The sequence below is a fragment of the Pseudophryne corroboree genome, chromosome 2, assembly GCF_028390025.1.
Source record: "Pseudophryne corroboree isolate aPseCor3 chromosome 2, aPseCor3.hap2, whole genome shotgun sequence".
Classification (NCBI taxonomy): Eukaryota; Metazoa; Chordata; class Amphibia; order Anura; family Myobatrachidae; genus Pseudophryne; species Pseudophryne corroboree.
Genome location: NC_086445.1, coordinates 610,370,932 through 610,443,020, shown reverse-complemented (window position 1 = coordinate 610,443,020; position 72,089 = coordinate 610,370,932). Strand labels below are relative to the sequence as shown.

Sequence of the window (72,089 nt, the reverse complement as noted above, 5' to 3'; positions counted from 1 at the left end):
CATCCTAGATCTGAATGAATGAAATATTCTTATTAAATACTTTGTTCTTTACATAGTTGAATGTGCTGACAACAAAATCACACAAAAATCATCAATGGAAATCAAATTTATTAACCCATGGAGGTCTGGATTTGGAGTCACACTCAAAATTAAAGTGGAAAAACACTACAGGCTGATCCAACTTTGATGTAATGTCCTTAAAACAAGTCAAAATGAGGCTCAGTAGTGAGTGTGGCCTCCACGTGCCTGTATGACCTCCCTACAACGCCTGGGCATGCTCCTGATGAGGTGGCGGATGGTCTCCTGAGGGATATCCTCCCAGATCTGGACTAAACCATCCGCCAACTCCTGGACAGTCTGTGGTGCAACGTGGCGTTGGTGGATGGAGCGAGACATGATGTCCCAGATGTGCTCAATTGGATTCAGGTCTGGGGAACGGGCGGGCCAGTCCATAGCATCAATGCCTTCGTCATTCAGGAACTGCTGACACTCTCCAGCCACATGAGGTCTAGCATTGTCTTGCATTAGGAGGAACCCAGGGCCAACCGCACCAGCATATGGTCTCACAAGGGGTCTGAGGATCTCATCTTGGTACCTAATGGCAGTCAGGCTACCTCTGGCGAGCACATGGAGGGCTGTGTGGCCCCCCAAAGAAATGCCACCCCACACTATTACTGACCCACTGCCAAACCGGTCATGCTGGAGGATGTTGCAGGCAGCAGAAGGTTCTCCTTGGCATTAGAGATGAGCGCCTGAAACTTTTCGGGTTCAGTGTTTTGGTTTTGGGTTCGGTTCCGCGGCCGTGTTTTGGGTTCGAACGCGTTTTGGCAAAACCTCACCGAATTTTTTTGTCGGATTCGGGTGTGTTTTGGATTCGGGTGTTTTTTTCAAAAAACACTAAAAAACAGCTTAAATCATAGAATTTGGGGGTCATTTTGATCCCAAAGTATTATTAACCTCAAAAACCATAATTTACACTCATTTTCAGTCTATTCTGAATACCTCACACCTCACAATATTATTTTTAGTCCTAAAATTTGCACCGAGGTCGCTGTGTGAGTAAGATAAGCGACCCTAGTGGCCGACACAAACACCGGGCCCATCTAGGAGTGGCACTGCAGTGTCACGCAGGATGTCCCTTCCAAAAAACCCTCCCCAAACAGCACATGACGCAAAGAAAAAAAGAGGCGCAATGAGGTAGCTGTGTGAGTAAGATTAGCGACCCTAGTGGCCGACACAAACACCGGGCCCATCTAGGAGTGGCACTGCAGTGTCACGCAGGATGTCCCTTCCAAAAAACCCTCCCCAAACAGCACATGACGCAAAGAAAAAAAGAGGCGCAATGAGGTAGCTGACTGTGTGAGTAAGATTAGCGACCCTAGTGGCCGACACAAACACCGGGCCCATCTAGGAGTGGCACTGCAGTGTCACGCAGGATGTCCCTTCCAAAAAACCCTCCCCAATCAGCACATGATGCAAAGAAAAAGAAAAGAAAAAAGAGGTGCAAGATGGAATTGTCCTTGGGCCCTCCCACCCACCCTTATGTTGTATAAACAAAACAGGACATGCACACTTTAACCAACCCATCATTTCAGTGACAGGGTCTGCCACACGACTGTGACTGATATGACGGGTTGGTTTGGACCCCCCCCAAAAAAGAAGCAATTAATCTCTCCTTGCACAAACTGGCTCTACAGAGGCAAGATGTCCACCTCATCTTCACCCTCCGATATATCACCGTGTACATCCCCCTCCTCACAGATTATCAATTCGTCCCCACTGGAATCCACCATCTCAGCTCCCTGTGTACTTTGTGGAGGCAATTGCTGCTGGTCAATGTCTCCGCGGAGGAATTGATTATAATTCATTTTAATGAACATCATCTTCTCCACATTTTCTGGATGTAACCTCGTACGCCGATTGCTGACAAGGTGAGCGGCGGCACTAAACACTCTTTCGGAGTACACACTTGTGGGAGGGCAACTTAGGTAGAATAAAGCCAGTTTGTGCAAGGGCCTCCAAATTGCCTCTTTTTCCTGCCAGTATAAGTACGGACTGTGTGACGTGCCTACTTGGATGCGGTCACTCATATAATCCTCCACCATTCTATCAATGTTGAGAGAATCATATGCAGTGACAGTAGACGACATGTCCGTAATCGTTGTCAGGTCCTTCAGTCCGGACCAGATGTCAGCATCAGCAGTCGCTCCAGACTGCCCTGCATCACCGCCAGCGGGTGGGCTCGGAATTCTGAGCCTTTTCCTCGCACCCCCAGTTGCGGGAGAATGTGAAGGAGTAGATGTTGACAGGTCGCGTTCCGCTTGACTTGACAATTTTGTCACCAGCAGGTCTTTCAACCCCAGCAGACCTGTGTCTGCCGGAAAGAGAGATCCAAGGTAGGCTTTAAATCTAGGATCGAGCACGGTGGCCAAAATGTAGTGCTCTGATTTCAACAGATTGACCACCCGTGAATCCTTGTTAAGCGAATTAAGGGCTGCATCCACAAGTCCCACATGCCTAGCGGAATCGCTCCCTTTTAGCTCCTTCTTCAATGCCTCCAGCTTCTTCTGCAAAAGCCTGATGAGGGGAATGACCTGACTCAGGCTGGCAGTGTCTGAACTGACTTCACGTGTGGCAAGTTCAAAGGGCATCAGAACCTTGCACAACGTTGAAATCATTCTCCACTGCACTTGAGACAGGTGCATTCCACCTACTATATCGTGCTCAATTGTATAGGCTTGAATGGCCTTTTGCTGCTCCTCCAACCTCTGAAGCATATAGAGGGTTGAATTCCACCTCGTTACCACTTCTTGCTTCAGATGATGGCAGGGCAGGTTCAGTAGTTTTTGGTGGTGCTCCAGTCTTCTGTACGTGGTGCCTGTACGCCGAAAGTGTCCCGCAATTTTTCTGGCCACCGACAGCATCTCTTGCACGCCCCTGTCGTTTTTAAAAAAATTCTGCACCACCAAATTCAAGGTATGTGCAAAACATGGGACGTGCTGGAATTTGCCCATATTTAATGCACACACAATATTGCTGGCGTTGTCCGATGCCACAAATCCACAGGAGAGTCCAATTGGGGTAAGCCATTCCGCGATGATCTTCCTCAGTTGCCGTAAGAGGTTTTCAGCTGTGTGCGTATTCTGGAAAGCGGTGATACAAAGCGTAGCCTGCCTAGGAAAGAGTTGGCGTTTGCGAGATGCTGCTACTGGTGCCGCCGCTGCTGTTCTTGCGGCGGGAGTCCATACATCTACCCAGTGGGCTGTCACAGTCATATAGTCCTGACCCTGCCCTGCTCCACTTGTCCACATGTCCGTGGTTAAGTGGACATTGGGTACAACTGCATTTTTTAGGACACTGGTGAGTCTTTTTCTGACGTCCGTGTACATTCTCGGTATCGCCTGCCTAGAGAAGTGGAACCTAGATGGTATTTGGTAACGGGGGCACACTGCCTCAATAAATTGTCTAGTTCCCTGTGAACTAACGGCGGATACCGGATGCACGTCTAACACCAACATAGTTGTCAAGGACTCAGTTATCCGCTTTGCAGTAGGATGACTGCTGTGATATTTCATCTTCCTCGCAAAGGACTGTTGAACAGTCAATTGCTTATTGGAAGTAGTACAAGTGGGCTTACGACTTCCCCTCTGGGATGACCATCGACTCCCAGCGGCAACAACAGCAGCGCCAGCAGCAGTAGGCGTTACACGCAAGGATGCATCGGAGGAATCCCAGGCAGGAGAGGACTCGTCAGAATTGCCAGTGACATGGCCTGCAGGACTATTGGCATTCCTGGGGAAGGAGGAAATTGACACTGAGGGAGTTGGTGGGGTGGTTTGCGTGAGCTTGGTTACAAGAGGAAGGGATTTACTGGTCAGTGGACTGCTTCCGCTGTCACCCAAAGTTTTTGAACTTGTCACTGACTTATTATGAATGCGCTGCAGGTGACGTATAAGGGAGGATGTTCCGAGGTGGTTAACGTCCTTACCCCTACTTATTACAGCTTGACAAAGGGAACACACGGCTTGACACCTGTTGTCCGCATTTCTGGTGAAATACCTCCACACCGAAGAGCTGATTTTTTTGGTATTTTCACCTGGCATGTCAACGGCCATATTCCTCCCACGGACAACAGGTGTCTCCCCGGGTGCCTGACTTAAACAAACCACCTCACCATCAGAATCCTCCTGGTCAATTTCCTCCCCAGCGCCAGCAACACCCATATCCTCCTCATCCTGGTGTACTTCAACACTGACATCTTCAATCTGACTATCAGGAACTGGACTGCGGGTGCTCCTTCCAGCACTTGCAGGGGGCGTGCAAATGGTGGAAGGCGCATGCTCTTCACGTCCAGTGTTGGGAAGGTCAGGCATCGCAACCGACACAATTGGACTCTCCTTGTGGATTTGGGATTTCGAAGAATGCACAGTTCTTTGCTGTGCTGCTTTTGCCAGCTTGAGTCTTTTCATTTTTCTAGCGAGAGGCTGAGTGCTTCCATCCTCATGTGAAGCTGAACCACTAGCCATGAACATAGGCCAGGGCCTCAGCCGTTCCTTGCCACTCCGTGTGGTAAATGGCATATTGGCAAGTTTACGCTTCTCCTCCGACAATTTTATTTTAGGTTTTGGAGTCCTTTTTTTACTGATATTTGGTGTTTTGGATTTGACATGCTCTGTACTATGACATTGGGCATCGGCCTTGGCAGACGACGTTGCTGGCATTTCATCGTCTCGGCCATGACTAGTGGCAGCAGCTTCAGCACGAGGTGGAAGTGGATCTTGATCTTTCCCTAATTTTGGAACCTCAACATTTTTGTTCTCCATATTTTAATAGGCACAACTAAAAGGCACCTCAGGTAAACAATGGAGATGGATGGATTGGATACTAGTATACAATTATGGACGGGCTGCCGAGTGCCGACACAGAGGTAGCCACAGCCGTGAACTACCGCACTGTACTGTGTCTGCTGCTAATATATAGACTGGTTGATAAAGAGATAGTATACTCGTAACTAGTATGTATGTATAAAGAAAGAAAAAAAAACCACGGTTAGGTGGTATATACAATTATGGACGGGCTGTCGAGTGCCGACACAGAGGTAGCCACAGCCGTGAACTACCGCACTGTACTGTGTCTGCTGCTAATATATAGACTGGTTGATAAAGAGATAGTATACTCGTAACTAGTATGTATGTATAAAGAAAGAAAAAAAAACCACGGTTAGGTGGTATATACAATTATGGACGGGCTGCCGAGTGCCGACACAGAGGTAGCCACAGCCGTGAACTACCGCACTGTACTGTGTCTGCTGCTAATATATAGACTGGTTGATAAAGAGATAGTATACTCGTAACTAGTATGTATGTATAAAGAAAGAAAAAAAAACCACGGTTAGGTGGTATATACAATTATGGACGGGCTGCCGAGTGCCGACACAGAGGTAGCCACAGCCGTGAACTACCGCACTGTACTGTGTCTGCTGCTAATATATAGACTGGTTGATAAAGAGATAGTATACTCGTAACTAGTATGTATGTATAAAGAAAGAAAAAAAAACCACGGTTAGGTGGTATATACAATTATGGACGGGCTGCCGAGTGCCGACACAGAGGTAGCCACAGCCGTGAACTACCGCACTGTACTGTGTCTGCTGCTAATATATAGACTGGTTGATAAAGAGATAGTATACTCGTAACTAGTATGTATGTATAAAGAAAGAAAAAAAAACCACGGTTAGGTTGTATATACAATTATGGACGGGCTGCCGAGTGCCGACACAGAGGTAGCCACAGCCGTGAACTACCGCACTGTACTGTGTCTGCTGCTAATATATAGACTGGTTGATAAAGAGATAGTATACTCGTAACTAGTATGTATGTATAAAGAAAGAAAAAAAAACCACGGTTAGGTGGTATATACAATTATGGACGGGCTGCCGAGTGCCGACACAGAGGTAGCCACAGCCGTGAACTACCGCACTGTACTGTGTCTGCTGCTAATATATAGACTGGTTGATAAAGAGATAGTATACTCGTAACTAGTATGTATGTATAAAGAAAGAAAAAAAAACCACGGTTAGGTGGTATATACAATTATGGACGGGCTGCCGAGTGCCGACACAGAGGTAGCCACAGCCGTGAACTACCGCACTGTACTGTGTCTGCTGCTAATATAGACTGGTTGATAAAGAGATAGTATACTCGTAACTAGTATGTATGTATAAAGAAAGAAAAAAAAACCACGGTTAGGTGGTATATACAATTATGGACGGGCTGCCGAGTGCCGACACAGAGGTAGCCACAGCCGTGAACTACCGCACTGTACTGTGTCTGCTGCTAATATAGACTGGTTGATAAAGAGATAGTATACTACTAATATTATATATACTGGTGGTCAGGTCACTGGTCACTAGTCACACTGGCAGTGGCACTCCTGCAGCAAAAGTGTGCACTGTTTAATTTTAATATAATATTATGTACTCCTGGCTCCTGCTATAACCTATAACTGGCACTGCAGTAGTGCTCCCCAGTCTCCCCCACAATTATAAGCTGTGTGAGCTGAGCAGTCAGACAGATATATATAATATTATATATAGATAATAGATGATGCAGCACACTGGCCTGAGCCTGAGCAGTGCACACAGATATGGTATGTGACTGAGTCACTGTGTGCTGTGTATCGCTTTTTTCAGGCAGAGAACGGATTATAAATAAAACTGGTGGTCACTATCAGCAAAACTCTGCACTGTACTGAGTACTCCTAATGCTCCCCAAAATTAGTAAATCAAGTGTCTCTCTAATCTATTCTAAACGGAGAGGACGCCAGCCACGTCCTCTCCCTATCAATCTCAATGCACGTGTGAAAATGGCGGCGACGCGCGGCTCCTTATATAGAATCCGAGTCTCGCGATAGAATCCGAGCCTCGCGAGAATCTGACAGCGTCATGATGACGTTCGGGCGCGCTCGGGTTAACCGAGCAAGGCGGGAAGATCCGAGTCGCTCGGACCCGTGAAAAAAAACATGAAGTTCTGGCGGGTTCGGATTCAGAGAAACCGAACCCGCTCATCTCTACTTGGCATCTCCAGACTCTGTCACGTCTGTCACATGTGCTCAGTGAGAACCTGCTTTCATCTGTGAAGAGCACAGGGCGCCAGTGGCGAATTTGCCAATCTTGGTGTTCTCTGGCAAATGCCAAACGTCCTCAGTGAGAACCTGGAGGCCATTTTGCAGGGCTCTGGCAGTGCTCCTCATGTTCCTCCTTGCACAAAGGCGGAGGAAGCAGTCCTGCTGCAGGGTTGCTGCCCTCCTACGGCCTCCTCCACGTCTCCTGATGTACTGGCCTGTCTCCTGGTAGTGCCTCCATGCTCTGGACACTATGCTGACAGACACAGCAAACCTTCTTGCCACAGCTCGCATTGATGTGCCATCCTGGATGAGCTGCACTACCTGAGCCACTTGTGTGGGTTGTAGACTCCATCTCATGCTACCACTAGAGTGAAAGCACCGCCAGCTTTCAAAAGTGACCAAAACATCAGCCAGAAAGCATAGGACCTGAGAAGTGGTCTGTTGTCACCACCTGCAGAACAACTCCTTTATTGGGGGTGTCTTGCTAATTGCCTATAATTTCCACCTGTTGTCTATTCCATTTGCACAACAGCATGTGAAATTGATTGTCAATCAGTGTTGCTTCCTAAGTGGACAGTTTGATTTCACAGAAGTGTGATTGACTTGGAGTTACATTGTGTTGTTTAAGTGTTCCCTTTATTTTTTTGATCAGTGTATATATACAGTATATTGGCAATGAGAGGGTAATCTGCATTATTGACACGTCTCAAGAGAGTGACTGGAGAGATCCACCCACACAGGGGAGACAAAGGAGGTGTTGCCACACCTAATGGCTGCAAAAAGGAGACAGTGCAGCCAGGAGAGGCTGCTGAAGGTCAGGATGCCTGTGTCTAATCCTGGAGGAGACAGGGAAGACCATCAAGCTCTGGGAATGAGTTACCTGCAAGAAAACTGGCCAGATTGTAAATCTGTGCATGTGAGCAGCTGCGCAGCCCTAAGTCAAGCAGGCCAGGATTCTACTTGTCAGAGATCGGACTGAAACTTTATATGAGAAGTCAGAGGCAAAAGCCAAGCAAGGCTAAATACCTCCGGAAGTACTTTAAGACTTTGAGCTTTATGTTTGCAGGCTAGCTGTCCAAGGCTATATATATATATATATATATATATATATACACACACAGACTAGCTTGGGCACACTTTTATAGAGCCAAGTAAACAACATGTATCTGCAGTCTAATTAGCCTGACCTTTAAGTCTGGTGACTCAGACATGTGATAGCATTATGGTTAAGGAGTCATGCACTATAACACAGATATGTGATGTTATTGTAGTCGAAAAGGCATGAACAATTAAGAGACCACTTGTAGTGTTTAACCATTTAAATACATGTCAACAACACCCTTGCAGAGAAATGTCTTGTAATGCATTGTAAATATCTCAAACTTTCTCCAAATGTCCTATAACATAACATAATAAAAGCATGAAGCAATAACAAAATATCATTAATGATCACATTTCTGTCCACATTTTTTACAAAATGTACTCCGTGCTTTTGATGCAAGTTCTTTAGTGAGTATAACAGCAATTTTTTTTATTTACTCATTATAAGGTTCACTGTGATTTGCTCATGCTCAGCAAGTTCTTTAATGACATGATGTTTGATGGCGATGTGCCTTGGGGATGCGGTCAAGATGCCGCCGGCCGGAATCCCGGCGGTCGAAATACCGACGCCGGAATCCCGACCGCCACAATCCCGACCGCCACAATCCCGACCGCCACAATCCCGACATATTCTCCCTCCGTGGGTGTCCACGACACCCATAGAGGGAGAATATAATAGTGTGCCGAGCGTAGCGAGGCACCGTGCCCGCAGCGTGGCGAGCGAAGCGAGCCCGCAAGGGGCTGCGTTCCGCTCGCCACCCCTGTTGGGATTGTGTGGTCGGGATTCCGGCGTCGGTATTTCGACCGCCGGGATTCCGGCCGGCGGCATTTAGTACTGATCCCGTGCCTTGATCTGCCATAATACCAACCGTGGCATTCCGATGGTTAGCATCCTCACAGGGAAGGTAATCCTCCCTTTCTATAGCCTAAACCTAACCTTCACCCCTCCTGCAGCCTAACCCTGCCCGGTAGCGCCTAAACCTTACACCCCCCTTTCCTGCATCCTAGCCCTAACCCCCCCCCCACCCGCAGCCTAACCCTAACCCTCCATGAGGGTGCTTAAACCAAATCCCTCCTCCTTGCAGCCTAGACCTACCCCTCCTGGGGCGCAACCTAACTCTCCCCCAAAGCTTAAACCTACACCCTCCCACACACACACACTCACAAGGCTTACCTCTCCAGTGTGGCGGTGGCTGCTTGTACGGGATCCTGTCTGTTGGGATTCTGGTGCCAGACTGGAGACCTTATTTGGGATTCCAGTGTCGGCATTCCGAATAGTGTCGGGGTTCTGGCGTCGGTATCCTTACTGCTGAGATCCTGACTGGATCCCGAGCTTAGTACTCGCAGATGAGTTTATACCTCCTTTGTTGTCACATAGGATGTTGAGAACTTTAGGGTTTAAAATGTTTAAAACATTTTTAATCCAAAGTGCATCTCTTGCTGCTTGAGTCAAGGCCATATATTCCGCTGCTGTTGAAAATAAACCGTTGGTTGTTTATTTCTTTACCTACCCTTTTACTGCGCCTGCTAATTTCAGTGGCAAACGCAGGATTTGCATGGGGGGGTTTCCAGAACTGGGTGGAGCCAATCACGGGGGTGGGGACTGAGGCGACCCAGTATATGCTGGGTCCGTAAAACTAGTGTGTCTGTGTGTGTGTGTGTGTGTATATATATATATATATATATATATATATATATACACACACACACACACACACATATATATATATACACACACATACGTAGCATATTAAACATGCATACATATATATATATATATATACACACATACAGTACATGTATATATACACATGTATATATTAGAGATGAGCGGGTTCGGTTTCTCTGAAACCGAACCCGCACGAACTTCATGTTTTTTTTACGGGTCCGAGCAGACTCGGATCCTCCCGCCTTGCTCGGTTAACCCGAGCGCGCCCGAACGTCATCATGACGCTGTCGGATTCTCGCGAGACTCGGATTCTATATAAGGAGCCGCGCGTCGCCGCCATTTTCACACGTGCATTGAGATTGATAGGGAGAGGACGTGGCTGGCGTCCTCTCCATTAGAAATTAGATTAGAAGAGAGAGAGAGATTGTGCAGAGTCAGACAGAGTTTACCACAGTGACCAGTGCAGTTGTTGTTAGTTAACTTTTATTTATTTTAATATAATATATCCGTTCTCTGCTATATCCGTTCTCTGCCTGAAAAAAAACGATACACAGCAGCAGCCAGTCACACAGTGTGACTCAGTCTGTGTGCACTCAGCTCAGCCCAGTGTGCTGCACATCAATGTATAAAAGGCAAAGCTTATAATAATTGTGGGGGAGACTGGGGAGCACTGCAGGTTGTTATAGCAGGAGCCCCCAGGAGTACATAATATTATATTAATTTAAAATTAAACAGTGCACACTTTTGCTGCAGGAGTGCCACTGCCAGTGTGACTAGTGGTGACCAGTGCCTGACCACCAGTATAGTAGTATATTGTTGTATGTATTGTATACTATCTCTTTATCAACCAGTCTATATTAGCAGCAGACACAGTACAGTGCGGTAGTTCACGGCTGTGGCTACCTCTGTGTCGGCAGTCGGAACTCGGCAGGCAGTCCGTCCATCCATAATTGTATTACAATATATACCACCTAACCGTGGTATTTTTTTTCTTTCTTTATACCGTCGTCATAGTGTCATACTAGTTGTTACGAGTATACTACTATCTCTTTATCAACCAGTGTACAGTGCGGTAGTTCACGGCTGTGGCTACCTCTGTGTCGGCAGGCAGTCCGTCCATCCATAATTGTATTATTATTATAATATATACCACCTAACCGTGGTTTTTTTTTCATTCTTTATACCGTCATAGTGTCATACTAGTTGTTACGAGTATACTACTATCTCTTTATCAACCAGTGTACAGTGCGGTAGTTCACGGCTGTGGCTACCTCTGTGTCGGCAGTCGGCAGGCAGTCCGTCCATCCATAATTGTATTATTATTATAATATATACCACCTAACCGTGGTTTTTTTTTCATTCTTTATACCGTCGTCATAGTGTCATACTAGTTGTTACGAGTATACTACTATCTCTTTATCAACCAGTGTACAGTGCGGTAGTTCACGGCTGTGGCTACCTCTGTGTCGGCAGTCGGCAGGCAGTCCGTCCATCCATAATTGTATTATTATTATAATATATACCACCTAACTGTGGTATTTTTTTTTCTTTCTTTATACCGTCGTCATAGTGTCATACTAGTTGTTACGAGTATACTACTATCTCTTTATCAACCAGTGTACAGTGCGGTAGTTCACGGCTGTGGCTACCTCTGTGTCGGCAGTCGGCAGGCAGTCCGTCCATCCATAATTGTATTATTATTATAATATATACCACCTAACCGTGGTTTTTTTATACCACCTAACCGTGGCAGTCCGTCCATAATTGTATACTAGTATCCAATCCATCCATCTCCATTGTTTACCTGAGGTGCCTTTTAGTTCTGCCTATAAAATATGGAGAACAAAAAAGTTGAGGTTCCAAAATTAGGGAAAGATCAAGATCCACTTCCACCTCGTGCTGAAGCTGCTGCCACTAGTCATGGCCGAGACGATGAAATGCCAGCAACGTCGTCTGCCAAGGCCGATGCCCAATGTCATAGTACAGAGCATGTCAAATCCAAAACACCAAATATCAGAAAAAAAAGGACTCCAAAACCTAAAATAAAATTGTCGGAGGAGAAGCGTAAACTTGCCAATATGCCATTTACCACACGGAGTGGCAAGGAACGGCTGAGGCCCTGGCCTATGTTCATGGCTAGTGGTTCAGCTTCACATGAGGATGGAAGCACTCAGCCTCTCGCTAGAAAACTGAAAAGACTCAAGCTGGCAAAAGCACCGCAAAGAACTGTGCGTTCTTTGAAATCCCAAATCCACAAGGAGAGTCCAATTGTGTCGTTTGCGATGCCTGACCTTCCCAACACTGGACGTGAAGAGCATGCGCCTTCCACTATTTGCATGCCCCCTGCAAGTGCTGGAAGGAGCACCCGCAGTCCAGTTCCTGATAGTCAGATTGAAGATGTCAGTGTTGAAGTACACCAGGATGAGGAGGATATGGGTGTTGCTGGCGCTGGGGAGGAAATTGACCAGGAGGATTCTGATGGTGAGGTGGTTTGTTTAAGTCAGGCACCCGGGGAGACACCTGTTGTCCGTGGGAGGAATATGGCCGTTGACATGCCAGGTGAAAATACCAAAAAAATCAGCTCTTCGGTGTGGAGGTATTTCACCAGAAATGCGGACAACAGGTGTCAAGCCGTGTGTTCCCTTTGTCAAGCTGTAATAAGTAGGGGTAAGGACGTTAACCACCTCGGAACATCCTCCCTTATACGTCACCTGCAGCGCATTCATAATAAGTCAGTGACAAGTTCAAAAACTTTGGGTGACAGCGGAAGCAGTCCACTGACCAGTAAATCCCTTCCTCTTGTAACCAAGCTCACGCAAACCACCCCACCAACTCCCTCAGTGTCAATTTCCTCCTTCCCCAGGAATGCCAATAGTCCTGCAGGCCATGTCACTGGCAAGTCTGACGAGTCCTCTCCTGCCTGTGATTCCTCCGATGCATCCTTGCGTGTAACGCCTACTGCTGCTGGCGCTGCTGTTGTTGCCGCTGGGAGTCGATGGTCATCCCAGAGGGGAAGTCGTAAGCCCACTTGTACTACTTCCAGTAAGCAATTGACTGTTCAACAGTCCTTTGCGAGGAAGATGAAATATCACAGCAGTCATCCTACTGCAAAGCGGATAACTGAGTCCTTGACAACTATGTTGGTGTTAGACGTGCGTCCGGTATCCGCCGTTAGTTCACAGGGAACTAGACAATTTATTGAGGCAGTGTGCCCCCGTTACCAAATACCATCTAGGTTCCACATCTCTAGGCAGGCGATACCGAGAATGTACACGGACGTCAGAAAAAGACTCACCAGTGTCCTAAAAAATGCAGTTGTACCCAATGTCCACTTAACCACGGACATGTGGACAAGTGGAGCAGGGCAGGGTCAGGACTATATGACTGTGACAGCCCACTGGGTAGATGTATGGACTCCCGCCGCAAGAACAGCAGCGGCGGCACCAGTAGCAGCATCTCGCAAACGCCAACTCTTTCCTAGGCAGGCTACGCTTTGTATCACCGCTTTCCAGAATACGCACACAGCTGAAAACCTCTTACGGCAACTGAGGAAGATCATCGCGGAATGGCTTACCCCAATTGGACTCTCCTGTGGATTTGTGGCATCGGACAACGCCAGCAATATTGTGTGTGCATTAAATATGGGCAAATTCCAGCACGTCCCATGTTTTGCACATACCTTGAATTTGGTGGTGCAGAATTTTTTTAAAAACGACAGGGGCGTGCAAGAGATGCTGTCGGTGGCCAGAAAAATTGCGGGACACTTTCGGCGTACAGGCACCACGTACAGAAGACTGGAGCACCACCAAAAACTACTGAACCTGCCCTGCCATCATCTGAAGCAAGAAGTGGTAACGAGGTGGAATTCAACCCTCTATATGCTTCAGAGGTTGGAGGAGCAGCAAAAGGCCATTCAAGCCTATACAATTGAGCACGATATAGGAGATGGAATGCACCTGTCTCAAGTGCAGTGGAGAATGATTTCAACGTTGTGCAAGGTTCTGATGCCCTTTGAACTTGCCACACGTGAAGTCAGTTCAGACACTGCCAGCCTGAGTCAGGTCATTCCCCTCATCAGGCTTTTGCAGAAGAAGCTGGAGGCATTGAAGAAGGAGCTAACACGGAGCGATTCCGCTAGGCATGTGGGACTTGTGGATGCAGCCCTTAATTCGCTTAACAAGGATTCACGGGTGGTCAATCTGTTGAAATCAGAGCACTACATTTTGGCCACCGTGCTCGATCCTAGATTTAAAGCCTACCTTGGATCTCTCTTTCCGGCAGACACAAGTCGGGGTTGAAAGACCTGCTGGTGACAAAATTGTCAAGTCAAGCGGAACGCGACCTGTCAACATCTCCTCCTTCACATTCTCCCGCAACTGGGGGTGCGAGGAAAAGGCTCAGAATTCCGAGCCCACCCGCTGGCGGTGATGCAGGGCAGTCTGGAGCGACTGCTGATGCTGACATCTGGTCCGGACTGAAGGACCTGACAACGATTACGGACATGTCGTCTACTGTCACTGCATATGATTCTCTCAACATTGATAGAATGGTGGAGGATTATATGAGTGACCGCATCCAAGTAGGCACGTCACACAGTCCGTACTTATACTGGCAGGAAAAAGAGGCAATTTGGAGGCCCTTGCACAAACTGGCTTTATTCTACCTAAGTTGCCCTCCCACAAGTGTGTACTCCGAAAGAGTGTTTAGTGCCGCCGCTCACCTTGTCAGCAATCGGCGTACGAGGTTACATCCAGAAAATGTGGAGAAGATGATGTTCATTAAAATGAATTATAATCAATTCCTCCGCGGAGACATTGACCAGCAGCAATTGCCTCCACAAAGTACACAGGGAGCTGAGATGGTGGATTCCAGTGGGGACGAATTGATAATCTGTGAGGAGGGGGATGTACACGGTGATATATCGGAGGGTGAAGATGAGGTGGACATCTTGCCTCTGTAGAGCCAGTTTGTGCAAGGAGAGATTAATTGCTTCTTTTTTGGGGGGGGTCCAAACCAACCCGTCATATCAGTCACAGTCGTGTGGCAGACCCTGTCACTGAAATGATGGGTTGGTTAAAGTGTGCATGTCCTGTTTTGTTTATACAACATAAGGGTGGGTGGGAGGGCCCAAGGATAATTCCATCTTGCACCTCTTTTTTCTTTTCTTTTTCTTTGCATCATGTGCTGATTGGGGAGGGTTTTTTGGAAGGGACATCCTGCGTGACACTGCAGTGCCACTCCTAGATGGGCCCGGTGTTTGTGTCGGCCACTAGGGTCGCTTATCTTTCTCACACAGTCAGCTACCTCATTGCGCCTCTTTTTTTCTTTGCGTCATGTGCTGTTTGGGGAGGGTTTTTTGGAAGGGACATCCTGCGTGACACTGCAGTGCCACTCCTAGATGGGCCCGGTGTTTGTGTCGGCCACTAGGGTCGCTTATCTTACTCACACAGCGACCTCGGTGCAAATTTTAGGACTAAAAATAATATTGTGAGGTGTGATGTGTTCAGAATAGGCTGAAAATGAGTGTAAATTATGTTTTTTGAGGTTAATAATACTTTGGGATCAAAATTACCCCCAAATTCTATGATTTAAGCTGTTTTTTAGGGTTTTTTGAAAAAAACACCCGAATCCAAAACACACCCGAATCCGACAAAAAAAATTCGGTGAGGTTTTGCCAAAACGCGGTCGAACCCAAAACACGGCCGCGGAACCGAACCCAAAACCAAAACACAAAACCCGAAAAATTTCAGGCGCTCATCTCTAGTATATATATCATGTGTGTGTGTGTGTGTGTGTGTGTGTGTGTGTTTATATGTATGTATATACATGTGTATATATATGCATGCACATGGATATATACTGTATGTACTATAATTAAAATAAAGTAAACTTTTATTAAGCACTTACAAGTGCCACCAGGAAGACAGCAGGCTGTAGAGGACGCTAGACAGCCATTAATAATACTCATGCAGCAACAACAACAACAACAAAAAAATAATAATAATTTTTTTTATTTTCTTTTGGTGGAGGGGGGTTTCTGGGTGCTCGTATAAGAACTTATGTTATTTTCATCTGCTCCCCAATTTGCATTGCATAATATTTAAAGTTTTAAACTATTAGTATTCAAATAAAGTTTTAATGAGCTAGCACCTTTTCGGCATCTCAAGTTCCTCTTAACTGCTAACAAATGCTGTTTTCCAGGATCCAGTGAAAACCCGGCTAATGTGGCTCACTGCATTTGTTATGTCCAGGCAACTTCCAACACTTGCATACATCAGACTCCCAATTGCATTTTAGTATGGGATAGCTCTCATCTCCTCCATTTCAGATTCTGTGGTAGGCGGTATGTTTCTAGTTAGTTTTGTACTTTTGTTGACAGGAGTATGCGCTGGTTTTGCATCTGACATACAGTACCATATTTTAGTAGTACAGTTTCAATATAGTTTTGCTGATCTATACTAATAGATTTTGCTTTTAGATTTTGCTACAGGGGCAAAACTACGGATGGCATTACTACTGGGGGCTAAACTAATGGGGGCATAACTGCAGGGGCTAAACTACAGGAGGCATTACCACTGGGGGCTAAACTACATGGGACAAACTACATGAGGGCTAAACTACAGGGGCTAAACTACTGGGGGCATTACTACTGGGAGGCTAAACTAAAGGGGGGGAGGGGGGACTACTGGGGTCATAACTGCAGGGGCATTACCACTGGGGGCTAAACTACAGGGGCAAACTTACTGGGGTTAAATGACTGGGGGCATTACTACAGGTGGCATTACTACTGGGGGCAATACTGCATAGGGGCATTACCATTAAGGGCATTACTAATGGGCCACTACTAATGAGGGCATTGTAAAGGGGGCACTTCATAAGGGGCATCATTCCTGGGGACAAAAGGGGCACTACTACTGGGGGCATTGCATAAGGGGCACCACTACTATGGGCACTATATAAGGGGCAATACCACTGTGGGCACTACCAGTACAGTGGACATTGCATAAGGAGCACTACTACTGTGGGCATTGTATAATGTGTGCTACTACTGTGGGCATTATGTGTATTACAGGGTGCTACTACTGTGGGCATTATGTGTATTAGGGGTGCTACTACTGTGGGCATTATTACTATTGTGTGACCATGCCCCTTTTTTGAGACCATGCCAACTTTTTTGGGGGGCGCACCTACAATGCGCGCAATACCTTTATTTCATGGCGCCGGGGGGAGGGGAGGGGGAGTTCCACCACCTCTCTAGGACCACTTTAAGCACTGGTCCCACCCACCACATGACAGGCAGCCCACTGCACTTCATTTTTGCCACTAATTGTTTTTCTATCTCTGCAGTACAGCAACTCTGCCATCCAGTGTTGCTGCCCATGTCAGGACACTTCTACAAAGTTTTACAGGGCGACTTTTAGTTCCCAATCCACCCCAGTCAGCAGGGGAAGTCACACAGCTGCCCTCCATCTACAGCTCTCCCCCTCCAGTCAGCGGGAATAGTAGTCAGGACCGTATAAATATGCAGCACTTCTCCTCACTGACAGCCACCATTTATCTGCCAAAATGGCTGCTCAATGACCACCAACTGTCACACCAGCCAGCATGAGCCAGCCTCTCTCGAGTTGCATGTGACCTCCAACAGTCACATTAGCAGCATGAGCCAGCCTCTCCCTGAAGCAGCATGTGACATCTGTGTAGCCAGCATGCAAGTGAGAGTTCTAGTCCCACTGTCACCAATGATGATCTGGCTCCATGTATATGAAGGCAGTATTTACAAACAAACAGGAAATGTTCTCACTAGGAGTGGGGTATTATATTACTTTTTTATGTTAACACATTCTTAGCTACTCTCCCAGAACTTCCGGGAGACTCCCAAATTTCTGGTGAGGTTCATGGGACTACCCGGGAACCACCCGGACAACTGGGTGGTTCTCCCACATCTCTCGTATATCCTACTGAAGCGGGCAGGAATGGGAATATTATACTGGGAATCCATAGATCTGTGGAGAGGAGGCAGGGCTAAATGACATGATGCTACGATTGCTTAATTTGGCCTGTCCCTCTTCTTAATCTCACAGTTCACAACATTTGCCATGTGGGCGAGAGCCTAGTGATGTGGATAATTTAACCTCATCCCCATTAACTGCCACCTACATCTACTCTCTGAGCTTCTATTGGAGAGATCATAAAAGCCAGTATGTCTGTGTTTACCCTGGACAGTGTTGCCTACACTCTGTAGCACCTTACAAATAAAAATGAATAATAATATACCATAATATTGCATTCTGCTACTGTATGTAATATTGCATTCAGCTACACCAGTAGAGTTTATTCAAGTTTCACAGTCATTACATTTACAATACACACACATTACAGTGTGACCAAATTACCCAACCTTATTTGCTGTCAAAGGGTTCCTGATAACCCAATTGCAGTTTCACAGCACCCAACAGAATTATAAATTACAGCTGAACAACTATATACACCCTGATCATAAGACCACAAATAAAGGTCCTCTTATTACTAGCAGCAGTCCTGAGTTATAGCCTGCAGGATCTCCATCCTCCAAGCTCATGTGATGTCCTTTATTTTATCCACCTCGTGAGGTTTTCACACACTTAGGAGCTCTTGCTGCCCTGTAAATAGCAAGACAGAAGGAAATTACCAAATGCATATTTTACAAAATCTAATCCCAGCAAAATGTCTGCAGTAGCATTAATAGACTCTTACCTCTATAAAATGATATCCTACTGTATCCTGTTCACTGCTTTAATGTGCATTAGATGCCAAAACCAATACCTGAATTACTGCATTGTATTACAGTCCACATTATGCTAATGGATGCATTTTTATATTGTCTGTCATTACATTATCTTACAACCAGCCACTTACAGTATATAGAGAGGGGAGACAAGTAATAGTTATCTCTCCCTAATGCTTAAGATATAAGATGCTATAGACTATATTATCCACTGCCAACAGAAGGCCTGATTCATAGGTGACACAAATATCGCCACTGATGGGATTTTGTATGCAGCGACTGAGCGAAAATATGTATAAGTCCTGATCCACTGTTTGCATCTCAAGGCGCAGCATCCGATCAACATTTTTACCATCGGTCGCAGCACCAGACCTCTGAGTAACTCTCAGGTGAATCAGAATGTTGGGCAAAACTATGATGCCGGGGCCAGTGAAACTGCATCTCTGGACACAGCCACTGGCTTTGGCACGCTTCACGTCGCTGCCCCTAAACGCCTGCAGAATGTCCTGCATACATGTTATACTCTCACAACCACATTGTATTGACAGCCATTAGACATATCTTATTATTCTATTTATATTAATGGTAAATAATAAATTATAACAGTGGTGTTAGAATAGTCGGATTATCAAGTCCCACATTTTACTTGGACTCCCATACCTACAATATACATTAGCAACTCTAATTACTATTTCAATTGGTTATATGTGGATAAATGTAATAAGATGACAGTCTTTAAACGTAGTGTTATTAAGGGCAAAATTCAGCATTTTTTATTTATTTATTTTTTTACAAAATTTCTGTTTTAAACTTTGTGACTTTGAAAACAGGCAACGCTATAAAATTGACCCCATTAAGTATTAAATAGCAACTGATGGTGTAACTTGGGCATTAGATATAAGAATTGCTCATTCGTAAGACCAAGTTATTTTAATGTTGATACCGCAATGGTTTACTGGTATGGGGAATCAATCGTATACCTGTATTGATAAAAGACAGAGGGTATCAATAATGTGTTATTTTCTACAGTGTTTTCATAAGATATTAAGAAATATATACATAATAAGAGGGGGGACAGAAAATAACAAGCATCGAAAAACATGGCATGTCCCGAAGGGTTAAGATATGTCACTCACTTTCTTTCTATACCTTTTTCACAAGTATGTGTGTGGCTTTCCCTTGTTTTAAAACTGTACCGGGTGCCCTTGCAAATAGAAAAATAGAAATACAGAATGGCAGCAGGCATGGCACTCCTGGGATCATTATGTGCTTTCAGTATTTGTTCCAATATTTGTTGAGGACCCCGCCATATAAGAAGAGGGTCATTGATATAGCGGCAATAAAATTGTATATTGATAACTCCACCCTGGTAGGGACTTCCAGAAAAACTACCTCTAAACCGGCGGCCATCCCATGGGTGGCCCAATATAGTCCTGTTATCTCCAGAATTAGTACGATATCCAAAAAACTCTGGCCCATTGTGCAGAGTGATCCCGAGCTGAAACTACATGATACCAAATAGTTGACCTGTTTCTCTAGGAGTAGAAAAACTAAGACATTATAGTCAAAGCCAACATTACGGATTATTCCGTTAGACCTACTGGTCTTATGTCTACCAAGAAGGGTTGTCTCCGTTTTACATGTACCACATGCCAATACCTGATTCCTTGGGATACTTTTCAGCAACCCCACGCAGGCAAGACTTTGTATATGCAACATACACTGACATGTTCGTCACGATATGTGGTATTCCAACTTCTGTGCCCCTGTGACCTGTCATATATTGTCAAAACTGAACTGATGTTCAAAGAATGAATGACAGCCCACAGGTCGGCGATAAAGGCGGCTTTCACTAAAGGGACAGGCGACCAACCGGTCACCCGACACTTTTGCCAAGCACGACACCTACTGACCATGTTAAGATACCGCATGATCGACCAGGTTCCAGTGTCAATTCAGGGGGGTGCTCGTGGTGGCAAACTGTTAAGATTGGAGTCCCGGTGTATCCACTGTTTAAATACAGTTCATCCAGGGAGGATCAATGAGTACCACGGATTTAATAGCTTCCTATAATGGTGCATAATAACTTTAGTGTCTATGGAGATATATACATAAGATTCTGTAACCCTACGGGTATATTATTATAGTTGAACATCATGTTGTATTGATTATGCAGGTAGCATTATAATGTATAATATACATATCAGTACGGAGCATATCATCGTATGAATATTTATCTCATGACATGTTCTTTCTATATTGTGAGCAAGTATCCCGTGGACTAGATTGCATATATATATTAGTGATGAGCGGGTTCGGTTTCTCGGAAACCGAACCCCCCCGAACTTCACCCTTTTTACACGGGTCCGAGCCATACTCTGATTCTCCCGTATGGCTCGGGTAACCCGAGCGCCCCCGAACGTCATCATCCCGCTGTCGGATTCTCGCGAGATTCGGATTCTATATAAGCAGCCGCGCGTCGCCGCCATTTTCACTCGTGCATTGGAAATGTTAGGGATAGGACGTGGCTGGCGTCCTCTCCGTTATTGTTGAACTTGATTGTGCACTATTGCTTAATTGTGGGGAGGGCTGGGGAGCAGCTGTATACTATAGGAGGAGTACAGTGCAGACTTTTGCTGATCAGTGACCACCAGTTATCCGTTCTCTGCCTGAAAAAAAACGCTCCATATCTGTGCTCAGTGTGCTGCATATATCTGTGCTCACACTGCTTAATTGTGGGGACTGGGGAGCAGCTGTATTATATAGCAGGAGTACAGTGCAGAGTTTTGCTGACAGTGACCACCAGTATACGTTGTCTGCCTGACAAACACTCCATATCTGTGCTCAGTGTGCTGCTTTATTGTGGGGACTGGGGACCACCAGTATAATATTATATAGGAGGAGTACAGTGCAGAGTTTTGCTGACCAGTGACCACCAGTATATAATATATAGCATTACGGTACAGTAGGCCACTCTGTGTCGTCATTAAGTATACTATCCATCTAGATTCTATACCTGTGGTGCATTTCAGTTGTGCAGTTTGCTGACACAGTGACCACCAGTATATATAGCAGTACGGTACGGAAGGCCACTGCTCTACCTACCTCTGTGTCGTCATTAAGTATACTATCCATCTACATTCTATACCTGTGGAGCATTTTAGTTTTGCAGTTTGCTGACACAGTGACCACCAGTATACTATATATAGCAGTACGGTACGGAAGGCCACTGCTGTACCTACCACTGTGTCGTCATTAAGTATACTATCCATCTACATTCTATACCTGTGGTGCATTTTAGTTTTGCAGTTTGTTGACACAGTGACCACCAGTATACTATATATAGCAGTACGGTACGGAAGGCCACTGCTGTACCTACCTCTGTGTCGTCATTAAGTATACTATCCATCTACATTCTATACCTGTGGTGCATTTTAGTTTTGCAGTTTGCTGACACAGTGACCACCAGTATACTATATATAGCAGTACGGTACGGAAGGCCACTGCTGTACCTACCTCTGTGTCGTCATTAAGTATACTATCCATCTACATTCTATACCTGTGGTGCATTTTAGTTTTGCAGTTTGCTGACACAGTGACCACCAGTATACTATATATAGCAGTACGGTACGGAAGGCCACTGCTGTACCTACCTCTGTGTCGTCATTAAGTATACTATCCATCTACATTCTATACCTGTGGTGCATTTTAGTTTTGCAGTTTGCTGACACAGTGACCGCCAGTATACTATATATAGCAGTACGGTACGGAAGGCCACTGCTGTACCTACCTCTGTGTCGTCATTAAGTATACTATCCATCTACATTCTATACCTGTGGTGCATTTTAGTTTTGCAGTTTGCTGACACAGTGACCACCAGTATACTATATATAGCAGTACGGTACGGAAGGCCACTGCTGTACCTACCTCTGTGTCGTCATTAAGTATACTATCCATCTACATTCTATACCTGTGGTGCATTTTAGTTTTGCAGTTTGCTGACACAGTGACCACCAGTATACTATATATAGCAGTACGGTACGGAAGGCCACTGCTGTACCTACCTCTGTGTCGTCATTAAGTATACTATCCATCTACATTCTATACCTGTGGTGCATTTTAGTTTTGCAGTTTGCTGACACAGTGACCACCAGTATAGTATATATAGCAGTACGGTACGGAAGGCCACTGCTGTACCTACCTCTGTGTCGTCATTAAGTATACTATCCATCTACATTCTATACCTGTGGTGCATTTTAGTTTTACAGTTTGCTGACACAGTGACCACCAGTATACTATACATAGCAGTACGGTATGGAAGGCCACTGCTGTACCTACCTCTGTGTCGTCATTAAGTATACTATCCATCTACATTCTATACCTGTGGTGCATTTTAGTTTTGCAGTTTGCTGACACAGTGACCACCAGTATACTATATATAGCAGTACGGTACAGAAGGTCACTGCTGTACCTACCTCTGTGTCGTCATTAAGTATACTATCCATCTACATTCTACACCTGTGGTGCATTTTAGTTTTGCAGTTTGCTGACAGTGACCACCAGTATATATAGCAGTACGGTACAGAAGGCCACTGCTCTACCTACCTCTATGTCGTCAAGTATACTATCCATCCATACCTGTGGTGCATTTCAGTTGTGCGCAGTATATATAGTAGTAGGCCATTGCTATTGATAGTTACTGGCATATAATTCCACACATTAAAAAATGGAGAACAAAAATGTGGAGATAAAAATAGGAAAAGATCAAGATCCACTTCCACCTCGTGCTGAAGCTGCTGCCACTAGTCATGGCCGAGACGATGAAATGCCATCAACGTCGTCTGCCAAGGCCGATGCCCAATGTCATAGTAGAGAGCGTGTAAAATCCAAAAAACAAAAGTTCAGTAAAATGACCCAAAAATCAAAATTAAAAGCGTCTGAAGAGAAGCGTAAACTTGCCAATATGCCATTTACGACACGGAGTGGCAAGGAACGGCTGAGGCCCTGGCCTATGTTCATGGCTAGTGGTTCAGCTTCACATGAGGATGGAAGCACTCATCCTCTCGCTAGAAAAATGAAAAGACTTAAGCTGGCAAAAGCACAGCAAAGAACTGTGCGTTCTTCTAAATCACAAATACCCAAGGTGAGTCCAATTGTGTCGGTTGCAATGCCTGACCTTCCCAACACTGGACGGGAAGAGCTTGCGCCTTCCACCATTTGCACGCCCCCTGCAAGTGCTGTTAAATTGAAGATGTCACTGTTGAAGTACACTAGGATGAGGATATGGGTTTTGCTGGCGCTGGGGAGGAAATTGACAAGGAGGATTCTGATGGTGAGGTGGTTTGATTAAGTCAGGCACCCGGGGAGACACCTGTTGTCCGTGGGACGAATATGGCCATTGACATGCCTGGTCAAAATACAAAAAAAATCAGCTCTTCGGTGTGGAATTATTTCAACACAAATGCGGACAACAGGTGTCAAGCCGTGTGTTGCCTTTGTCAAGCTGTAATAAGTAGGGGTAAGGACGTTAACCACCTCGGAACATCCTCCCTTATACGTCACCTGCAGCGCATTCATCATAAGTCAGTGACAAGTTCAAAAACTTTGGGTGACAGCGGAAGCAGTCCACTGACCACTAAATCCCTTCCTCTTGTAACCAAGCTCCTACAAACCACACCACCAACTCCCTCAGTGTCAATTTCCTCCTTACCCAGGAAAGCCAATAGTCCTGCAGGCCATGTCACTGGCAAGTCTGACGAGTCCTCTCCTGCCTGAGATTCCTCCGATGCATCCTTGAGTGTAACGCCTACTGCTGCTGGCGCTGCTGTTGTAGCTGCTGGGAGTCGATCGTCATCCCAGAGGGGAAGTCGGAAGACCACTTGTACTACTTCCAGTAAGCAATTGACTGTCCAACAGTCCTTTGCGAGGAAGATGAAATATCACAGCAGTCATCCTGCTGCAAAGCAGATAACTCAGGCCTTGGCAGCCTGGGCGGTGAGAAACGTGGTTCCGGTATCCACCGTTAATTCAGAGGCAACTAAAGACTTGATTGAGGTACTGTGTCCCCGGTACCAAATACCATCTAGGTTCCATTTCTCTAGGCAGGCGATACCGAAAATGTACACAGACCTCAGAAAAAGACTCACCAGTGTCCTAAAAAATGCAGTTGTACCCAATGTCCACTTAACCACGGACATGTGGACAAGTGGAGCAGGGCAGACTCAGGACTATATGACTGTGACAGCCCACTGGGTAGATGTATTGCCTCCCGCAGCAAGAACAGCAGCGGCAGCACCAGTAGCAGCATCTCGCAAACGCCAACTCGTTCCTAGGCAGGCTACGCTTTGTATCTGTTAGGGTCTCCTGCCCTGTGCTGCCACGTCGTCATGGCAACCGGGAGACAAGTGCTAGCGGAGTAACCTGAGCGCAGCTGATACTCCGGTTCGGGTCTTTTGCTGTGCAGTGGTTACAGGCTCTGTGCACGGCAGGGGATCCGGTGCTGGTTTTTGTGCTCACAGTCTGTGAGGTCTGAGTGGGGCGTGGACAGCACCTGCTATATAAGGCCTCTTCTCAGGTTAAGCAGATGCTGCTGAATCTTTGTTGGTTAGTCAGTTCCTAAAAGTTAGCCAGTACTGTGTAGCTTTGTATTTGTTGTTGCTTACTGCAAATAGGCCTGGGGATTTGGTATTACACTCTGCCAATCCAGACCTAGCAGTAAGACTGGAGTCAGTCGTTTAACTTGCTGGGGTTCTTTTGCTACTCTGTGAACTTAGCAAGTTTGCGGCTGTATTCTCAGAATTGCCTGCCTAAATCCTGTCTCACTGTGCAAGGTGATCAGGGGTCAGTTTAGTGGCAGTAAGCTGAACCTGTGCACTGCAAGTGAGGATTAGGATTGTGGAGACTCTCCTTGTGTCTATCATTCCATCTCTGACCAAGGAGTTTACTGCAACACCCGTTGGTAACCCTTTAGGGTTTTGCTGTTGCCCTTAGCAACAGCATTTTGGGTTCTCTACATATTAAAACACAACATCTTGCTTTTTCCATCTGAGCATTACTAATACTAGGGATACACCCAGTTTCTTAGCCTCTGGGCTTCTCTGTTCACTTTGTGTTTATTTTGTTACCCCATCACCTTCTGTGTACGTTATGTCATATTCCCCAGTCTGTCTCTGAGTTCATTTGTTTTGCATCCCTATCCGTTCAGACACCAGTACATTCCTGCAGGCACTGGTGTGCATAACAGTTCAAACACCAGTACATTCCTGCAGGCACTGGTGTGCATAACATATTCAGCAGCCTAATACTCCTGTTGAAATTTTGTGGGAATATGGAGCATACCCCTCAAAATACGTTGCAACAGGTGGTCGATCAGGTGCAGGTCCTGACTCGACAATTTAATGATTTGTCCATTAAAATGCACACCTCCCAGGCCGCTGGCAGAGCTCCCGCAGCAGCAGCACCTTCAGGGGTTAAGGAGCCGAAAGTAAATCTCCCGGATCGTTTTTCTGGAGATCGCTCGCAGTTCTTTTGTTTCAAGGAGAGCTGCAAGCTATACTTCCGGCTTAGGCCTCAGTCTTCTGGGTCGGAGATTCAGCGGGTGGGCATAGTGATTTCCTTGCTACAAGGAGACCCACAGGTCTGGGCATATGGGTTGCAGCCTGACTGTCCGTCGCTTAAAAGTGTTGATGCTTTTTTTACGGCACTGGGCATGCTGTATGATGACCCTGACAAGACGGCCTCAGCCGAGGCTCAGATTTCGATCCTTAAGCAAGGGCGAAGGCCAGTTGAGGTTTACTGTATGGAGTTTCGGAGGTTGGCCCATGATACCCAGTGGAATGACCCAGCCCTGAGACACCAGTACCGAAGAGGTCTTTCTAACCAGATAAAAGACCAACTGGTTCAATATCCCTTGCCTGATAGCTTGGATCAGCTCATGCAGTTATCCATCCGGGTGGATAGACGGCTGAGAGAGCGTAGGCTTGAAAGGGAGACCGAGGTTTCCTTCTTTCCCAAGGGAACCTCAGACTCTGAGGAATTTTCCGAGGAGCCTATGCAGATTGGGGCTACCCGCCTCTCCTCGCGTGAGAAGACGTGGAGGAGACAGCAGGGGTTGTGTTTGTACTGTGGGAATAAAGGTCATGTGGTAGTATCATGCCCAGAAAAGCCGGAAAACTTCAGGGCCTGAGGGTGATGGGAAATATCCTGTCAGGCCAGAAGTCAGAATTTCCCAAGAAGACTTTTATCATTCCGGTGACCTTGAAGATCCTCGGTCAAACTGTCAAGACTGAGGCCTTTGTGGACAGTGGGGCCGACGGGGTTTTTATGGACCGCCAATTCGCCCTGAAACACTCTGTTCCCTTAGTACCCTTGGCATCGGAAATTGAGATTTGTGGGTTAAACGGGGAACCATTATCCCAAGGTAAAATTACCTCTTGCACTAGCCAGATTTCTTTGTTTATTGGAGCCACACACTCTGAAAAATTGTCCTTTTATGTGACTGTCTGTACTTTTGCCCCATTGGTGTTGGGGTTACCCTGGTTAAGGGCCCACAATCCTCAATTTGACTGGGTCTCTGGGGAGATTCTTAGTTGGGGTACTGATTGTTTCAGGAGTTGCTTGAGCCTTCCAGTCAGGCTCTCGCAGCTAAGTTTGCCAGGATTGCCAGGGTGTTATGCAGATTTTGCGGACGTGTTCTCCAAAAAAGTTGCAGAGGTACTACCTCCCCATCGCCCCTATGACTGTGCCATTGATTTGTTGCCAAATGCTAAGCTTCCCAAGAGCAGGTTGTACTCCCTGTCACGTCCTGAAACTCAGGCTATGGCAGAGTACATTCAGGAGAACTTGGCTAAGGGATTTATCAGACCTTCACAGTCTCCAGTTGCGTCGTGGTTCTTCTTCGTGGGTAAAATGGACGGTTCGTTGCGACCCTGCATCGACTTCAGGGAATTGAACCGTATCACGATTAAAAACTCATACCCACTGCCTCTCATTTCGGTCTTGTTTGACCAGCTTCGTACTGCCACCATTTTTTCTAAGATTGACCTACGCGGTGCATACAATCTAATCCGAATAAGAGAGGGGGATGAATGGAAGACTGCCTTTAATACCCACTCAGGGCATTATGAATATTTGGTGATGCCTTTTGGGCTCTGTAATGCCCCGGCAGTCTTCCAGGATTTCATGAATGATGTACTCAGGGAATATTTGGATAGATTCTTAGTTGTATACTTAGATGACATCCTAATCTTCTCCCATTCCCTGGAGGAACATCGGAAGCATGTACGCTTAGTCCTCCGGAAACTCAGAGACCACCAGCTTGGGGCGAAGCTGGAGAAGTGCGAATTTGAAGTTCAGCAAATCGCATTTCTAGGATATATTATCTCCCCAGAAGGTTTCCAAATGGAGGGTTCCAAGGTACAGGCAGTCCTGGATTGGGTGCAGCCCACTAGTTTGAAGGCGCTTCAGCGTTTCCTGGGCTTTGCAAATTTTTATAGACGATTTATCGCTGGATTTTCGTCTATAGTGGCGCCCTTGGTGGCACTCACTAAGAAAGGGGCGGATGTTGCTCACTGGTCTAGTGAGGCTAAAGCGGCTTTTGCCCGTCTCAAAAGGGCATTTGTATCGGCCAAGGTGCTGCGACACCCAGATCCAGAGCGTCCTTTTGTGGTGGAGGTGGATGCCTCTGAGATGGGTATTGGGGCAGTGCTCTCTCAGATGGGAGTGTCTGATAATCGCCTTCATCCCTGTGCTTACTTTTCCCGTAAATTTTCGCCTGCCGAGATGAATTATGACGTGGGTAACCGGGAATTGTTGGCTATTAAGGATGCACTCGAGGAGTGGAGACACTGGCTTGAGGGGGCTAAGTTTGTGGTCTCAATTTTCACCGACCATAAGAATCTGGCATATTTAGAGTCAGCGAAGCGTCTCAATGCCAGGCAGGCACGATGGGCTTTGTTTTTTGCTCGCTTTAATTTTTTGATAACATATCGCCCTGGGTCAAAAAACATCAAGGCTGATGCGCTCTCGCGGAATTTTGCTCCAATCCAGGAGACCACGAGGAGCCGTTGCCCATTGTGTCCCCATCATGTATTAAAGTGGGCATTACCCAGGACCTCTTATCATTAGTCCTTAGAGCACAGGAGCAGGCTCCTCCAGACCTTCCGGTAGGTCTTTTGTTTGTGCCTCCTAGGTTAAGACAGCGAGTGTTCCTGGAATTCCATGCCAAGAAGTCGGCAGGTCACCCGGGTATTGCCAGAACTCGGGAGTTGCTATCTAGGGCGGTGTGGTGGCCCTCGGTGGCTAAGGATGTGGATCAGTGGGTTCGGGCATGTGACATCTGTGCCCGAAATAAGACTCCTAGAGGGGTTCCTGTTGGCCCATTACATCCACTCTCTATCCCATCTAAGCCATGGACCCACATTTCAATGGATTTTGTGGTGGACTTGCCCAAATCCTCGGGGATGACAGCCATCTGGGTTGTCGTTGACAGGTTTTCGAAGATGGCGCACTTCGTTCCACTGGTTGGGCTGCCATCGGCCAGACGCCTGTCTGAATTATTTATGCTGCATGTTGTGCGTCTCCACGGGTTGCCACTTGATGTGGTCTCTGACCGCGGATCCCAGTTTGTGGCCAAATTCTGGAGGGCATTTTGTTCCGATCTCCAGATTTCTGTCAGCTTGTCGTCAGGCTACCATCCGCAGTCTAATGGGCAGACTGAAAGGGTGAACCAGTCCTTGGAGCAGTTCCTCAGGTGTTATGTCTCCAAGTGTCAGACTGACTGGGTTGCTCATCTGTCCATGGCGGAGTTTGCCTATAACAACGCGGCTCACTCTGCTACAGGGATCTCTCCCTTCCTTTGTGTGTATGGGCATCATCCTAAGGCCAATTCTTTTGACCCCCTGGACTCCACGCCTGGTGGTTCCTCTGTGGTTTCGGTCCTTAGAGGTATTTGGAGGAAAGTGAAGAAAGCCCTTGTGTCTGTGTCATTAGTGACCAAAAGGGTTTTTGATAAGCGGAAAAGACCCTGCAGCTTCAAATTAGGAGACTTCGTCTGGTTGTCTACCAAGAATTTGAAGTTGAGACAGCCATCTCATAAGTTAGGCCCCCGGTTCATCGGCCCTTATAAGATCACCAGGGTTATCAATCCGGTGGCATTTCAGTTAGATCTGCCCCGTTCTTTGGGTATCAATAAAACATTTCATTGTTCCCTTTTAAAACGGGCGATTAGTAATCCTTCTTCCAGTGGAAGACCTTCTCCTCTTCTGATACGTGGCAAGAAGGAGTTTGTTGTTGAAAGGATTCTTGACTCCAAGATGGTTCAGGGTCGGCTGTCATTTTTGGTGCACTGGAAGGGGTATGGCCCGGAGGAGCGGTCGTGGGTGCGCAGTTGTGATCTTCATGCCCCCAGACTGATACGCTCTTTCTTCTCGCAGTTCCCCGATAAACCCGGTGGTAGGGGTTCTTTGACCCCTCGTCAGAGGGGGGGTACTGTTAGGGTCTCCTGCCCTGTGCTGCCACATCGTCATGGCAACCGGGAGACAAGTGCTAGCGGAGTAACCTGAGCGCAGCTGATACTCCGGTTCGGGTCTTTTGCTGTGCAGTGGTTACAGGCTCTATGCACGGCAGGGGATCCGGTGCTGGTTTTTGTGCTCACAGTCTGTGAGGTCTGAGTGAGGCGTGGACAGCACCTGCTATATAAGGCCTCTTCTCAGGTTAAGCAGATGCTGCTGAATCTTTGTTGGTTAGTCAGTTCCTAAAAGTTAGCCAGTACTGTGTAGCTTTGTATTTGTTGTTGCTTACTGCAAATAGGCCTGGGGATTTGGTATTACACTCTGCCAATCCAGACCTAGCAGTAAGACTGGACTCAGTCGTTTAACTTGCTGGGGTTCTTTTGCTACTCTGTGAACTTAGCAAGTTTGCGGCTGTATTCTCAGAATTGCCTGCCTAAATCCTGTCTCACTGTGCAAGGTGATCAGGGGTCAGTTTAGTGGCAGTAAGCTGAACCTGTGCACTACAAGTGAGGATTAGGATTGTGGAGACTCTCCTTGTGTCTATCATTCCATCTCTGACCAAGGAGTTTACTGCCACACCCGTTGGTAACCCTTTAGGGTTTTGCTGTTGCCCTTAGCAACAGCATTTTGGGTTCTCTACGTATTAAAACACAACATCTTGCTTTTTCCATCTGAGCATTACTAATACTAGGGAGACACCCAGTTTCTTAGCCTCTGGGCTTCTCTGTTCACTTTGTGTTTATTTTGTTACCCCATCACCTTCTGTGTACGTTATGTCATATTCCCCAGTCTGTCTCTGAGTTCATTTGTTTTGCATCCCTATCCGTTCAGACACCAGTACATTCCTGCAGGCACTGGTGTGCATAACAGTTCAAACACCAGTACATTCCTGCAGGCACTGGTGTGCATAACAGTATCACAAGCTTTCCAGAAGAGGCACACAGCTGACAACCTCTTACGGAAACTGAGGAAGATCATCGCAGAATGGCTTACCCCAATTGGACTCTCCTGGGGATTTGTGACATCGGACAACGCCAGCAATATTGTGCGTGCATTACATCTGGGCAAATTTCAGCACGTCCCATGTTTTGCACATACATTGAATTTGGTGGTGCAGAATTATTTAAAAAACAACAGGGGCGTGCAAGAGATGCTGTCGGTGGCCCGAAGAATTGCGGGCCACTTTCGGCATTCAGCCACCGCATACAGAAGACTGGAGCACCACCAAACAGTCCTGAACCTGCCCTGCCATCATCTGAAGCAAGAGGTGGTAACGAGGTGGAATTCAACCCTCTATATGCTTCAGAGGATGGAGGAGCAGCAAAAGGCCATTCAAGCCTATACATCTGCCCACGATATAGGCAAAGGAGGGGGAATGTACCTGACTCAAGCGCAGTGGAGATTGATTTCAACGTTGTGCAGGGTTCTCCAACCCTTTGAACTTGCCACACGTGAAGTCAGTTCAGACACTGCCAGCCTGAGTCAGGTCATTCCCCTCATCAGGCTTTTGCAGAAGAAGCTGGAGACATTGAAGGAGGAGCTAAAACAGAGCGATTCCGCTAGGCATGTGGGACTTGTGGATGGAGCTCTTAATTCGCTTAACCAGGATTCACGGGTGGTCAATCTGTTGAAATCAGAGCACTACATTTTGGCCACCGTGCTCGATCCTAGATTTAAAACCTACGTTGTATCTCTCTTTCCGGCAGACACAAGTCTGCAGAGGTTCAAAGACCTGCTGGTGAGAAAATTGTCAAGTCAAGCGGAACGTGACCCGTCAACATCTCCTCCTTCACATTCTCCCGCAACTGGGGGTGCGAGGAAAAGGCTAAGAATTCCGAGCCCACCCGCTGGCGGTGATGCAGGGCAGTCTGGAGCGAGTGCTGACATCTGGTCCGGACTGAAGGACCTGCCAACGATTACTGACATGTCGTCTACTGTCACTTCATATGATTCTCTCACCATTGAAAGAATGGTGGAGGATTATATGAGTGACCGCATCCAAGTAGGCACGTCAGACAGTCCGTACGTATACTGGCAGGAAAAAGAGGCAATTTGGAGGCCCTTGCACAAACTGGCTTTATTCTACCTAAGTTGCCCTCCCTCCAGTGTGTACTCCGAAAGAGTTTTTAGTGCAGTCGCTCACCTTGTCAGCAATCGGCGTACGAGGTTACTTCCAGAAAATGTGGAGAAGATGATGTTCATCAAAATGAATTATAATCAATTCCTCCGTGGAGACATTCACCAGCAGCAATTGCCTCCACAAAGTACACAGGGACCTGAGATGGTGGATTCCAGTGGGGACGAATTAATGATCTGTGAGGAGGGGGATGTACACAGTGAAAGGGGTGAGGAATCGGAGGATGATGATGAGGTGGACATCTTGCCTCTGTAGAGCCAGTTTGTGCAAGGAGAGATTGATTGCTTCTTTTTTTGGTGGGGGCCCAAACCAACATAAGGGTGGGTGGGAGGGCCCAAGGACAATTCCATCTTGCACCTCTTTTTTCTTTCATTTTTCTTTGCATCATGTGCTGTTTGGGGACTATTTTTTTGAAGTGCCATCCTGTCTGACACTGCAGTGCCACTCCTAGATGGGCCAGGTGTTTGTGTCGGCCACTTGTGTCGCTTAGCTTAGTCACACAGCGACCTTGGTGCGCCTCTTTTTTTCTTTGCATCATGTGCTGTTTGGGGACAATTTTTTTGAAGTGCCATCCTGCCTGACACTGTAGTGCCACTCCTAGATGGGCCAGGTGTTTGTGTCGGCCACTTGTGTCGCTTAGCTTAGCCATCCAGCGACCTCGGTTTAAATTTTAGGACTAAAAATAATATTGTGAGGTGTGAGGTGTTCAGAATAGACTGGAAATGAGTGGAAATTATGGTTATTGAGGTTAATAATACTATGGGATCAAAATGACCCCCAAATTCTATGATTTAAGCTGTATTTTAGTTTTTTTTGTAAAAAACACCCGAATCCAAAACACACCCGAATCCGACAAAAAATTTTCGGTGAGGTTTTGCCAAAACGCGTCCGAATCCAAAACACGGCCGCGGAACCGAATCCAAAACCAAAACACAAAACCCGAAAAATGTCCGGTGCACATCACTAATATATATATATATTTTTTTTTTCTTCTACATTTATATTTTGTTTGAACTTGATTGTGCCCTTACAGTGTTGCCGTTGTAACTATGGTGATGGGAGCACTGAGGATGATATACCATGATTGACGTCATCAGTTATGCGCTGTTTCCAGCTTTCCGGACGCTGCTGATCACAGGGTGAAATGCATTATTTAAGATAAGGGGGGTCATTCCGACCTGTTCGCTCGCTGCATTTTCATGCAGCAGAGCGAACAGTTCCCTGCTGCGCAGGTGCCAGTGCCTTGTGCGCCTGCGCATGCGGCACGGCCGATGGCCGTGGCAGGACAGCGATGGCCTCTGCCTGATTGACAGGCAGAGGCGATCGATGGGCAGGAGGGGGCGAAACGGCGGTGTGTGGCCGCCGTTTCGTAGGCGCAGTCCGGCCAATGCAGGCGTGGCCGTACCGAATGGGGGGCGGGCCGCAAGGGCTATGTGACGTCATACGCAGCCGCTGCAGGCTGGGGAGCGAGGAGTAGCTCCCGGCCAGCTCGCTAAAGCTGCGCTGGCCGGGAGTTACTCCTGAAGTGCAAAGGCATCGCCGCTGTGCGATGCCTTTGCACTTCTGCAAGGGTGGCCGGACTGACATGCGGGGTGGGCTAGCCCCGTGCTGGGCGTCCCCCCGCATGTCAGGAAAGTTGATCGTAGCTGTGCAAAATTATGCACAGCTACAATCAACTCGGAATGACCCCCAAGATCTCCTGTATATATGGTTTAGCCTGAGGAGTGCCATGCCTGCAGCCATTATATATATATATATATATATATATATATATATATATCCAGGAAAATACAGGCACTCAATTTGCTGACACGCTGTTGACCGTCTCTATGTGAGACACATCTGTGAGTGGTAATAAATCTTTTCTTCAACAAGGAAGTGGTGAGTGCCTGTATTTTCCTGGATATATTTCGGACTTCTTTTGGAGCCCTTTATGGAGCACCGCCTATGTTGTGGACTGCAGCAGTGAGTGTGGACCGAATGGATATATATATATATATACACAAAACAAAAAATCAACCCTAATATCTTGCGCTATACCTCTAGTCTCCAACCAACAAGAAATACCCTCTGTCAGATAAGGTATTAAAAGTAGATTACAAATAGAAATGGATACTCATGGGAGCCAATATGCCTTTTGTATGACAATAATTAAAAGTTTTTATTGTACAGAAACAAACGATATTTATCCTAAGCGTTCGTTATTGACACAACCTTCTAAAAATTCATATAAAACAATATTACAATCTTATACTTAAATTACAGTTGGATGTGAGGATTTTACAGCCAGGTGATCACAGTCAGAACTCGAAATGGATGTATCTCCAACCAGATGTTTGTGATAAGGACTTTGTTAACCAGACGTTGCAAAACCCAACGCGTTTCGTCCGTTAGGACTTCATCAGGGGTTTGGAATCAGTTCTTATAGTAGGAGTGATTACCATTGATTAGAAAGGTTTAGAATATCCAATGATTACATCCGATCACATATTCAATTCGATAAATATAATATCTAGATAGACTTCAAAAAAATATATATAAATTTGGTTTAAATTAGATGATGTTACGTTCCCTATTTTCAATCAAGAATGGTGGAACCTTATAGTCTACCTCTGTTTATACATGTCACCAAACAGAGAACTTAGGAAAATTTCAAATCCTGAACGAAACTATTCCTTTTTACAGGAACAAGTGCAACCTCACTGAATCCCAACTACAGCTGTAGTTGGGATTCAGTGAGGTTGCACTTGTTCCTGTAAAAAGGAATAGTTTCGTTCAGGATTTGAAATTTTCCTAAGTTCTTTGTTTGGTGACATGTATAAACAGAGGTAGACTATAAGGTTCCACCATTCTTGATTGAAAATAGGGAACGTAACATCATCTAATTTAAACCAAATTTATATATATTTTTTTGAAGTCTATCTAGATATTATATTTATCGAATTGAATATGTGATTGGATGTAATCATTGGATATTCTAAACCTTTCTAATCAATGGTAATCACTCCTACTATAAGAACTGATTCCAAACCCCTGATGAAGTCCTAACGGACGAAACGCGTTGGGCTTTGCAACGTCTGGTTAACAAAGTCCTTATCACAAACATCTGGTTGGAGATACATCCATTTCGAGTTCTGACTGTGATCACCTGGCTGTAAAATCCTCACATCCAACTGTAATTTAAGTATAAGATTGTAATATTGTTTTATATGAATTTTTAGAAGGTTGTGTCAATAACGAACGCTTAGGATAAATATCGTTTGTTTCTGTACAATAAAAACTTTTAATTATTGTCATACAAAAGGCATATTGGCTCCCACGAGAATCCATTTCTATTTGTGATATATATATATATATATATATATACACACACACACACACATACACAGATTTTGCAAAACTGAAAGAACAACCATTTTTTAAGTGATTTTACATATAAAATACAAACATACATAACCAGACTATTGTTCTGTCTCTTATTTCTATTTGTAAATACATTGTTGGTAAGAACTATGGGCTGTATATAGAATATTAGGGTATAACATCATCCAAAAAGTAATGATACATAGCTGAAAATATTGATGCAGTTGTTTTTTGTTTTTTTTAAAGTGATGAAGTAATTTCTTACCTTCAGGTCTTTCTTCTTCTGTCTCTTCATATTCCTCAATATCCTCCTCTTCCGCTTCATATTTATAACCTGCAAGATATGTTAATTAAGTGTTTTGCTGTGCCACATGAAAATTATTATGTTGTATAGTTATCCATTTGTAAGAACAGACTAAAAGGCTCTGAGATACCATTCTGTTACGGTACACTCTAACTTCATAGCAATCTAAACTAAGTTTTAACACAACACTTACTTGTGCTAAAATCAATGCTTCTCATGCAATCTTTAACATGATCCATGTCCAAAGTAAAATGGTCCATATTCTCAAAACCAGGTTCAGTCTTCTCAAGCTGACACTCTTTAAATGCCTCCATAATTCTACAAATAAGGAGACAAAAGACAATTGCTAAGCCTGGCTGAATTTGAGCCTCCAAGATGTTTCAGCATACTGTACATTTAGCAGCAAGGGTAAATTTTGTTAGAAAGCTTCGTTTTGGGTCATGGCATGTTTTTTTTACTCTGACCTATCAGGATTTGAGAGGTGTGTCTAGGGTGTGGTTTGTACTTTATACTATTGTTTCATGGCCCGTTAAGTCTCTTTGTTCTTCAGACGTTCCCATACTCCCTCCATTTTATTATTATTTTGATGGCTGTCAGCTTTATTGTTGTGAGAAAGAACGGTAGTAGTGGCTGTCTTGTTTTAGGTCTTGATACGCTCTCCTCGCCAATATATGGGTTAGTCTGATTCTACCCTACTGGAGGTCATCGCCACCACTGGTCCAGTTGGGCTTCTTTTGTGTCATTGGGAAGGGAGTTTTGATACCTTAGGGGGAATTCAATTGTTATCACCCCGGATCTCCCGTTAAAAGTGATGGGAGATCACAGGGGCGATATTCAATTGACCCCCATAATCACACAGACAGATCGTGCTTCTTAGTGTCGTGTTTAGCCATGTTAAGCAGCTAAACCACACTAAATTAATGCGAAGGGTCCCGAAAAGTGCCATTTGGGTACCCAAATGGGTCACTTTTCACACATTTAACTCACACCCCCAGGGGATACAATTTAATAGCTCCTTTCGGCGCCATCTGCTGACCACCAGTACATTTGAATTTCGCCCCTTGAGTTGTTGGTGATGGGCTGGCAGTTGGCCCCCATTTAAGCATGGCGTACTTTAATAGATAAAGCACTGTGTGAAGGGTTGCACTCTCTTCGCCACCATACTTCTCCCCCCCCCCCTTTATAAATAAAGCTGACCCTTTTCCACACCAATACATCTCCGTGGCATTATTTTAGTTAATTTAATATTGTTAACCTGTGTATAAATGTAGGCTGACATCAGCCAATAGAGTTTTTAAGAAAATGAATAGCAAGTTTAATACTACTTTTAATTTCTAAGAATCTGCACCACAACCACCACTACCTATGAAATGGACAAAGTCTAAATGTTTCATTTGGATCACTTGAAAAGTAAACCCTATGTGTGTTGGATACAACACTTGGGGGTCTATTTTCTAACCCCCGTCATTTTTCAAACACAGCCTGTAACATGGCAGTTAGGAGCTGGTTGGCTGGTACTTTATCCCTTTATAAAAAAAAACACCCTTTATGCCTTCTTCTTCTCCTCACATGCCAAATAACGTGCACACTGTTTTTATATATATAATTACAAGGTGCAAGGTACTACACAGATGGCCTCATTTAGATGCATTAGTCACTGACAGGGATATTGTATTAGTTTTATGTTTATTTTTTGGTGTTGATTATCAGATTTAGATTTGTTGTGCCTGCGCGCCTTGGTTCCCTCCGGCCACTGTGTGACGGCCTTTCATGTCCCGGGCTGACCGTGACAGCTAGCCTATCTTGGATGGGCGCCGCCTCCTGTGCATCATGTGATGCGCTGGGGGGACGGCGTAATCCATGGGAGGACCTGGTGGGTTTAGACTCTCCAGGGGGAGTGGCGGTGTGACGCTGCCCGGCACCTGGTGTGCAGGGAGGTGCGGGCACGCCAGTCATTCTGACATCACGATCGGAGCGCGGCGCACAGCGGCACGTCCGAGTGACGTCAGTCTGTTCCCCACGTGTGGCGGTGACAGCTGGCAAGCAGGTAATTATACACTGGGTTTAAATAGGCTGCGAGTGCAATGCAGCGGTTGGGCACTTGGCACTTTATTCTATTGCACTGCAGGATGAGCAGTGCTTTAGCAAATATGCTGAGTTTATTAATCCCCTGATGAAGGCATACGAAATGGCTGTTGGGATGTTGAGTATACTATTGCATATGACACTTTGCTGCTGAATTACTTGTGCTGCATATTTGCATTTGATTTTTTGCACTTTACAAAAATACAGAAAGATTTTCTCATGATTTAATAGTGTGCTGGTCTATCCTGAACTTGGTTCCTGTGGGATTCTCTAGTTTATGGACAGTATTTTATATATATATATATATATATATATATATTTATATAATTACAAGGTGCAAAGGTTAGCATTATCCTCGTGTATATTTGAGCTATCATCGGCGTTGTGCATGATAATCAATAATGTGCTTACCTTTTAATAAGCTGTTTGGAATTCTGTAGAAACAAAAAGAAAAATGGTGATGTAGGAAAGCAAAATAAATGTTACAGGTTGTGTGAAGGTGGTTTTGTCACAGTGACAGCATGATATTCTCATCATCAAATTATAACATGGACAGATAATAAAGTAAGCAAGGAGAATCATTATAATAAGCAATAATAAAAAATTGGGAGGTTTATGATTCACCGGTTCAAATGCTAATTTAAAACAAGATGTCATGCTTTTATAAATCTTGATCTTTTCTAATTGCATAACCACGATTAAATCAGGTGACATACGGCCTGTAATGACTCACCAGCAAGAAGGTAGCATGACCAGGCTGTTCCAGTGCCTGAAGTGCACTTTGCAGCAGGTCTGATGAGGACTGAAGTTGCTCCTGGTATCTAATTACAAGTGAATGCACAAAAGTAAGCTTCTCCTCCTCCGCTTCTAATAACCTCTCCACAAGCTCTGTCTTTTTCTCCTGAAGGATCTTGTTTAGTTCTTCAAATAGTACATTCAGAGACTCCTTCTTCTTCTGACTGCACTCCTGTACAAATTAAGAAAATTAAGGAGCATATTTATCAAGCCAGTATTTTATGTGTCTACATAATTTTATATAACAACAGCAGAAGATTACAGAGAAATCTCCGTCGATATTCCGAAAATGCAACTGGCAGGGACAGCAGTTAGTGTGACCACTGTCCCAGAGAGTTACATTTAGTACATACTGTAGGGAGGATAATCTTGTAAAACATAATTATCAGTGCTGCAGTGTATAATGAAAAGAATTGTGACACTTCCACGTTATTTAGTACAAATGCCCCTAATTCTTTAGTTAAAACTAGGCAGCCAATTACAATCTCAGTTTACGAACCAAAGGATAAACTCTAATTGCTGCTGGTCTCCTTTGTTACAAATTACTGTAGAGGCTTTCTCACTAACTACATGTTCATCTTATATCTCTAAATGTGTTATAAGAATATTCCAGTGTGTCTGAGTTTGTAATGTAACACACATGTACTGTAACCTCACAGATTATCGTACCTTTATCGTTTTACATGACTCCTCCAGCTGGCTAAGGATAGACTGAATTCTGTCATTACCAGCGACCAACATTGATATGCAGCTGTTTAGTTCTGTCTGTGAGCAGAATGCAAGTAAAAAAATAAATAATAAAATTACTTTTACATTGCAAGTGACTTTTTTAAGATCACTCTCCCCTTTATAGTAATCTAACATGTCAAACTGAAAGCCTTTGTAAATGCACTTATAGCACTAATCAACTGTTTCCCAACTCCAGTCCTCTGGGACTCTTAACAGTGCAGGTTTTACAGATCTCCTACTTGGTGCACAGGTGTATTCATTACTGGCTGACACATTTTAAAAGATCCATAGGTGGAGCGAATTATTTTACTTGTACCACTGATGAGATCTGTAAAACATGCACTGTAAAGGGGGGTACTCACGGAGCGATATTCTAAGCAATCTGACTAGATTGCTTAGAATTTAAGCAGGATCGCTCTGTGTGTACCCCCTACAGTGATAGCGATGCGCAGCCCCGCGCATCGCTATCGCTGCTGCTAGATTGGCCTGCTGTGCAGGCCAATCTAGCGGGTCGCTCACTTCACCCGCTGGGTGAAGTGAGCGCCCCCCTCGTCTCCCCCCGCACGCTCAGCACAGATCGCGCTGTGCTGAGCGGCGGGAGAGATGTGTGCTGAGCGGTTCGCTCAGCACACATCTCTCCCCGCTTCGGCCCATCTATATGGGCCTTAAGGGGCCCTAAGGATTGGAGTTGGTAGTAAGTAAGTCAGCTTTTCAAACTGCCATTACAGTTCATGTTTTATGGACATATATGCTTGAACCCAGGTGACTTAATTAGTAACCAAGACAATTTGATTTAACCATCTGGACACAAGCATGGATATCCTTAAAACCTGGAATGTAATGGCAAATTCTGGGAAACTCTGATATAAGTTATGATTAACTTTTTATTTTTCATTCAGATTCTAAGCTCTGTGCTTGAAATTTAAGTTAACACTAATAGTCAATAGACAGTCAAAATCAGCTAATGTACAGGCACATCATGTTACTGGAGCATAATAATCCATGCTGTGTATTATGACATCTATATAGTATCACTGTACATATGTAAAACAATTTATCAACAAAACTTCAGTCTCTGTATTTCAAATATTGTCTTAGAATAAAGGGGGGTACACACGGAGAGATCCTTTCTTAAAATCTAAGCCAGAGGTTCCCAAATGCGATCCTCAAGGCACCCCAACAGTCCAGGTTTTAGGTATATCCATGGCTCAGCACAGATGGTTAAATCAAATTAACTAAGGTGCTAATTAAGTCACTTGTGGCAAAGCATGGATACATTTAAAACCTGGACCGTTGGGGTGCCTTGAGGACCGCGTTTGGGAACCTCTGATCCAAGCAATCTGACTAGGGGGGTCATTCCGAGTTGATCGCTAGCTGCCGTTGTTCGCTGCGCAGCGATCAGTGTAAAAAAATGGCTAATCTGCACATGTGTAGGTGCTGCAATGCGCACGCGCGTCGTACGGGTACAAAGTCCATTGTGGTTTTTGCACTGCTTCTAGCGACGATTCCAATCGCACAGACGGCCTCAAGGTGATTGACAGAAAGAGGGTGTTTCTGGGTGTGAACTGACCGTTTTCAGGGAGTGCTTAGAAAAACGTAGGCGTGTCGGGGAAACGCAGGCGTGGCTGGGCGTTCGTTGGGCTGGTGTGTGACATCAAAAGCCGTCCCTCCATCGTTAGAATCAACGCACAGGATAAGTAACTACAGGGCTGGTCTTGTTTTGCACACAAAGATTATGCAGGCGCTCTGCTGCACAGGCATTCACACTTCTGCAAAGCGAAAATGCACTTCCCAGTGGGCGGCCGCAATGCATTTGCACGGCTGCTACTAACTGATAGCGAGCGATCAACTCAGAATGACCCCCTAGATTTCTCAGATTTTAAGTACGGATCTCTTGTGTGTATGCCCCACAGCGAAAGGCGTAACTAGGGTTTTCGGAGCCCAGGGCAAGATGGAAAATGGCGCCCACCCCCCCAGAAAAAAAAAACATAAAAAAAGAATCATGTGCGCGCGCGTCGGAAAAAAATGGGCGTGGTCACACACCAGAAGGGGTGTGACCACGCTCCAGAAGGGGTGTGGCCACTGAAAATGGCCCACAGTGCCAGTTACATTGCCCCACAGTGCCAGTTACATTGCCCCACAGTGCCGGATACATTGCCCCACAGTGCCGGATACATTGCCCCACTCAGTGCCAGTTACATTGCCCCACAGTGCCAGTTACATTGCCCCACAGTGCCAATTACATTGCCCCACAGTGCCGGATACATTGCCCCACAGTGCCGAAAACATTGCCCCACTCAGTGCCAGTTACATTGCCCCACAGTGCCAGTTACATTGCCCCACAGTGTCAGTTACATTGCCCCACAGTGCCGGTTACATTGCCCCACAGTGCCGGATACATTGCCCCACAGTGCCGGATACATTGCCCCACTCAGTGCCAGTTACATTGCCCCACAGTGCCAGTTACATTGCCCCACAGTGCCAGTTACATTGCCCACAGTGCCAGTTACATTGCCCCACAGTGCCGGATACAATGCCCCACAGTGCAGGATACATGCCCCACAGAGCCAGATACATTGCCCCACAGTGCCAGTTAAATGCCCCACAGTGCCAGGCCCCACTCAGTGCCAGTTACATGCCCCACAGTGCCAGGCCCCACTCAGTGCCAGTTACATGCCCCATTTGGTGCCAGTTACATGCCCCACAGTGCCAGATACATTGCCCCACAGTGCCAGATATATGCCCCACAGTGCCAGGCCCCACTCAGTGCCTGTTACATGCCCCATTTGGTGCCAGTTACATGCCCCACAGTGCCAGATACATTGCCCCACAGTGCCAGATATATGCCCCACAGTGCCAGGCCCCACTCAGTGCCAGTTACATGCCCCATTTGGTGCCAGAAACATTGCCCCACAGTGCCAGTTACATTGCCCCACAGACAGTGCCAGATACATGCCCCACAGTGCCAGTTACATTGCCCCACAGACAGTGCCAGATACATGCCCCACAGTACCAGGCCCCACTTGGTGCCAGATACAAGCCACCCCGTGCCGCCGGACCGCCCCCCCCCCCCCCCCCGGTCACTTACCGGCCGGTAGCTTCTTGTTGCTATGTGAGGGGAGGAGAGCGCAGCGCCTCTCCTTCCCCTCGCCGCTCCAGGTCTCCGGCGGCTGTCTGGCGCCGGTTCGCCAGCCAATCAGAGCTTGCGGACCGGCAGCCAATCAGGAGCCGGTCCGCAAGCTCTGATTGGCTAGCGCCGGAGACCGGACACAGCAGCGCTGCTGGCAGCGCTGCTAGTGCTGGCAGCGGCGGTGAGGGGAGGGAGAGACGCTGCACTCTCCTCCCCACACATTTAAGGTTGACAGGGGCGAGTGGGGCATGATGCCCTGGACGCCGGCGGCGCCCCCCTCTCCTGGGCCTGCCAAGGCGCCCAGGGCACGTGCCCCACTCGCCCTACCCTAGATACGCCTCTGCCCACAGCGGTTGCGATGCACGGCCCTGGGCACAATCTAGCACCTCGCTCATTTCACATGAATAAGTGTACTGCCCTTAAAAGTTACCGAAAGAGACACTGGGCTTATGTAACAAATTCCTAGATTAAGCAACTGGTATGGTCTCAGGAAGTTTGCAGCTAAATTTATTGCTGTAATCAGCTGTAAGGTTGGTTTTGCTTATAACTGATTGCGGATTTTAATTTTCGCATTGTATGTCTTTATTTATTAACAGTTGCTTATATAGCGCAGCATATTCCATTGCGCTTTACAGAACAGTGATAACACAAAACTGGGTAATAACAGACAGACATGCTCGCCAGTTTACAATCTATATGATTCTTGTACTTGCTAGTTCCTTAATCTCAGAACCTATTACATAACCCAATATATGTATCTTAATGGAAACCAACATAATAAAGAGGAATATATACTAATATTTTGTACGCGTAGGTAAACTGCCCTGAGAAAAGGTAAAATCCTTTTCATTCCTAATTGTGCAGCATCACTCAATGGGGCATATGTATTAAGCCTGAAGACGGCATAAGGAAGTGATAAACCAGTGATAAGTGCAAGGTGATACACGCACCAGCCAATCAGCTCCTGCTAATTTACATATTGGAGCTGATTGGCTGGTACGTTTATCACCTTGCACTTATCACTGGTTTATCACTTCCTTATGCCTTCTCCAGGCTTAATACATCTGCCCCAATGCACCAGTTTTAGATTTATTTCAGTTTCTTGACTTTCTTCACCCAATCTCCTTTGGGTTTTTACAGTGATACATATGTATAATGAAAATGAAAGGATTATGTGCATTCTGTTAAATATAATTTACAATAGTATTGTTATAAGCTTTGATCCTTAATGCACCATTCTGTTTTACACGACAAAATAATGAGTCCAATGTGACTGAACTGGAGCAGTAAGGGTGGTGTTAGAGATAAATAACGGAAGAAGCATGTACTGTACAGCAACAGCACCAAAATTAGAAAAAGACAATTTAGACAATTTAACAAAGGTTAATTTTGCTAAAGTTGAAACAAATAAGGTTGTTGCAACAGTGAAATAGAATATACATTTAAAAAAAACTGACAGTAGAGAAAGCCAAGAGTGTTGAAAAATATGATTGATGAAACAAAAAAAAAAGAAAGTGATGAAGAGCCTTTGATAACATAGCATTCATCTCAAATATCCTACTTCAACCTGTTCTGCCCTTCCACCCCCACACAGCTGTGAGACCTGGCTGCAGAGTCAACTCTTTCTAAATATAACAGGTGACTTGACAGGGCTCTGCTTATAAATAAGTGTCCACCATTGATATACAGTACAAAGATAGAAGTATCGCAGCACTGGCAGCACAGAGGAACAAAAACAAAGGAATTATACTGAGTGCTGAACCAGAACAAAGGAATTGGGCTGGTCATTTTGTTTTACAGTAATGTACAGCTTTACCTAAGATTTTAATTTGTATGTTTTATAGTTTGTCTATATGTCTAGAAGAAACTCACATGGAAATTTCTGTAGTTAGGATAAAAGTACTGATATACACCCTAGAAGTGGGACTGATCAGCTTAAATTGGGACAGTTGGGTATAGAAATAATATATACACACACATACTTATTTTATTGTGGAATTTGTAAATTGTTTTGGGATCAATATAATAATCTCCTAGGATTTGTCCCATCGCCAAACTGTAGGCACAATGGGAGTCAGGGCCTGCACTACACCCACCTCCAACAGCTACCACTGCAGCAAGCAATGGGACAGACTCTGGCCTAGTTGGAGTGGATGGAGAACCCCCTGGGAACAGGTAAGTATGTAGCCATGGGAGAGAGGGGGTGGGACAGAGAAGGTGCCAGATGAGAGTGACCTGGGTATGCAGTATCCAATATACTAGTAATTAATATTTCAATAACTGTTGCTGGCACTTGTATTTGCCCATTTGATCATTTTGTTTTGGCCCTATATGTCTCACCTTCTGAGTCTGGTATATATTCTGGAGGGGAGATACTTCACAGTCTTTATGAGCACCGAACACTTTGCACATAGAACAGGTTGGTACTTGGCAGCTCAGACAGTATATGTTTATCTTCTCATCTTCATGCTTCTCACACATTGGGTGATTTTCCTTTTTTTTCTCTGGTCGGCTAGTCACATGTAAATTAGAAAAAGTGACATTGTGAGCAGAACAGTAGTAGGCTGTCTACGAGACATCAAAAAACATCCTCCAGTTCCCCAGGTTACCAGTTCTCACGTGTTAACTGTAGCTACTTCCTTCCCTGGAAATATGATATGACACTTTTGACATACCCACCTTGTGTAGTCCTGTTTGTAGATCTCTATTATGTTCTCCACAAGTAAGTTCCTTTGTAGCCCATAAACTCCATGTCGGTCTAAAATGACCTCATGACGACAAGTTGGGCAACGAAATTTACCCCCAGATACAGATGTCCGTGTGGGCCAGTATGGGTTTCCAGCCTACAGTGACACAATAAGTCAGAAATACAGGGTAATCGCTGCTAAAACTTATCCAGTAAAGCTTTGCAGTAGGCTAGGAATAAAATAAGAGACATTTCTATAAAACAAATAAAATAAAGCACAGAATAATAATCACTGCAAGCATTTGTAGATAGGGGTCACTATACATTACGTTTCTAAACATAGACAAGGGGTATAGATGAACACTTTACCACGTGGTCACAGACCATGGTAATGCAGATCCTCCATGACTCCTTGCACTAGGCACAACATACGAAATTAAGTGGGAAGTTCAGAAGCAAAGAGTTTTGTACTTGGTTAATGGAGTCAAGTTGGACTCGGAGTTCATGGCAATGAGGCTAAAGCAGCATGGTTCCACATGAATCCATGACACAATACAGAAACCATGCATTAGATAAAGTGTGTGTGTGGGGGGGGGTTGATTAATCAAAGCTTGGAGAGCGATAAAGTACTAATCAATCAGCTCCTAACTAGCATTTTCAAACACAGCTTGTAACATGACAGATGCTGATTGGTTAGTACTTTATCTCTTTCCACTTCATCTCTCTCCAAGCTTCAATAGATTTCACCGAAAGTATTAAACATAATCACATCAAGCAAGAGAAATGCTGCATTTATGAGGACTTACTCACAGACAAGCATATTCCTTTCTGCCCTATTAGAACACACATCTTCTCACCTGAAACACGTCATTGGCACATTTCCGGCACAAGTTGTGTTGGCATGGCAGGATCACCACAGGCTTGTTAAACATCTCAAGGCAAATAGGACAAATGAGCTGTTTCTCCAAATTATCCATAGGATTATTGTCTCGGATAATATCTGCATTGTAATCCATGGCACTTTCACAATCACGTCTCCTCAATCCTTTGAACGTGGAACTCTTCTCCAACCTTTTCTCACCTATTTGTAATTCTCTTTGCACCTGTTAAGAATTAGTTTCCTTGTCTTGTATGCGGCTTTCTTCCCTGAAGTCCTGTCTGTGAATGTCTCTTGCTTGGCCTTGTGTGTGATTCAGTTAGTCCAAGATTAGCTCCTGTTTTCTCTGCTGTCCCTTAGACCATCCTATATATAACTTGTGCGCTGGTCACATGCATATGGTGGGGACGGACATATCACACATTCCTTGGTCTGTCCTGTAGGTTCATGTTTCCTGTGGTCTCTGGGAGTACACTGAGCTGTCACATGAAGCAATGAGTAATCTATGGAAGCACAATCTGTAAACAGGGTAGCTCATGTATGATGTAAAGTTTGGATTTTCCAGGCATACAAATAAACAACACATTTCCAGGGACAGATTCCTGGCACCTCATGTCGATTTTTAATGCTATCATAACTCCAGCTTCTGCTATTGCTGCTGACATCCCATTTGCCACAGTAATGGGAAGACTGTTGCTACTATATCCAAATACATTACAGACACGTTTCATTTGTATTCATTTGAATAATATAATATTAATTTCTATGGGCTCTATTGATCAATATGACCCACAACCTGCAGTACCTTTCATTTTGCAATGCTGCTTCATGTATCAATGTGCGGATTTGTTTTAATTGATTATTCCCCTTCTTGCTATTTGGGTACCTCCCTGCTCAGCAGTCTCCTTTTCTTGGTAATTGGCATCCTAATGCTGGTGGCAAAAGGAAACATGAATTGAACATATTTGTTTAACCCGGCAAGAATGCGGCAAAGCCTCCCTGGCTTTTTGCAAAACAGTATTGATAAGTATAGAACCAATGTAATTTATGAGTGTCCCGGTTTAAAGGGTAAGCCTAAGTATAGGCATCGCCATTTTAGGGTTTTTGCCGCTTGATAACATACCCACAGAGGTTTATCGGAATGGCAGTGACCGCTGGTAAATTAGTTATGGCTGGATGAATCTGCATTATTTGTAGTTATTTATTATTAACTATTACCAGTTATTTATATAGCACACACATATTCCGCAGCACGTTACAGAGAACATTTGGCCATTCACATCGGTCCCTGCCCCAGTGTAGCTTACAATATATAATCCCTACCACATGTACACACTCACACATTCATACTAGGGTTCATTTTTATTGGGGTCCAATTGACCTATCAGTATATTTTTGGATTGTGGGAGGAAGCCGGAGTACCCGGAGGAAACCCACGCAAGTACGGGGAGAATATTCAAACTCCACACAGGTAGAGCCATGGTGGGAATCGAACCCATGACCTCAGTGTTGTGAGGCAGTAATGTTAACCATTACACCATCCGTACTAAATTGAACAAAGCAGCAAAGGAACATTTCACCATTGGTTAAGATAGAAAATAGTCTCTTCCTTGCTTGATAATGGGGTTTAATTCAGACCTGATCGTAGCAGCAAATTTGTTAGCAGTTGGGCAAAACCATGTGCACTGCAGGGGGGGGCAGATATAACATGTGTAGAGAGAGTTAGATTTGAGTGGGGTGTATTCAAACTGAAATCTAAATTGCAGTGTAAAATTAAAGCAGCCAGTATTTACCCTGCACAGAAACACAATAACCCACTCAAATCTAACTCTCTCTGCACATGTTATATCTGCCCCACCTGCAGTGCACATGGTTTTGCCCAACTGCTAACAAATTTGCTGCTACGATCAGGTCTTAATTACCCTCAATATTAGGGAATTTTAAAGAAACTATTAAAAGTGCTTAAATTTCATAAAAACAATTGGTCATACAGCAAGCAGCTAGCCAAGAAAAATTAATATATATCAATTTATTTCTAATTAAAATAACCTTAAGAAACATCATATAATATTACACAAATTAATTTATATAAAATGCTCAGTATATAACTTGCTAAAGTCGTAGCGAGTTATGTAATAGGTTCCAAGATTTCGTACTAGGTGCTTTTGGCAAGTTTGGTAGTAAAATTAAAGCAGCATCATTTATAAAGCTGGTAATGCCTATTATAGAGGCCTTTTAAATGAGCGTTACAACTAGAGATGAGCGGGTTCGGTTCCTCGGAATCCGAACCCCCCCGAACTTCACCCATTTTACACGGTTCCAAGGCAGGCTCGGATCTTCCCGCCTTGCTCGGTTAACCCGAGCGCGCCCGAACGTCACCATCCCGCTGTCGTATTCTCACAAGATTCGTATGCTATATAAGGAGCCGCACGTTGCCGCCATTTTCACTCATGCATTGGAGATGATAGGGAGAGGACGTGCAGCGTTCTCTTAGTTGTGTTCAGTGTGCTGCAAATATCTGTGCTCAGTGTGCTGCAAATATCTGTGCTCAGTGTGCTTGCAAATATCTGTGCTCAGTGTGCTGAAAATATCTACGTTCTCTGCCTGAAAAACGCTCCATATCTGTGCTCAGTGTGCTGCAAATATCTGTGCTCAGTGTGCTTTATTGTGGGGGTGGGACCACCAGTATTATATAGTAGGAGGACAGTGCAGAGTTTTGCTGACCAGTGACGACCAGTATTATACGTTCTCTGCCAGAAAAAAGCTCCATATCTGTGCTGCATTGTAGTATATAGTAGGAGGACAGTGCAGAATTTTGCTGACCAGTGACCACCAGTATTATATCAGTACGGTACAGTAGTCCACTGCTCTACCTACCTCTGTGTCGTCAAGTATACTATCCATCCATACCTGTGGTGCATTTTAGTTGTTGTGCGCAGTATATATAGTAGGAGGACAGTGCAGAATTTTGATGACCACCAGTATATAATATATAGCAGTACGGTACAGTAGGCCACTGCTCTACCTACCTCTGTGTCGTCAAGTATACTATCCATCCATACCTGTGGTGCATTGTAGTTGTGCGCAGTATATATAGTAGGAGGACAGTGCATAATTTTGCTGACCACCAGTATATAATATATAGCAGTACGGTACAGTAGGCCACTGCTCTACCTACCTCTGTGTCGTCAAGTATACTATCCATCCATACCTGTGGTGCATTTTAGTTGTGCGCAGTATATATAGTAGGAGTACAGTGCATCATTTTGCTGACCACCAGTATATAATATATAGCAGTACAGTACAGTAGTCCACTGCTCTACCTACCTCTGTGTCGTCAAGTATACTATCCATTCATACCTGTGGTGCATTTTAGTTGTGCGCAGTATATATAGTAGGAGTACAGTGCATAATTTTCCTGACCACCAGTATATAATATAAAGCAGTACGGTACAGTAGGCCACTGCTCTACCTACCTCTGTGTCATCAAGTATACTATCCATCCATACCTGTGGTGCATTTTAGTTGTGCGCAGTATATATAGTAGGAGGACAGTGCAGAATTTTGCTGACCACCAGTATATAATATATAGCAGTACGGTACAGTAGGCCACTGCTCTACCTACCTCTGTGTCGTCAAGTATACTATCCATCCATACCTGTGGTGCATTTTAGTTGTGCGCAGTATATACTGTATAGTAGGAGGACAGTGCATAATTTTGCTTACCACCAGTATATAATATATAGCAGTACGGTACAGTAGGCCATTGCTATTGATATATTACTGGCATATAATTCCACACATTAAAAAATGGAGAACAAAAATGTGGAGGGTAAAATAGGGAAAGATCAAGATCGACTTCCACCTCATGCTGAAGCTGCTGCCACTAGTCATGGCCGAGACGATGAAATGCCATCAACGTCATCTGCCAAGGCCGATGCCCAATGTCATAGTAGAGAGCATGTAAAATCCAAAAAACAAAAGTTCAGTAAAATGACCCAAAAATCAAAATTAAAAGCGTCTGATGAGAAGCGTAAACTTGCCAATATGCCACGGAGTGGCTAGGAACGGCTGAGGCCCTGGCCTATGTTCATGGCTAGTGGTTCAGATTCACATGAGGATGGAAGCACTCATACTCTCGCTTGAAAACTGCAGTGCCACTCCTAGATGGGCCAGGTGTTTGTGTCGGCCACTTGGGTCGCTTAACTTAGTCACACAGCTACCTCATTGCATCTCTTTTTTTTCTTTGCATCATGTGCTGTTTGGGGACTATTTTTTAAATCTGCCATCCTGTCTGACACTGCAGTGCCACTCCTAGATGGGCCAGGTGTTTGTGTCGGCCACTTGGGTCGCTTAGCTTAGTCACACAGCGACCTTGGTGCACCTCTTTTTTTCTTTGCATCATGTGCTGTTTGGGGACTATTTTTTTAATCTGCCATCCTGTCTGACACTGCAGTGCCACTCCTAGATGGGCCAGGTGTTTGTGTCGGCCACTTGGGTCGCTTAGCTTAGTCACACAGCGACCTTGGTGCACCTCTTTTTTTCTTTGCATCATGTGCTGTTTGGGGACTATTTTTTAAATCTGCCATCCTGTCTGACACTGCAGTGCCACTCCTAGATGGGCCAGGTGTTTGTGTCGGCCACTTGGGTCGCTTAGCTTAACCATCCAGCGACCTTGGTGCACCTCTTTTTTTCTTTGCATCATGTGCAGTTTGGGGACTATTTTTTAAATCTGCCATCCTGTCTGACACTGCAGTGCCACTCCTAGATGGGCCAGGTGTTTGTGCCAGCCACTTGGGTCGCTTAGCTTAGCCATCCAGCGACCTCTGTGCAAATATTAGGACTAAAAATAATATTGTGAGGTGTGAGGTGTTCAGAATAGACTGGAAATGAGTGGAAATTATGGTTATTGAGGTTAATAATACTTTGGGATCAAAATGACCCCCACATTCTATGATTTAAGCTGTTTTTGAGGGGTTTTTGTAAAAAAACACCCGAATCCAAAACACACCCGAATCCGACCAAAAAATTTTTAGGGAGGTTTTGCCAAAACGCGTCCGAATCCAAAATACTGCCGCGGAACCGAATCCAAAACCCGAAAAATTTCCGGTGCACATCTCTAGTTACAACCATTTGCATATCTATGATGGGTGCATTGTATACAGTGCACATGGGCTCTTAGGTCTGGGGTGACCCGCACTGTGCAGCCATATTTAAATACCTACTTCTCATTAGTCCCACATTGTAGTTGCAGCTGCAGCATAAATCACTGGGAAAATTGCGTGGCAGCCATTTTCCCGAAGGTTTGTGCATGAGCAATTGACTAGTCTCTGGGAACAAGGCATGGTCGCCATGTTACCAGCACAATGCAGAGTATGCTCATGGGCCCTTCCTCTCTTAAAGCACAATGCAGAGTATGTACATGGGCAAACCACCACTGATTACAACCTATAACTAGGCTTACCATACAATCCCTTTAAACCAGGACACTCATGGATTACACAGGTTCTGTGGCTGATTAAACCAGGTGAAATGCAGGCTTGAAGTCAGCCAGCCACAGCACCTGCAGTGTCCCAGTTAAAGTGGATAGTATGGAGAGCCTACCTACAGTATGACAAATATGACAAGAGCATAAAATCAGGGATATGATTGCAGATATCATACATTTTACTTGTAGCCCATCAAAGGGAGCGAAAATTGCTCCTCCCTCACTGAACACTAAATGACTGCCCTTCATGACATCATCTGTCAGTAAAATATATCCATGATGTAATACATTAGGACAAAGCATTCTGAGATCTTTGCTGTTTTTCCACATTTTTAAATTATCCCCATTATATGCTGTCACCGCTATGCTACAACATTCTAAATATATACAGGGTGCAGATGGTTATTTGAATTTAAAGATAAAGTAGACACTTTAGGAATTGATTGCAACGGAATACAGTATTTGTACAGCTTGAGTCTTCCATATCCCAGAAGTATTTTGGATTTTTCTGTATTTTGGAATATACAGTATGCATACCATAATAAGATATATTGAGGATGGGTCCCAAGTCTAAACACAGAATGCATTTATGTTTCATATACATATACACATTATATTGTACATACAGCTTGAAGGTACTTTTATACAATATTTTGTATCATTTTGTGCATGAAACAAAGTTTGTGTACAATGAACCATCAGATAGCAAAGTTGTCACAGTAACGCTAAACAAAATCTGTATTTTGGAATATTCTGTATATTGGAATTTTGAATGGGAGACCCAACCTGGAACAGATTACAGACATTTGTTTATCTGGTACAGAAAGATGTTAGGAAACCTGTTTACAAAAAACCTGCTCCTTTTACAAATGTACCTGGGTCCTGAGCAGGGGGTCACAAGAGAGGTCATATGATGTCTATTTAAGTAGTCTGAAATAGGTGCAACTGCAAAGGTTCCCAGAAATGCATAGAGTACAAGGACAAGGGGGAAATGCAGGCTATTGCTTCAGGGGCACATGATGTTTGGTGTCAGGCTGCAGGAACAAGAGGACAGCACATAAACAAACTGAAGAGTGGGAGGAGAGAATGAAGAGGAGTAAGAGATAATAGAAAAAGGGAAGGAGGGAAGGATTCAGACATTTATTTAAGAAAACTACAGTAGAATAAAAAGTTGATGTTATCCAAAACGAACAATGAATGGTTAGCATTCATTTTGTAAACTACTGTAGAAAAATAAACTGATTGGCTGACACATGTAATACCATATTTTTCTTGTTTCAAACCTGCCCCAACATTAACCTGCCACTCGCCCCAATGTTTTTCACATAAAAAAAAACAGTTTTATGGCATTATTATGTACATACCTCCCAATCTACCGCAACCTACTGATCACAGGACAGCTCCCTGAAATCAGGACAGTTATTCACAATTTTTCATAAATTCCCCACTTTTTATTTAACTGAAACAAATAGTTTGTTGAGAAACAACCTTATGACAGACAGGCTCAAAAAGAACACCATGAGAAGAGCTAGGAGCACAGTATTAGTCAAACCATTTCTTTAATTATATGAGATGGTACCCAAAAGAAACAGGAATTAATTAATAATTAATTAATTATTAATTATTTATTTGCACATTTTGAAACTTCAGTCACCCTCAAAATACTCTCCACTTGAATCAATACATTTGGCCAAATCTTTTTTTTCCATTGCTCAAAACATTTTTTAAACTCATCTTTATTGATGCCTTTTAATACTTTTGCCGTTTTTTGTTTCACCTCTTCAATATCAGCAAAATGTTTTCCTTTTAAGGTCTCTTTTTATCAGAGGAAATAAAAAAAGGTTGCACGGGGCGAGACCGGGTAAATACATACGGCGGGTGAGGCAAAGGTTTCATGTAAATTTTTTTGTTAAAAATTGCTTAACACTCAGCTCTTTGTGGGCAGGTGCGTTGTCATGATGGAAGAACCAGTCACCTGTTCGCCACAAATCGGGACATTTTTTCCTTAAATTGTCACGCAACCTTTTCAAAATTTCCAAATAAAAACTTTGGCCCTGGGGTATAAATTTTTAGTGCACAATCCCTCTCACATCAAAGAAACAAATGAGCGTTGTTTTCACATTTGACCTCACTAAAAATAGGCAAAATAGTGAATAACTCGTTGGACAAGAAATTCTCTGCAGACAAGTGCTACCTTCCCCCGTAACCTCAGCAGGGGCACTGGCTCAGAAGGGTTCCGCAAACATTTATCTGGTGGCGGAAGCCCATTCTACAAGCGACCCGCATTCTAGAACATGATTCCTGTTTCTTTTGGGTACCACCTCGGGGATCGGGTCACGTGACCGGCGCTCGGGATCCCAGTGGTCACAATGCCAACACCGCGTTCCCAAGCGTTCACAAGCGTTCACAAGCCCGACAGTTGACATGCCGATTAACAGGGACTATTCCCACTCGTGGGTGTCCACGAGAACAGAACCTGTGGCGAGCACAGCGAGCCCGCAAGGAGCTCTATTGCACTTCCCGCCGCCAGCATTTTGCTGACTTGATCCCGGGTTTGGTATGCTGACCGCCGGGTACCCCAGCGCTGGTCTCGCCTATCCAACTGCCCCCCCCCCTCTCGTATATGTGGAATTCTACTTGAGAATCAGTATTTCATAGAGAAGTGAAAAAGTGAAGAAGCGTTTGTGACTGTAACTTTCGTTGAATGTGAACAGCAGATCTGATGAAAGTAAAGGCTGCTATTACAAGTGTTTGGCAGGCTTTCTTAGGGTAATGTGTTGTACAGACATCTGGATAAAAGATCTTCCTCGTTGCCCTCCCCTCTTTACATAGATGAATTTAGTCTGGTTATTTTGACTGTGCTTGCTGCAGCTCCCAGAATGGACAGTGAAGAGTATGGAGTGACAGTACAAACTGAAATAGAACATGACACCACCTCTGCAGTCAGGTCCTGATTCACCCCCAGAGCACTGCACTAAGTGGAGGAATACATATTAAAGTAGCATTACAATCAATGTGGTGGCAATCCATTACAGAGGTTTAGAAAAAATAAATAAATAATAAAATGAACTATTTAAAAACTCATGGCTTGTATTCATTCACATGCCATATCTCATAACGGGTGGTCTTCTGTATGCCGGCGGTCGGGCTCCCGGCGCTCAGTATACCGGCGCCGGGAGCCCGACAGCCGGCATACCGACACTTATTTTCCCTCGTGGGGGTCCACGACCCCCATAGAGGGAGAGTAAAATAGTGTGGCGCGCGTAGCGCGCCACCGTGCCCGTAGCGTGGCGAGCGCAGCGAGCCCGCAAGGGGCTCATTTGCGCTCGCCACGCTGTCGGTAAGCCGGCGGTCGGGCTCCCGGCACCGGGATGCTGGTCGCCGGGAGCCCGACCGCCGGCCAGCCGTAGTGAACCCCTCATAACTCAATAGTAATTCACAAGTGTAAACTCAAGATTCTGACACTACGTACAACCAGTACTAGTATGAACAGGGCTCTTCTCCAAAGCCTTCAAGTGTATGAAGCTGGTTGAAAGGCTACACAGATAGTGTTAGTAAACTGCTCCATTAAGAATGTTAGCAAAGAAGGAGTATGACATTTCAGGGATGCATATTGTTTTAATGTTGTCACAGAGGGACCGATGCAAAGTTGAATGCTGGTCTGTTTTACAGATGCAAGTACGGATGCGCAGAGGCATACGCAGGAGCATTGTCAGAACTTTGTGGGCCCCATAGCAACATATTGAAGGGGCCCCTGTCCAATGCTACTAGAGAGACACCTCTCTGCAGCAGTTGTTCATTTTATGCCCCATAACAGAGCGGTAGTTCATTTTATGAACCATAGTAGTGCCCTAGTTAATGTTCTACCCCATAGTAGTATCCTGTTTAATTTTATGAACCATAGTAGAACCCAAGTCCATATTATGCAACATTACATTGGTGCCCCCAGTTCATATTATGCTATACTATAGTGTCTCCACTTCATAATGTGACACATCACAGTACCCCAGTTCATATTATGTAATGTTTTTAATGCCCACCAGTTCATTTTATACCACATTACAATGAGCAGGTCAAGGGGCATAACTAGATATATTTTAGGCCCCAAACAAAGAGTTTGTAAGTACACCCTATGTACCACACAATGGTGAAATATTTATAAAGCACATGTAACTGTGACAGGGAAGGTGGCCCCTCTCAGCTCTGGGTCTCATAGCAGTTGCACTCACTGCACCCATGGTACATGCTCTTGTATATTACACATGTAACTGTGACAGGGAAGGTGGCCCCTCGCAGCTCTGGGCCCTATAGTAGCTGCATTCCCTGTACCTATGGTAGCTACACCCTTGCATATAACATATGTAACTGTGACAGGGAAGGTGGGATCCTCTCAGCTCTGTGCCCTGCATCTTTAGGCATAGTGAAAGTAAGGGGGGTTTGCAGGGCCGCCCTTTGTTAGCCCTCCCAGCCCCCCACCCCCACCCCCCGGCCAGAGCACACCAACATCGCTATCTTTCCTTCTCGTGCAGTATCAGAACCAGACAGCCTAAATGCGAGCAGGGCAGTGTGAATTGAAGGCAGAGAATCAGGTTTTATGAGCTACCGATTGAGCTTTCCGACCAGAGGAGAGATAAGAGGGTGGAGAGAGCTGTAAATGGCACAGGGATCTCGGCTTCTCCTCCTTCCCGACTGGGTGTCTGAGTCCTGTGTAATATGTTATCTAATGAGGGTCTAGAGAGAGAGACACACACACAGAGTCCTCCTGAGTCCTGTACCAGTGTGTAAGTAGTACAGAGGCTGCTGCTGCTATTTTTGCATGTGACAAGATAAATTATAGATTTTTTTTATGTGTATGTCTATGTGTAAGGTTGTTTAAGTTGTCTTTGTTCCACTACAAGAAAATGTTATAAAATAGTTGTCATTCAATTTGGTGGAGCTATAAACCATAACCAGGCATTATTAAACTATTAGTTTAAATCTAATATACCCCATTGGGTTAAAATTTAATGTACACAATCCATACATCCTAGCATGACCCAGTCCTGGAGGGATAACATGCTGTCTTACGTTATGACTGCAATCACCTGTTAAATAGTTCAACACAGGTGACACCAATCATATATTAAGAGGGAAGTCCAGATAGAGAGCATTTTGTCCCTCCTGGAATGGGTCATGTTGGGGGGTATGCACAATGTAAAATACACTTTCCCGCCTTCCACTGAGGGCCCCCTTGTCTTAAGTGCCCCGGGCACCCCCAAGGCTTAATTCGGCCCACATTCCACATTTAGAGTGATATTCCCAGCATAGAGTGATAAATGTATACTCTCATGTAACCTGTGTTCTGAGAGGGTAAGTAGACAGAAGTCAGAGTCAGCTTGTGAGTATGTGGGGATATGTTGGTTTTCAGAATGGTCTTTTGTAGTAATGATTGGACTGGTGCAAGTGCACAATAGTTATGATTGCACCTATAAATCCAAAAATACTTGTAGGTTGGCTCTGAAGTCAGAGATTCATACAACTCCATATAAGGATAACAATATACACAGTAAGGCACAGTTTTATAACCATCCACATCTAGGGTTGCAGATGTGATGTGATAAAATCGCCCCAATCTACTATGCGATAATTGATTACATCTCATGGATGTATCAATTATCACATACAGGGTAGAGCTTGCAAGATATCTCTGTCCCTGCGATGCCACTCTGCAGCCATATCGGGGTATTTTTTGTGAAAAATATCCCAAGTAATGGCTGCACATGCCTGCAATACCGCCTGCAATACACCGCCGGACACCCCCCATCATGACTACCCCCCACACCACTTCCCTCTCTTCCCCGCATACTTACTCTGTGATTGGTTGTCTGGTACTTTCCTATGGTCATGTGATCGCCGGGTTCCTGCACTGTGACCCGGTCATCTGATGCTGAAAGCTGCTTTACTTGCTGGATCAGAAGACTGGAGCACCAGGGGCTGTAAATACAGTGGGGCAAAAAAGTATTTGAACAGCCATCGATTGTGCAAGTTGACCAACTTAAAAAGATGAGAGAGGTCTGTAATTTCCATCATAGGTACACTTCAACTGTGAGAGACAGAATCTGAAAAAAAAACAGGTAATCACATTGTATGATTTTTTAAACAATTTATTTGTATATTCTTGCGGGAAATAAATATTTGGACAATCAAAAAGTTTAACTTAATACTTTGTAATAAAACCTCGATTGGCAATTACAGATGTCAAACGTTTCCTGTAGTTCTTGACCAGGTTTGCACACACTGTAGCAGGTATTTTGGCCCACTCTTCCATGCAGATCTTTTCTAGATCTGTCATGTTTTGGGGCTGTTGCCGGGCAACACGGACTTTCAACTCCCTCCACAGATTTTCTATTGGGTTGAGGTCTGGAGACTGGCTAGGCCACTCCAGGACCTTGAAATGCTTCTTACGGAGCCACTACTTAGTTGCACGGGTGGTGTGTTTGGGGTCATTTTCATGCTGGAAGACCCAGCCACGTTCCATCTTCAATGCTCTTACTGAGGGAAGGAGGTTTTTGCTCAAAATCTCACGATACATGGCCCCATTCTTCCTCTCCTTAATACGGTTCAGTCATTCTGTCCCCTTTGCAGAAAAGCAGCCCCAAAGCATGATGTTTCCACCTCAATGCTTCACAGTGGGTATGGTGTTCTTGGGATGCCATTCATCATTCTTCTCCCTCCAAACACGGCGAGTGGAGTTTATACCAAAAAGTTTGATTTTGCTCTCATCTGACCACATTACATTCTCCCAATCCTCCTCTAGATCATCCAGATGGTCACTGGCAAACTTTAGATGGGCCTGGACATGTGCTGGCTTAAGCAGGGGGACCTTTTGGGCGCGGCAGGATTTCATATGGTAACCTTTGTGACTGTGGTCCCAGCTCTCTCGAGGTCATTGACCAGGTCCTCCCGTGTAGTTCTGGGCTGATTCCTCACTGTTCTCAAGATCATTGATACCCCACGAGGTGAGATCTTGCATGGAGTCCCAGGTCGAGGGAGATTGTCAGTGATCTTGTATTTTTTCCTTTTTTTAATAATTGCGCCAACAGTTGATCTCTTCTCACCAAGCTGCTTGCCTGTTGTCGAGTAGCTCATCCCAGCCTTGTGCAGCTCTACAATTTTGTCCCTGGTGTCCTTAGACAGCTCTCTGGTCTTGGCCATGGTGGAGAGGTAGCAGTCTGACTGTTTGAGGGTGTGGACAGGTGTCTTTTATGCAGATAACCAGTTCAAACAGGTGTCATTAAAACAGGTAACGAGTGGAGGATAGAAGAGCTTCATAAAGAAGAAGTAACAGGTCTGTGAGAGTCAGAAATCTTGCTGCTTGGTAGGTGTCCAAATATTTATTTTCCACAAGAATATACAAGTAAATTGTTTAAAAATCATACAATGTGATTTCCTGTTTTTTTTTCCCCAGATTCTGTCTCCCACAGTTGAAGTGTACCTACGATGGAAATTACAGACCTCTCTCATCTTTTCAAGTGGGTCAACTTGCACAATCGGTGGCTGTCCAAATACTTTTTTGCCCCACTATATACACTGCTCAAAAAAATAAAGGGAACACTTAAACAACACAATGTAACTCCAAGTCAATCACACTTCTGTGAAATCAAACTGTCCACTTAAGAAGCAACACTGATTGACAATTAATTGCACATGCTGTTGTGCAAATGGAATAGACAACAGGTGGGAATTATAGGCAATTAGCAAGACACCCCCAATAAAGAAGTTGTTCTGCAGGTGGTGACCACAGACCACTTCTCAGCTCCTATGCTTTCTGGCTGATGTTTTGGTCACTTTTGAAAGCTGGCGGTGCTTTCACTCTAGTGGTAGCATGAGACGGAGTCTACAACCCACACAAGTGGCTCAGGTAGTGCAGCTCATCCAGGATGGCACATCAATGCGAGCTGTGGCAAGAAGGTTTGCTGTGTCTGTCAGCATAGTGTCCAGAGCATGGAGGTGCTACCAGGAGAAACATCAGCCAGTACATCAGGAGACGTGGAGGAGGCCGTAGGAGGCCGTAGGAGGGCAACAACCGCTACCTCCGCCTTTGTGCAAGGAGGAACAGGAGGAGCACTGCCAGAGCCCTGCAAAATGACCTCCAGCAAGCCATAAATGTGCATGTGTCTACTCAAACGATCAGAAACAGACTCCATGAGAGTGGTATGAGGGCCCGACTTACACAGGTGGGGGGTTGTGCTTACAGCCCAACACGTGCAGGACATTTAGCATTTGCCAGAGAACACCAAGATTGGCAAATTCGCCACTGGCGCCCTGTGCTCTTCACAGATGAAAGTAGTTTCTCACTGAGCACATGTGACAGATGTGACAGTGTCTGGAGACGCCAAGGAGAACGTTCTGCTGCCTGCAACATCCTCCAGCATGACCGGTTTGGCAGTGGGTCAGTAATGGTGTGGGGTGGCATTTCTTTGGGGGGCCGCACAGCCCTCCATGTGCTCGCCAGAGGTAGCCTGACTGCCATTAGGTACCGAGATGAGATCCCCAGACCCCTTGTGAGACCATATGCTGGTGCGGTTGGCCCTGGGTTCCTCCTAATGCAAGACAATGCTAGACCTCATGTGGCTGGAGTGTGTCAGCAGTTCCTGCAAGACGAAGGCATTGATGCTATGAACTGGCCCGCTTGTTCCCCAGACCTGAATCCAATTGAGCACATCTGGGACATCATGTCTCTCTCCATCCACCAACGCCACGTTGCACCACAGACTGTCCAGGAGTTGGCGGATGCTTTAGTCCAGGTCTGGGGGAAGATCCCCCAGGAGACCATCCGCCACCTCATCAGGAGCATGCCCAGGCATTGTAGGGAGGTCATACAGGCTCGTGGAGGCCACACACACACTACTGAGCCTAATTTTGACTTGTTTTAAGGACATTACATCAAAGTTGGATCAGTCTGTAGTGTGTTTTTCTACTTTAATTTTGAGTATGACTCCAAATCCAGACCTCCATGGGTTAATAAATTTGATTTCCATTGATAATTTTTGTGTGATTTTGTTGTCAGCACATTCAACTATGTAAAGAACAAAGTATTTAATAAGAATATTTCATTCATTCAGATCTAGGATGTGTTATTTTAGTGTTCACTTTATTTTTTTGAGCAGTGTATATATATATATATATATATATATATATATTGACATAAGTCAGCAATCGCGTTACTTACCCCATAAAAAGTGGCTCGGGTGCCCTCCTTGAATCTGAGCAGATTCCATTAGATACAAGCACTGGTAGGCACCACTCACAAGACTTGAAAAAGGAATAATCAGACGGACAGCGTCACTTTGTCCAACATTTCAGTCGTGTTTGACTTTTTTCAAGAACATATGCAAACATAAAAACATACCTTAAATAGTGTATTCCGTCCAGGAAGCCAAGCCCATCTTCCGGCCGCCTGTAGACCCCGTTAGATGACGTCACGGCGCTGAGCGTTGCCCTGGCTGCGTCATCGAATCAGGTCACGTGCCTGCCCCAGTGAACGTGACCACGTCATGCTCCGGCCTGTGGAACACAGCGCGTTATCCGACTTTCAACAGGGGGTGGACGTCGGGTGGTTGCCATGGTGCCCTGTACATGGAAACGAACAAAACTCACAGCAAAAAAATGCTTTGAAACACACATTAAAATACATGGATGCAAAAATTGTGAAAAATACATAAGAAGAAGAAAATCTATGATATAGGAGTGTAATGTGAGTTAACTCTTATAAAACTGAGCCCAGTAAATTTCAGTGGGCTGCAAACAATTGCGCCCCATAAACCATAAAAGATGTTGAAAAACATATAGTGTGTGTAAAACTCGGTGAAGGTGAAATTAAAAAAGGTCATGACATAGTCATAGACCTGGTGCATTATTCCGTAATGAATGAATAATGAGCCATACTGCTCTCACAATACCCACCCAACATGGCTAATCATGTTGATCAGATGCATGGATTCCTATACGATCTCTACAAAAACATCTGCCAGCATATGAAAAAAATCAATTAAAGCCAGTTTCCAACCCTAAGTGGTCTCAACTGAGGCATGACCTTTTTTAATTTCACCTTCACCGAGTTTTACACACACACACACACACACACACACACACACACACACACACACACACACACACAAACACACACACACTCCAGAGCAGCGATCAGGCTAAAAATCGGCTTTCTGCGCATGCGTATGCACCGCAATGCGCACGCACGACGTACGGGTACAAAGTCCTTTGTGGTTTTGCACAGGTTCTAGCAACGTTTTCATTTGCACTGTCGGCCGCAAGAAGATTGACAGGAAAGGGGTGTTTCTGGGTGGTAACTGACCGTTTTCAGGGAGTGCTTAGAAAAACACAGGTGTGGCTGGGCGAATGCTGGGCGGGTGTGTGACGTGAAAAGCCAACCCTCCAACATTAGAATCAACGCACACAAAGAGTATGTTCAGGGCTGGTCTTGTTTTGCACAAAATGTTTTTGCAGGTGCTCTGCTGCACAAGCGTTCGCACTCCTGCAAATCGAAAATACACTCCCCGGTGGGCGGCGACAATGCGTTTGCACGGCTGCTAAAAACTGCTAGCGAGCGAACATCTCGGAATGACCACTTATATCCATCATGCACTGTATCTGACTAGCAATGTATCCTGCCCTGTATACATGTATACATGTATCCTGTAACCCTGTATCCAAATCACACGGTATACAACCCATACTGTTTCCGACCCACAGTGTATCCCGCACTGTATCCACCAGAAATATATCCCGCATTGTATCTGACCCACAAAGTATCCAACCAGAACTGTATCCATCCCACTCTCTATTCCATCCTGTATCCCTCACTGTATCCAACCAGTCCTGTATCCCGCATTGTATCCAACCCACACAGTATCCAACCAGCACTGTATCCAACCCACTCTGTATCCCACACTGTATCCAACCTGTCCTCCAACCCACACTGTATCCAACCCACACTGTATCTGATCTGACCCACACTGTATCCAACCCACACTGTATCTTACCCGCACTGTATCCAACCCACACTGTATCTGATCTGACCCACACTGTATCCAACCCACTCTGTATCCCGCACTGTATCCACCAGAAATATATCCCGCATTGTATCTGACCCACAAAGTATCCAACCAGAACTGTATCCATCCCACTCTCTATTCCATCCTGTATCCCTCACTGTATCCAACCAGTCCTGTATCCCGCATTGTATCCAACCCACACAGTATCCAACCAGCACTGTATCCAACCCACACTGTATCCAACCTGTCCTCCAACCCACACTGTATCCAACCCACACTGTACCTGATCTGACCCACACTGTATCCAACCCACACTGTATCTGACCCGCACTGTATCCAACCCACACTGTATCTGATCTGACCCACACTGTATCCAACCCACTCTGTATCCTGTACTGTATCTGACCCACACTGTATACCCCAGTTTAGCCAGGCAGCCTTTGGCCAATATTGGTACAAATTTGTGAGGTGGTCAGTATTGAGTGGAAATTACTGGAAATTAATGTTATTGAGGTTAACAAGACTCTAGGTAATAATAAAAAAAGGTCCAAATTTATTGATTTTAGCTTTTTTTTTGTAAATTTAAAAAAAAAAATCCAAATCTAAAGCCAGTTATGGTGATCTTGCAAATCCAAAGCTGGCCGAAGAATTAAAACCAAATCCAAATCAGCAAAAATGGCCTGGTATACATCTCTGAAGCAGGCCCATAGCTTTTTTTAATAGAGTATGTCTGTTATCAAGTGCATAAATTGAACATTCTGATTACCAGTGCCAGATTTTACCTATGGGCGGCAGGATTGCAGCCCCCTGAGTAAAATCCACCAATGCAGGGAGTGAGTCGGTTGCATACAATAGCTATAATAGATTTAAGCTCACATGAATATTAAATACAGACAAAGGGGCATCTTTTACAGTCAAATCTAAGTCAGCATTAGATGTATTTTTATAACACGTGTGAGACTACAAGAAGAGCATATCTGTACATTTTTTAAATATTTTTCATAAATTATTATTATTATTATTATTATTATTAAATGACTAGTCATTATAACTGCAGCCTCTGCTGGAGAACAAGTAATGTATATTTGACATTTTTCTAAGCTAATAGTAAATAAACTGTTCAAATAATAATCGGCAAATCACTCCTAATGATGGAAACATTGCTAGTATGAAAAATGGTGAACTACTTACATGCATCCCAAATGTCTCTATTTCAGCACCCATTGTGACATGGTCATTCTCCTAATTTGACATGCCTCCTTTACAGAGAGGGTGTAATTATGTAGTAATTGAGAACTTGGAATTTTTGGGAGCTATGATATTACACAGACCGAAGTCACATGGTACATATGAAACTTCAAAATCCTGTTTCTTCATTAAACTTATCCACTACTACTGTATATTGGGGGGCAGAATATACCTTGTATTTATAAAGGTGACATTTAATACAGAACAATGAAAATACTTCACATGAATCACATCTATAATTCAGAAATTTCACAACAGTTGATTACAAGTCACTGTATACCAAATCCAGGACAACTAATCGATGGCACGGTAAACTTCAAGCTGTTTATTCAAATGACATGGCCTCAGATTGAAACTTATACCACCCTGTAAGTCTATATTGATAATTGTGTGATTCCATGAGGCATGAAAAAAAAATTTTTGCCTCCATATAGTCTGCTGTTAACAGAGGAATTTGTATGAAACTTAAACTAATAAATTATATTGTCTTTGAACTGAAAAACAAGGATTTTAAGGCTGTACATTTTTTTTACTGTAATTTTTTATTATTTTTAATAACTGTAGACTTTAACAACCAAGGTACAAGTGTACACACTAGTCGACCTTGATTATGAACAATATCCTTAACAATCTCCCTTGAACCTTCCTGGTGCACCTGACAAACGATAATGGGCCTAATTCTGAGTTGATCGCAGCAGGATCTTTGTTAGCAGTTGGGCAAAACCATGTGCACTGCAGGGGAGGCAGATATAACATGTGCAGAGAGAGTTAGATTTGGGTGTGGTGTGTTCTATCTGCAATCTAAATTGCAGTGTAAAATAAAGCAGCCAGTATTTACCCTGCACAGAAACAAAATAACCCACCCAAATCTAACTCTCTCTGCACATGTGATATCTGCCCCCCCCCCTGCAGTGCACATGGTTTTGCCCAACTGCTAACAAAAATCCTGCTGCGATCAACTCAGAATTACCCCCACTGTGCGTACACACTGAGTGATATTACAAACGACAAACTATATACTGGAAATGACAAACTATATACTGAACAAAGTGTGTCTACTTTCTCTTGTGATGGATCCGTTCGCTATCAAGTTATGGTATAATGGGGGTCATTCCGACCCGTTCACACGCAGCGGTTTATCTCTGCGGTGCGAACGGTTGCGGAATGCACATGCGCGGCAGCCGCAGTGTGTGTGTGCGACATTGCCCGGCGACAGAGGTCGACGGGTTAAGTCGCGGCTAAAGAAGAAAGCAGTCGCAGGACGGGCCGCAAAGAAGATTGACAGGAAGAGGGCGGTGCAGGGCGGATCCAGACCGTTTGAAGACGTTTTCGGGGAGTGGTGAGTAAAACGCAGGAGTGCCCAGGAGAACGGAGGGCGGAGGAGTGACGTCAAAGCCGAGCCCATCATCGCTGGATCCATCGCACAGGGTAAGTAGGTATAGGCCTAGTCTTGTTTTGAGTGAAATTTTTTTTGCTTAGCAGGGCTACACAAGCGATCGCAGCCCTGCTAAGCTAAAATACACTCCCCCATAGGCGTGGACTATTGATCGCAGCAGCAGCAAAAAGTTGCTGGCTGCGATCAACTTGGAATGATCACCTATATGCTAAGGCTGTGGTGCTGATAGGGAGAGGGCCTGCAATAGGAGACTTGGCTCATGCTGGACGAAGTAGAGGCTGATGCAGAGGGATTCTCTCTCTCACATGCCACTGCTTATGGAGATTCTCGGGAATAATCCAGTAAACTACAGCAACTTTCTGCGCATAGATGATGCCACCTTCCAGTACTAAATATTTCTAAAATACACAGCGCTTTATGATAATACCACCAAGAAATCTGTTAATTACTACCCATAATTGATTAAAAAAACACACCTAATCTCTACTGCTCCCACCGGTGGTACTGTTCCACCAATTACCAAAAACCACAAAATATATTTAAACAAGGGAGCGCTAAGAACAGGGTCAGTTTAAATCACACATTTATTACAATCCACATATAAACAGCAATATAAAATCAAGGATAATATCCGGATATTAAAAACAATATAGTGCACTCTTTATTTAGTCCCATGCCCTGAGCTCGAATTAGTAATTGTCTATTCACACAGATAGATCCGTACAATCTCCACTGGTACGCATTAATTGTGTCCAATTGTAACCATGCTGTCTTGATAATTAATTGGCTTTAAACAAGGCAACCTTCTTATTATTTGTATCCAGCAAAAATGTATCAGTCACTGGAAGGCTCCTTAATAGATAGCAGTAGGGGAAGAGCGCTGTGTAGTAATTGGATGCACCGCGGTATGCTACGACCCCTACGTCCCAGCCGCAGCACGTCTTTTGAAAGGTTACTCACAGCCGCCTTTGCTTCCCTCGGGGTGCAGACCGTTTTGCACTCGGTCCTGCTGTTGCTTTATCCCCGGTCAGGTTTCCATTGCGCTGCGTGCGGTAGTGGGATCCGTTCGTGAAAGAGTTCCGGGCACCGGAATCCAAGTAGTGAACGCCCCTCTTACGCGTTTCTCCGCCCACGGGGCCAGCGGTTTCCTCAGAGAGTTATCCCAGCAGTATAACCAGTCCCTTTTTATGCTGGGATAAGCCAATCATTATACTGATTGATTAAATTACACTCTGCTGTTATAAATACATGGAACTTACTTAATATAATTGTTTAAAAGCATTTAAATCATATATAAAAAGTGTCAACAGTTTCTTATGGTGGTACAAACATCATTCAACAATCATATATGCATATGTTCGATTTAAACAAAACTAATCATTTTGATTTAACCTAATTGAACCCAATTATCTAAAACTGACCAGGAGAAAGTCAAATAAATGTTGGAAGCTCATTCTCAAGTGAACCGCTCTCGTGGCTCAGAGGGAACTTCACCAGCTCATAGATTACACAGCCTCCAAAACCACAGGATCAATTCCATCATATACCTAATTTTCTATCAGAATCATATTTCGGATATTTATAGCTTAATTAATTTTTATTATTAGGTTTTCACACCTCCATCATCCACTACAAATATCTCTTCAATGATTCAATAGATACCTGATGATATTTGTATCTCATCATTCCATTTTTATAATGTTAAGAGATTATTCACCCTTTTTTTAAAAAGTTATAATTAGGGAATTATTGAATCAAGGTAAAACAGAAATATAATTATCACTATCTGCAAACTAAAGTACATTTTAGTATACAGTTTTCTCCTATTGGCAGAGATTTTAACCATAAAGGAGCCGGAGTCTATTGGAACGGAAGAAGGAAAGAGAGGAGAAAAAAGGGAAGGAGAGGGAAAAAAAAAAAAATAATAATAATAACAATACCCCCAAAAAATGTTATGCATGGAGTCTAACAGCCTCCAATGTTATTCAATTCGATATTCTCGTTGAGGCCATCTGGGGTGAGGGTCCCCAACGAGAAAATCCAGAACGCCTCTCTTGTGCACAGGCGATTAAATCTATCACCTCCTCTTGGGGTAGGTGCTATAAATTCAATGCCCTGCACTTTAAGTACATTAACGTCCCCAGCATGACAACATACTACATGTTTTGAGAGGCTGTGCTTGTAATTTTTCTTTATTACATTTCTTCTATGTTCAAGGAACTAGAGATGTGCACTTGAAATTTTTCGGGTTTTGTGTTTTGGTTTTGGGTTCGGTTCCGCGGCCGTGTTTTGGGTTCGACCGCGTTTTGGCAAAACCTCACCGAATTTTTTTTGTCAGATTCGGGTGTGTTTTGGATTCGGGTGTTTTTTTCAAAAAACCCTAAAAAACAGCTTAAATCATAGAATTTGGGGGTCATTTTGATCCCAAAGTATTATTAACCTCAAAAACCATAATTTCCACTCATTTTCAGTCTATTCTGAATACCTCACACCTCACAATATTATTTTTAGTCCTAAAATTTGCACCGAGGTAGCTGTGTGAGTAAGATAAGCGACCCTAGTGGCCGACACAAACACCGGGCCCATCTAGGAGTGGCACTGCAGTGTCACGCAGGATGGCCCTTCCAAAAAACACTCCCCAAACAGCACATGACGCAAAGAAAAAAAGAGGCACAATGAGGTTGCTGTGTGAGTAAGATAAGCGACCCTAGTGGCCGACACAAACACCTGGCCCATCTAGGAGTGGCACTGCAGTGTCACGCAGGATGGCCCTTCCAAAAAACACTCCCCAAACAGCACATGACGCAAAGAAAAAAAGAGGCGCAATGAGGTAGCTGTGTGAGTAAGATAAGCGACCCTAGTGGCCGACACAAACACCTGGCCCATCTAGGAGTGGCACTGCAGTGTCACGCAGGATGGCCCTTCCAAAAAACACTCCCCAAACAGCACATGACGCAAAGAAAAAAAGAGGCGCAATGAGGTAGCTGTGTGAGTAAGATAAGCGACCCTAGTGGCCGACACAAACACCGGGCCCATCTAGGAGTGGCACTGCAGTGTCACGCAGGATGGCCCTTCCAAAAAACACTCCCCAAACAGCACATGACGCAAAGAAAAAAAGAGGCGCAATGAGGTAGCTGTGTGAGTAAGATAAGCGACCCTAGTGGCCGACACAAACACCTGGCCCATCTAGGAGTGGCACTGCAGTGTCACGCAGGATGGCCCTTCCAAAAAACACTCCCCAAACAGCATATGACGCAAAGAAAAAAAGAGGCGCAATGAGGTAGCTGTGTGAGTAAGATAAGCGACCCTAGTGGTGTTAGGGTCTCCTGCCCTGTGCTGCCACGTCGTCATGGCAACCGGGAGACAAGTGCTAGTGGAGTAACCTGAGCACAGCTGATACTCCGGTTCGGGTCTTTTGCTGTGCAGTGGTTATAGGCTCTGTGCACGGCAGGGGATCCGGTGCTGGTTTTTGTGCTCACAGTCTGTGAGGTCTGAGTGGGGCGTGGACAGCACCTGCTTTATAAGGCCTCTTTTCAGGGTAAGCAGATGCTGCTGAATCTTTGTTGGTTAGTCAGTTCATGAACGTTAGCCAGTACTGTGTAGCTTTGTATTTGTTTGTTGCTTACTGCAAATAGGCCTGGGAATTTGGTATTACACTCTGCCAATCCAGACCTAGCAGTAAGACTGGAGTCAGTCGTTTAGCTTGCTGGGGTTCTGTTACTACTCTGTGAACTTAGCAAGTTTGCGGCTGTATTCTAAGACTTGCCTGTCTAATCCTGTCTCACTGTGCTAGGTGTCAGGGGTCAGTTTAGTGGCAGTAAGCTAAAACCTGTGCACTGCAAGTGAGAATTTGGATTGTGGAGATTCTCCTTGTGTCTATCATTCCATCTCTGACCAAGGAGTTTACTGCCACACCCGTTGGTAACCCTTTAGGGTTTTGCTGTTGCCCTTAGCAACAGCATTTCGGGTACTCTACGTATTAAAACACAACATCTTGCTTTTTCCATCTTAGCAGTTCTAATACAAGGGAGATACCCAGTTCCTTAGCCTCTGGGCTTCTCTGTTCACTTTGTGTGTATTTTGTTACCCTATCACCTTCTGTGTACGTTATGTCATATCCCCCAGTTTGTCTGTGAGTCCATCTGTTTTGCATAACAGTTCAAACACCAGTACATTCCTGCAGACACTGGAGTGCATAACAGTTCTGACACCAGTACTTTCCTGCTGGCACTGGTGTGCATAACATATTCAGCAGCCTAATACTCCTGTTGAAATTTTGTGGGAATATGGAGCATACCCCTCAAAATACGTTGCAACAGGTGGTCGATCAGGTGCAGGTCCTGACTCGACAATTTAATGATTTGTCCATTAAAATGCACACCTCCCAGGCTGCTGGCGGAGCTCCCGCAGCAGCAGCACCTGCAGGGGTTAAGGAGCCGAAAGTAAATCTCCCGGATCGTTTTTCTGGAGATCGCTCGCAGTTCTTTTGTTTCAAGGAGAGCTGCAAGCTATACTTCCGGCTTAGGCCTCAGTCTTCTGGGTCGGAGATTCAGCGGGTGGGCATAGTGATTTCCTTGCTACAAGGAGACCCACAGGTCTGGGCATATGGGTTGCAGCCTGACTGTCCGTCGCTTAAAAGTGTTGATGCTTTTTTTACGGCACTGGGCATGTTGTATGATGACCCTGACAAGACGGCCTCAGCCGAGGCTCAGATTTCGATCCTTAAGCAAGGGCGCAGGCCAGTTGAGGTTTACTGTACGGAGTTTCGGAGGTTGGCCCATGATACCCAGTGGAATGACCCAGCCCTGAGACACCAGTACCGAAGAGGTCTTTCTAACCAGATAAAGGACCAACTGGTACAATATCCCTTGCCTGATAGCTTGGATCAGCTCATGCAGTTATCCATCCGGGTGGATAGACGGCTGAGAGAGCGTAGGCTTGAAAGGGAGACTGAGATTTCCTTCCTTCCCAAGGGAACCTCAGACTCTGAGGAATTTTCTGAGGAGCCTATGCAGATTGGGGCTACCCGCCTCTCCTCGCGTGAGAAGACGCGGAGGAGACAGCAGGGGTTGTGTTTGTACTGTGGGAATAAAGGTCATGTGGTAGTATCATGCCCAGAAAAGCCGGAAAACTTCAGGGCCTGAGGGTGATGGGAAATATCCTGTCAGGCCAGAAGTCAGAATTTCCCAAGAAGACTTTTATCATTCCGGTGACCTTGAAGATCCTCGGTCAAACTGTCAAGACTGAGGCCTTTGTGGACAGTGGGGCCGACGGGGTTTTTATGGACCGCCAATTCGCCCTGAAATACTCTGTTCCCTTAGTACCCTTGGCATCGGAAATTGAGATTTGTGGGTTAAACGGGGAACCATTATCCCAAGGTAAAATTACCTCTTGCACTAGCCAGATTTCTTTGTTTATTGGAGCCACACACTCTGAAAAATTGTCCTTTTATGTGACTGTCTGTACTTTTGCCCCATTGGTGTTGGGGTTACCCTGGTTAAGGGCCCACAATCCTCAATTTGACTGGGTCTCTGGGGAGATTCTTAGTTGGGGTACTGATTGTTTCAGGAGTTGCTTGAGCCTTCCAGTCAGGCTCTCGCAGCTAAGTTTGCCAGGATTGCCAGGGTGTTATGCAGATTTTGCGGACGTGTTCTCCAAAAAAGTTGCAGAGGTACTACCTCCCCATCGCCCCTATGACTGTGCCATTGATTTGTTGCCAAATGCTAAGCTTCCCAAGAGCAGGTTGTACTCCCTGTCACGTCCTGAGACTCAGGCTATGGCAGAGTACATTCAGGAGAACTTGGCTAAGGGATTTATCAGACCTTCACAGTCTCCAGTTGGGTCGGGGTTCTTCTTCGTGGGTAAAAAGGACGGTTCGTTGCGACCCTGCATCGACTTCAGGGAATTGAACCGTATCACGATTAAAAACTCATACCCACTGCCTCTCATTTCGGTCTTGTTTGACCAGCTTCGTACTGCCACCATTTTTTCTAAGATTGACCTACGCGGTGCGTACAATCTAATCCGAATAAGAGAGGGGGATGAATGGAAGACTGCCTTTAATACCCACTCAGGGCATTATGAATATTTGGTGATGCCTTTTGGGCTCTGTAATGCCCCGGCAGTCTTCCAGGATTTCATGAATGATGTGCTCAGGAAATATTTGGATAGATTCTTAGTTGTATACTTAGATGACATCCTAATCTTCTCCCATTCCCTGGAGGAACATCGGAAGCATGTACGCTTAGTCCTCCAGAAACTCAGAGACCACCGGCTTGGGGCAAAGCTGGTGAAGTGCGAATTTGAAGTTCAGCAAATCGCATTTCTAGGATATATTATCTCCCCAGAAGGTTTCCAAATGGAGGGTTCCAAGGTACAGGCAGTCCTGGATTGGGTGCAGCCCACTAGTTTGAAGGCGCTTCAGCGTTTCCTGGGCTTTGCGAATTTTTATAGACGATTTATCGCTGGATTTTCGTCTATAGTGGCGCCCTTGGTGGCACTCACTAAGAAAGGGGCGGATGTTGCTCACTGGTCTTGTGAGGCTAAAGCGGCTTTTGCCCGTCTCAAAAGGGCATTTGTTTCGGCCAAGGTGCTGCGACACCCAGATCCAGAGCGTCCTTTTGTGGTG

The 72,089-nt window shown here is 44.9% G+C and overlaps 1 protein-coding gene across 2 annotated transcripts; it reads right to left on the bottom strand.

Annotated features, from left to right (window-relative positions):
- Positions 1 to 18,176: 18,176 nt before the first annotated feature.
- TRIM63 (tripartite motif containing 63) lies at positions 18,177 to 46,631 on the bottom strand. Of its 2 annotated transcripts, XM_063954757.1 has the most exons (9): positions 46,256 to 46,630; positions 45,392 to 45,555; positions 45,053 to 45,224; positions 39,523 to 39,618; positions 38,792 to 39,025; positions 38,470 to 38,492; positions 36,167 to 36,291; positions 35,935 to 36,003; positions 18,177 to 18,534 (listed from the first exon to the last, which is right to left on the bottom strand). In XM_063954757.1, the coding sequence occupies exons 1-9, from the start codon at positions 46,412 to 46,414 to the stop codon at positions 18,509 to 18,511; spliced, it is 1,068 nt and encodes a 355-aa protein (XP_063810827.1). In that variant the 5' UTR covers positions 46,415 to 46,630; the 3' UTR covers positions 18,177 to 18,508. The 2 variants fall into 2 exon arrangements, with proteins under 2 accessions (XP_063810827.1, XP_063810828.1); XM_063954758.1 differs by lacking the exon at positions 35,935 to 36,003 and having other exon boundaries at positions 46,256 to 46,631.
- Between the last annotated feature and the right edge of the window lie 25,458 nt (positions 46,632 to 72,089).

What these genes read in the sequence shown, in the direction of transcription:
- TRIM63 (XM_063954757.1), bottom strand. Translation starts at nt 46,414, where the DNA reads ATGGATTACAATGCAGATATTATCCGAGACAATAATCCTATGGATAAT. An exon ending in AGTCATGTAAAACGATAAAG is followed by an intron (nt 39,026 to 39,522) that starts GTACGATAATCT and finishes TAATTTGTACAG; the next exon opens with GAGTGCAGTCAGAAGAAGAA. An exon ending in AGAAGAAGAAAGACCTGAAG is followed by an intron (nt 18,535 to 35,934) that starts GTAAGAAATTAC and finishes TGCTATTTACAG; the next exon opens with GGCAGCAAGAGCTCCTAAGT.